The 72,089-nt window shown below is 34.8% G+C and overlaps 4 protein-coding genes, 1 long non-coding RNA gene and 1 other non-coding gene across 7 annotated transcripts; 2 read left to right on the forward strand and 4 right to left on the reverse strand.

The window, feature by feature from the left end:
• Positions 1–10,718: 10,718 nt before the first annotated feature.
• Positions 10,719–12,492, reverse strand: LOC115711382 (uncharacterized). The gene is made up of 2 exons (XR_004010469.2): positions 11,857–12,492; positions 10,719–11,391 (listed from the first exon to the last, which is right to left on the reverse strand). It is a non-coding gene; the product is annotated as an uncharacterized LOC115711382 (long non-coding RNA).
• A 1,040-nt stretch (positions 12,493–13,532) lies between these two features.
• Positions 13,533–17,780, reverse strand: LOC115711443 (delta(14)-sterol reductase). Its single transcript, XM_030639786.2, has 13 exons — positions 17,543–17,780; positions 17,306–17,423; positions 16,969–17,039; positions 16,514–16,570; positions 16,297–16,388; positions 15,991–16,038; positions 15,551–15,671; positions 15,413–15,459; positions 15,134–15,215; positions 14,847–14,923; positions 14,624–14,743; positions 14,069–14,143; positions 13,533–13,981 (listed from the first exon to the last, which is right to left on the reverse strand). Exons 1-13 carry the CDS (start codon positions 17,588–17,590, stop codon positions 13,828–13,830), a joined length of 1,110 nt encoding a protein of 369 aa, XP_030495646.2. The 5' UTR covers positions 17,591–17,780; the 3' UTR covers positions 13,533–13,827.
• A 942-nt stretch (positions 17,781–18,722) lies between these two features.
• Positions 18,723–23,147, forward strand: LOC115711643 (histone deacetylase HDT1). The gene is made up of 9 exons (XM_030640016.2): positions 18,723–18,890; positions 19,746–19,813; positions 19,889–20,090; positions 20,331–20,411; positions 20,503–20,648; positions 21,015–21,125; positions 21,271–21,367; positions 22,313–22,418; positions 22,510–23,147. The coding sequence occupies exons 1-9, from the start codon at positions 18,878–18,880 to the stop codon at positions 22,571–22,573; spliced, it is 888 nt and encodes a 295-aa protein (XP_030495876.2). The 5' UTR covers positions 18,723–18,877; the 3' UTR covers positions 22,574–23,147.
• Positions 23,148–25,172: 2,025 nt separating this feature from the next.
• LOC115709357 (splicing factor U2af small subunit B) lies at positions 25,173–28,958 on the reverse strand. 2 transcript variants are annotated; one of them, XR_004010230.2, is made up of 6 exons: positions 28,543–28,958; positions 28,353–28,439; positions 28,161–28,242; positions 26,180–26,306; positions 25,529–26,081; positions 25,173–25,436 (listed from the first exon to the last, which is right to left on the reverse strand). XR_004010230.2 is itself a non-coding variant. In XM_030637443.2 (6 exons), exons 1-5 carry the CDS (start codon positions 28,780–28,782, stop codon positions 25,592–25,594), a joined length of 1,026 nt encoding a protein of 341 aa, XP_030493303.1. In that variant the 5' UTR covers positions 28,783–28,958; the 3' UTR covers positions 25,173–25,436; positions 25,552–25,591. The 2 variants fall into 2 exon arrangements, 1 of the variants encoding a protein (XP_030493303.1); XM_030637443.2 differs by having other exon boundaries at positions 25,552–26,081.
• Positions 28,952–29,034, forward strand: TRNAL-UAA (transfer RNA leucine (anticodon UAA)). The gene has a single exon. It is a non-coding gene; the product is annotated as a tRNA-Leu (tRNA).
• A 10,073-nt stretch (positions 29,035–39,107) lies between these two features.
• On the reverse strand, positions 39,108–43,104 carry LOC115709279 (enolase). The gene is made up of 17 exons (XM_030637343.2): positions 42,865–43,104; positions 42,523–42,586; positions 42,203–42,267; positions 42,057–42,104; positions 41,725–41,811; positions 41,557–41,637; positions 41,268–41,369; positions 41,101–41,181; positions 40,942–41,016; positions 40,769–40,831; positions 40,566–40,643; positions 40,144–40,338; positions 40,010–40,060; positions 39,819–39,907; positions 39,674–39,725; positions 39,520–39,576; positions 39,108–39,414 (listed from the first exon to the last, which is right to left on the reverse strand). The coding sequence occupies exons 1-17, from the start codon at positions 42,928–42,930 to the stop codon at positions 39,334–39,336; spliced, it is 1,335 nt and encodes a 444-aa protein (XP_030493203.1). The 5' UTR covers positions 42,931–43,104; the 3' UTR covers positions 39,108–39,333.
• Positions 43,105–72,089: the final 28,985 nt, after the last annotated feature.

Here is a 72,089-nt window from a genome sequence, read left to right on the forward strand (position 1 = left end):
AGCTACTCATAGGGAGCCATTCCTATGGTACTTTGATAACTACTGTTATAAGAGAATTCAATTAGAGGCAAATACTTACTCCTCGAACCTCCAAAATCCATGACACAAGCTCGTAATAAATCTTCAAGTATGTGGATGGTTCGCTCAGATTGCCCATCTGTTTGAGGATGAAAGGTTGTGTTGAACTTCAAACTAGTTCCCATAGCCTTCTACAAACTCACCCAAAACTTTGATGTAAATTTAGGGTCTCTATCCGAGACAATAGACTTTGGTACCCCATGAAGGCGACTAATCTCTTTCACATACAAGTCAGCATACTAATCTACTGTATAGGTTACTTTTACAGGAAAGAAGTGTGCTGACTTGCTAAAGCGATCAACTATGACCCAAACTGAGTAATACATCCTTGTGGTCCTGGGCAAACCAACCATAAAATCCATCGCAATCTCTTCCCACTTCCATTCTGGAAGTGATAACGGTTGAAGTAGTCCTGTCGGTCGCTGATGTTTTGCTTTAATTTGCTAGCAGGTTAAGCACTTGATCACATAATCCACCACATCCCTTTTCATCTCGTACCACCAAAAATAAGGCTTCAGATCTTGATTCATCTTGGTGGTTCCCGGATGCAGTGAGTAAGGGGTAGTGTGAGCTTCATCCTGAATTTCTTTCTTAAGCTCAATACTCGGAACACACACTAGAGCTTTAAACAACAACATCCCACTGCTAGAGATCGAAAAGTCCTTAGCCTTGCTTGCTAAGACATCTTCTCGAGTTTTAAGCAATTCAGGGTCTTCTAGTTGTGCCATTTTAATCCTTTCCAACAAGTTTGACTGAAGTGTCAGATTATGCAATTTCCCGATCACAAACTCAATACTTGCCCTAGACATATCCGAGGCTAACTGAGGAGAAATCATTACCATATTGAAAGTCTGATCAGGTCCTTTCTGACTCAACGCATCTACCACAACATTTGCCTTCCCATGATGATACAAGATCTCATAATCATAGTCTTTCACCAACTCTAGCCACTGCCTTTGTCTCATGTTCAAATCTCTCTGAGTGAAAAAGTACTTGAGACTTTTGTGGTCAGTATAGATCTCACACCGCTCACCATATAAGTAGTGTTGCCAAATCTTCATGGCAAACACAACTGCTGCAAGTTCCAGGTCATGAGTTGGATAACACTGCTCATAATCTTTCAATTTTTGTGAAGTATAAGCTATGACTTTATCCGCTTGCATTAGCACACAGCCCAAACCCTATCTGGATGCATCACACTACACTACAAATTTCTCTTGATCAGATGACAGGGCTAAGACTGGAGCTGTAGTGAATCGTTGTTTCAATTCTTGAAAAATTTTCTCACATTTATCTGACCACACAAACCTTTGACTCAATCTGGTTAATTCAGACAATTGCATTGCAATTTTTGAAAATCCTACTACAAAACACCGATAGTAACCCGCTAAATTGAAGAAACTTCGAAGTTCAGTAACTATTTTCAGTCTAGGCCAATTCTTCACTGCCTCAATTTTCCCTGGGTCTACCATAATCCCATCTTTTTCGACAATATGCCCAAGAAAGGATACTTGTGACAGCCAAAACTCACACTTTTTGAACTTTGCATAAAGTTTATGATCTCTGAGCCATTTCAGAACCATACGAAGATGCTGCTCGTGTTTTGCTTCCGACCGAGAGTACACAAGAATATCATCGATAAATACAATTACAAAGTTATCGAGGAAATCCTTGAATACCCTATTCATGAGATCCATAAAGGCTGCTGGAGCATTTGTTAATCCAAATGACATAACTAGGAACTCATAATGGCCATACCTAGTGCAGAAAGCTGTCTTCGGAATATCTTCTTCTTGAATTCTCAATTGATGATAACTAGATCTCAAATCAATTTTAGAGAATACCGTCTTGCCTTGAAGTTGATTAAACAGATTGTCAATTCTAGGCAAACGGTATTTGTTTTTAATAGTTAACTTGTTTAGCTCCCGGTAGTCAATACACATTCGAAGAGTCCCATCTTTCTTCTTTACAAATAGAACCGGAGCTCCCCAAGGTGGCACACTGGGTCGGGTGAACCGTAGATCCAACATCCCTTGGAGTTGTATCTTTAGTTCTTTCAATTTTAAAGGTGCCATTCGGTAAGGTGCCTTTGAAACAGGTTCTTCCCCAGGTATTAGATCAATAATAAAATCTATCTCCCGCTGAGGTGGTAACCCTGGTAATTCCTCAGGAAACACGTCCAGGAATTCCTTAACCACTTTAACCTCTTCAGGTCCGAGTAACACAGGTTTACTGGAATCAATTACAACTGCTAGGAATCCTACACATCCACTGTGTAGCAAATCCTTAGCTTTCAACGATGAGATTCTTGGAACACGAGAACCTTGAACTGAACCAACAAAAATAAATGGTTCCTCATTCTTCTGTTGGAAAGTTACCATTTTTCGTTTGCAATCAATACTAGCATAGTATTTGGACAAAAACTCCATTCTGAGTATAATATCAAACTCGGCCAATGGTAACTCCACAAGATCAGCACTCAATTCCTTGCCTTCAATTCTGATTGACACAGATCTAACCCACTTAATTGAAATAATTAATTCCCCATTAGGCAATAGGGTTCCAAATGTTGGAAATATTTTACCAGGATTTAGATTTACTACCATGTATGTTTCATTAACATCCTAATATGAATTCTAAAACAATGAAATAAATACATATAAAGTTTAGAAAACCTTACATTGGGTGCAGCGGAATATAATGACTCCTTTCGTTCAGATCTCTAGCCCTTGATTCCTTTTTGTAGCATTATCAAGATCTGAACCTGGATCTCTTTCTCTCCTTCCTTTGATGCTAGTCTTACACACTATGATTGAGATACCACTTGATGTGTGTGGGCACTACTCTATCACTCAAGGATTTCGAAATTGAAGAAGAAAAGAAGAGGGAAAGTGGTTCGGCTATAGAGAAAAGAATAGGAGGCTCAACTTTTCATCTGACAAAGTTAACAAAAGTTAAGTGTGAATGAGAGCCATCACTATCTATTTATAGGTAACCACCTCGGTTTAAGTTAGAATTAGTTGGCATTAAAATAATGAAAAAATAAATAAATAAATGATAAAAGCCTATAAGAGTGGCCGGCCATGGGCTTTGGATAATGGGCCTCACTTATGAAATTTTGCTGTTTTATCATTTCTGCATCTCATTTTCTCAAAAACGCCAATTTTCAAATTCAACCATTTAAATGCCAATTCTAATTATTTAATAACTAAAAATTAATTATTAAATAATATTATCATTTAATATATTTATTAATTAGACATATAAAGTCTCTTAATTAATAAATAAACCTAGAATCTCTTTTCTTTACAATTTCGCCCTTGCTTAGTGAAAATTCACAAAGTAGACATAGTCTAACTTTAGAATTATAGTTGATTAATTAAAATCAATTAATTGAGTCTTACAAGCAGTATGGTCTCAACTAGTATGGGGACCATGGGCCTATACTTCCGAGCTTCCAATAAGTCGAACCGAATTTACCAAGTAAATTCCCTAACTTATTAATTCCTTATTGAATCCACACTTAGAACTTGGAATTGCACTCTCAGTCATATAGAACGCTCTATATGTTCCACGATATAGATACGTCATTAGTTATCCATTGTTATAATCCTAATTTGATCAATGAACCTCTAATAGATGATCTACATTGAATAGGAACTAAATTACTGTTACACCTTCAATGTATTTTATCCTTAAAACACTTAGCTCCGTATAAATGATATTTCAGCAAAGTGAAATGAGATCTCCACCATTTATCTCTGTTTAGCCAAGCTCAAAGGATATCATCGTTTCACTTCTAAATTCCTATAGAAGTTATAGACTCCATATTTATGTTAGTGCTCCCACTCAATTATACTATCATGTTCCCAAAATGTACGTATCACCCTGACTATTCAAAAGTAGGCTTAACTAATAAATCAAAGTACATGTATAATACTCTTGAGATCGAACCTAACCATATCAGGATTAAGATCATTTGATCTAGGATCAACAGGTGATATTGAATTGAATAGATATTACGGTAAATTTTAACAAATCTAATCAAAGTTCAATATCGGTCCCTTCCGATGTATACTCCATACATCCGATGCTGGTAAACTTTGCCAATGCCCTGGAAAGGACATAAAACTTATCCAAGGTGCAAGAATACCTATCGCTGATTATCATGTCAGTCTAAATCCAATGTTCTGATAAATCAGGGAATAAACTTTCGAACATATAATCAAGATTATATTCCACTGTGCTGACAACACTATAATCATTAACAAATTCATATGCTCTGGACTTAAATAGAATTCATACATTATATATATAATCATGAAATAAATCATGTGAACCATGCAACATAAAAATGTTATTTCTGATCTTTATTAATAAGTAAATCTGATTATATTGAAATGGGTTTTATTTAGGGCTCAAAACCCAACACCAAATCCCATCTCAAATACATCACTAGGCCTACCAAGCTGACTAAGAACTTTTGTTGCAATATACGAGTGTGTAGCTCCATAATCAAATAGTACAGTATAAATAATGTTGTTAATAGGAAGCTGACCTGTGACTATTGAAGGGCTGGCCGTATAGCATCTGCCTAAGTAATGGCAAACACACGCGCTGGTGTTGGTTTAGCTTCAGGCTTAGGCTCCTCTTTCTTCAACTGAGGACAATCTTTCTTGAGGTGCCCCACTAATCCACACTGAAAAAGCCCTCCGATTATAAGTCCCAAGGTGATGTTTCTTACATATGAGAAGGTCTGACGTCCCCTTTTACTTTGGTTTCCACGAAACATCTTATTTTTCCCTGAACCTCCTGAAGATGGGAAAGTTCTCTTCTTTTTCTCAATAGTGGAATCACCACTCTCCTTTCAAGGGCGAGAAATAGGGAGAGTAGTGGTCCCACCAGCAACAGGAGTTTCTCGAGTTTCTTGCAGAAACTTGACTGCTCCTTCAGCTCGAAGAGCCTTGTCAACCATTTCAGCATAAGTTGTAGTGTCATTTGTAGTGATAACCAGATCATGCTTAATCTTGGCATTCAACCCCACCAAGTACTTTTCCTTTTTACTGAAGTCTGTTGGTACAATTCCTGAGGCTAACTTGGCCAAGCGATCAAACTTCGTCGTATACTCTGTCACAGTCATGTTCTCACCCTGTACCAACTCAACAAACTCTTTCCGCTTTGCACTGCGGACTGCCTCATTGTAATATTTAGCATTAAATAAGTCCCGGAATTCTTCCCAGGTCATTCTGGCTACATCCTTATGTTGGGATTTTATGCCCTATATAAAACTCATTACAATCTAATCTGATTTGTTATCAATAAAAAATTAGAAGTCATTTATGTTTACATGTTGTTTTCATGTTTATGGTTTAATATATATACAAAATCTGTTAAGTCCAGAACATATAGTCATTTACAATTACAGTGATGTCAACACAGTGGAATGTGATTGTGATTATATGCTTCGAAAGACAAAGTCCCTATTTCATCAGTGCATTGGATTTACACTAATGTGATAATCAGCGATGAAGTGTACTTACACTTTGCATAAGTGTTATGTTCTTTCCAGAACATTGGCAAAGTATACTAGTTTCGAATGTATGGAGTATACATTGGACTGGACCGATATTGATCTTGGTTAAGATATTATAATCTTACCATTGTATCTTTCTAATCCAATATCACTAGTTGATCTTAGATCAAAACATCTTAATCCTGATATGCTTAGGTTCAATCTCAGGAGTGTTATTCATGTTCTTTGATTTGTTAGTTAAACATACTTTCTGGTCAGGGTTATACGTATATTTTGGGAACATGGTAGTATGATTGAGTGAGAGCGCTAAACATAGATATGGAATCTATAGCTTCTATAGGTACTTAGAAGTGAAACGATGATTTCCTTCTAGCTTGGCTTAATAGACGTAAATGGAAGAGCTCTTGTTTCAGTGATTATATTTTAGTTCACTGAAATATCATTTACAGGTAGCTAAGTGTTTTAAGGATAAATACATTGAGGAGTGAAACGGTAAATTTATTTCTACTCGGTGTAAATCATCTATAGAGGATTTTTGATAATTGAGATTAGAACGATAGTTAAATGTGATAGTGTATCTATATGGTGGAACATATAGAGCATTCTATATGATTGAGAGTGCAATTCCAAGTTCTATGAGTGGATGCAACAAGGAATTAATAAGTTAGGGAATTTACCTGGTAAGTTCTAGTTCAGCTTATTGGAAGCTCAGTTATATAGGCCCATGTTCCCCATTCTAGTTGAGACCATACTGCTTGTAAGACTCAAATAATTGATTTTAATTAATCAATTATAATTCTAAAATTAGACTATGTCTAGTTTATGAATTTTCACTAAGCAAGGGCTAAATTGTGAAGAAAAGAGATTCTAGGTTTTATTTATTAATTGGAAGACTTTATTATGTCTAATTAATAAATATTAAAAATGACAATATTATTTAATAATTTATTTAAGTTATTAAATAATTAGCTTTGGTATTTAAATGGTTAGAATTGAAAAATTGGCGTTTTTGAGAAAATAGAAGTGAAAATTGTCAAAATTGAAAAAATACCAAGTGGGGCCCATTACTCTATGGCCGGCCACTTAATGATGATTTTCAAATTAATATTTTTATTATTTTAATGCCAAGTAATTCCTAACCTAAACCTAGTGGTTACCTATAAATAGATAGTGATGGCTCACAACTAAAAAAAAGAGAAAAAAAAAAGAAGAGAGATCAGATAAATTTTTGCCTTCAGAAAAATTGAGCCTCCTATCCTATTATCTATAGCCGAACCTCTCTCTCCCTCTTTTCTTCTTCAATTTTTCGAAACCTTGAGTGATAGAGTGAGTGCCCACACACATCAAGTGGTATCTCAATTATAGTCTGGAAGATTGTGAAGAATCCAAATTGAAGAGAAGGACATTCGGGCTCAGATCTTGGTGATGCTCTGTGACAGACTAGATACAAGGGTTAGAGATCTGAGTGGAAAAAGATATATTAGGATGTTAATAAAACATACTTGTTAGTAAATCTAGATCCGTGTAAAACATATTCCAACACCTTAGTGAGGGATACCATCTCCCACCAGACTAAGGCATCTTCCTGGAATTGAAACGTGGCACATGCCACCCTGTCATTTCCGGTAACTCCCATGAAATTCAATATTCTTTCAATCACAGTCAACCACTATTCTGCCTTAAGTACATCAGGACCTCCCAAAAATACTAGAGGTGCTTGCTTCCTGAACCTCTCATATAAGGGCTCCATACGGTTGCCAGCAACAGGTTGTTCTGTTGGCATCGTAGGAACCACAACAACAGACGGTTGCAGAGGAGGCTCAACAGGAGCATCCTGTTGTCTAAGCCTTTGAATCTCTTCTTCTTGCTGAGTAATTATGGCTTGCATCTCAGCAAACCTCTACTACCAATCAAATGAAGCTTGGGGTGGATTCTCTTGGCCACCTCTGGGAGAACAATCGCGGCCTCTACCGCGTTCACGGGGGTTTTGGGGGTTTCTACCACCCCGACCACCTCCGGTCTCAACCATTTCACCCTGTCCTCTGACATTTCGCTGGGCGTCAATTATATAAGACTTAGCCTGCGAACCCACAAGGCATGTAGGTTAGACAGTGGTCAAAGTATTCTCAAGACCGAATTTAGGGTTAAAACATCGATTTACACATGTATGCAATATATCTTAAATAGTTTGCAAAAAAACAAAAAAGTAAAGCTTATGCAATATATCTATTCACTTAGTTATTTAAGATCAATATAAATTAAATATTACCAATTATAACCTAAAATCAGCTCTTTATTCCCACAAAAGACAAAAGTCCAAGGAAAAGACTAATATGCCCTTTGACTAAAAACAAATGAAAGCATGCCAACAAAAGGCAAATTAGTCAATTCCCAAACCCCGTTAAATACCAGTATTTTCAATACCTAGCAACAATGCTCCGCTATTAATAAAATTCTACAATATACAAAATACGACTCTCTAAAGGCCCAACATCGCTTTCCACCGCTTCCGAACACAGTCACCGGTAAACGAGAAATTCACATATAGCATAATTAACATATGTGGAAATTAAATAAATCTTCACCAATATGTAATATTATAATTAATAATTCAACTTCATAATTAAACTTTAATTATTTGATAATTCAACATGTCTTTACAATTCGGTACGGAGTGCATTGATAAAGTGTACCATGTCTGAAGAGTACATCACGGTGTTACCAGCACTAGTATGGGAAGGTACATGGTGTATGTAGTACAACACTTAACAGTACTCGAGGCACGGTTCATACCCTACCTACACTAGTACGATGGTGGTACTAAGTGCATGTAGTACACTGGTAGATGGTCGTATCTTAGTTAAGAATGTTCTTACTCATCTGTTAAGCCTTGTAAATAGGTGTATGGGCGCCTAGATACAAGTCGTTATTATGTGATATGTGTTGGGTTTTATGCCCTAAATAAAACTCTATTTCAATGTAATCCAGATTATTCAATATCAATAAAGTAACAGAAGTATTTTTCATTCATTTGTGTATGTTTTGGTTCACTTAATCAATTGTTTGTCTGTGTGATTTATAAATTCATCCAAACCCCTTTCACATACTTGATCATGTTTATTGTGTTGTCAACACAGTAGAAAGTAAACATGACTATGTGAATAAAGGATTCCTAGATTTATCAGAACACTGGGTTTTACTGATATGACAATCTACAACAGAGTTTACTTGCATTTGGAGAAATGCTATGTTCTTTCCAGAACATTGGTTAAAGTAAAGCTCAGGTTGGATGCATTGAGTATGCATTGGAATGGACCGATATTGAACTTTGAAATAGATTTATAAAACTTACCGTAATATCTATTCAATTTAATATCACTAAGTTGATCCTAGATCACATGATCGAAATCCTGATATGGTTAGGCTCAATCTCAAGAGTGTTATTCGTGTTCTTTGATTTGTTAGTTAAGCCTACTTTTGAGTCAGGGTGATACGTACATTTTGGGAACACGGTAGTGCGATTGAGTGGGAGCGCTAACATAAATATGGAATCTATAGCTTCTATCTGGCAAATAGTAAGAAAGGGTGATTTCCTTCGAGCTTAACCAAACGAGATAAATGATGGAGTACTCATTTCACTTAGCTGAAATATCATTTATACAGGGTTAAGTGTTTTAAGGATAAAATACATTGTAGGGTGTTACGATAATTAAGTCCCTTTACAGTGTAAATCATCCATATAGAGGATCATTGATCACATTAGGATTATAACAATGGATAACTAATGATGTGTCTATATGGTGGAACATATAGAGCATTCTATATACTGGGAGTGCAATTCTAAGTTCTATGCGTGGATTCAACGAAGAATTAATAAGTCAGTGAATTTAAGTAGTAAATTCTAGATCTGCTTATTGGAAGCTCGGATATATAGACCCATGGTCCCCCCACTAGTTGAGATAATATTACTTGTAAGACTCATTTAATTGATTTTAATTAATCAATTATAATTCTCAAGTTAGACTGTGTCTATTTGAGAATTTATCACTTATTAAGGGCAAAACAGTAAATAGAGATTTTGAAGGGCATATTTATTAATTAAGAAACTTTAATTAGTTTTATTATTAATAAATAAATGACAATATATTATTTGATAATTAATTTTAATTATTAAATAATTAGATTTGACATTTATGTGGTTGAACAAAGGAATTGGCAGTTTTTGACAAAATAGGAAACTATCAATGTAGGAAAAGGAAAGTTGGAAAAGTGGCAAGCTTTGTTTCCACGTTGCCTAAGGTCGGCCACTAAGCTTCCCTTTTCTCATTGATTTTTCAATTTTTAAATGCCAATTAATTCAACCATAGCCCTAGGTGGTCTTCTATAAATAGAAGGCAAAGGCTTCAGTTTTTGAACACACATAATTCTAACAGAATTTTCTCACTCAAAAACTCTCTGAGCCGCCACCCTCTCTCTTTCTATTCCTTCACTGTTTCGAAATCTATAAGTGGTAGAGTAGTGCCCACACACATCAAGTAATACCTCAATCATAGTGAGGAAGGCTGTGTAGAATTCAGAAACAACAAAGAAGGACTATCGGGCTCAGATCTTGATTATACTCTGCGACAGAAAGGAATCAAGGGTTAGAGATCTGAGTGGGAGGAGACATATATTCCGCTGCATTCAATGTAAGATTTCTGATACTTTTATGTGTTTAATTTTCCATCGTTTTAGAAGTTCATATTTAGGTTGTTAATTAACATACTTGTGAGTAGATGTAAGTTCCTGGTAAAATAACTTCCAACAATATGTTATATGCTTTTCTTACTGAGTCTGTCGACTCACAATTCTACTTTCACGTGTAGGTAAAAGAAAGGCAAAGGTTGAACAGGAGTGAGCTTGAGTTAGGATGAGATTGTACATGTCATGCAGCGCGACCTGGAGTGTTCGGTCTCTGGACATCTGGGGTTATCATTTTGTAGTCGCTGTGCGACCTGATTAATGTACTTTAGAATATTTTGTAAAAAAGTTTAGAAACGGGATCTCGACTTTTGTAAATGATTATGTAAAATTTATAAAGTTTCATAGTTAATACTAAAAGTTTTAATTTGACACAATTTTCAAGAAATTCTTTGATTAGCAAAGATAGCACTGCAATTGAAAAATCACTGTAGCGTGCCTTAGCATTAGGGCGTTACAATTTCTGTCACACAAAGGCCCTTTACCCTACAACTATTACAAGACACTGGCTGCCTAGGTATTAAACCATTTTCAACTCCCATGGAACCTAATAACAAGCTCAACAATGAGTCAAGAAAACTCCTAACTAGCCCTACCCAATACAGAAGCTTAATTGACAAACTCATATACCTAACCATAACAAGACCCGATGTTTTCTTTTCTGTAAACAAACTAATTCAATATCTTTAAGCTCCAAGAGAGCCACACCTCCAAGCAACTAATTGCATACTGCAATAACTAAAAGGAACACCTAGACAAGGACTCTTCTTTTATACCTCCACACCAGAACCAATACACCTTCAAGCTTTTGCATATGCAGATTGGGGAGCATGCTTGGACACTAGGCGATCCATCTCAGGTTATTGTGTCTTCCTTGGCAAATCTCTCATCTCCTGGAAGTCCAAAAAACAACATAGAGTATCTTGCTCTTCTGCTGAAGCAGAATACAGAGCAATGGCTGGTGCAGCTTGTGAATTAACTTGGCTCCATTCCATTCTCCATGACTTTGGCATCCAAACCAAGCTTCCATCAATACTGTCCTGCGACAACAATGCAGTCGTTCACATCTCAAAAAACATATCTACTACGAGCACACAAAACATATGAAAATTGACTGTCACCTTATACGAGAAAAAGTCAACAATGACAACATCAAAATGAATCACATTACTTCCAAGTCCAACATAGCCGACATCCTCACCAAGCCTCTTTTTCTCACTCACTTTCACAATATTGTATCCAAAATGAATATTAGAAACTTTTATATTTCATTTTGAGAGGGCCTAATTAGACTTAAGTGGATAAATTAGTTATGTTAGTTATAGGAAGTTAGTTAGGTAATTTTATATACAGTAAGTTAGTTAATTGTCCTAACCGACTCTACACTGTTTATATATACTTATATTGCTGCCATTGTAATCATTTGACTCATAATTCAATATCAATGAAATCGATTCCACTTTCTTTCCTAAAGAACTAATAAATACTGCTCAAAAAATTCTTACAAAATTAATGTGGACGAAAGTATCAAATCTGGTGTAGATGGTAGCAGAATTGGAGTAGTTGTTCGAGATTTTTAGGGACATTGCATCTCTGCCAAGACTTGTTTCATCTAAAGAAATATGTGCGTGTTAAATGCAGAACTTGTTGCTATCAAGACTGGACTTTTACTAGCGAAAGAGATTAATCTCAATAGCTTCACCATCGAGATTAATCTCAAGTTTTGCAAAAGGATAAGAAATGCTGATTAGATATTGTAATTTTAAATGATATTGGTATTCTTAGAACTGGTTGCAACTCGATCTCTTATGTGGTTTGGAAAACCAATGGCGTTGCTCAATAATAGCCAAAATAGTTTTAATTTCGAAAGTTTGTGCTTTTTAAAACGGGATTAATTCGTGTATTGAGTGCTGCTTTGTAAGCAAGCAAACTTGTCTTTTCTTCTCTACTTTGTCACTTTTTCTTTCTTTCTTGGTAATTGGATTTTATCAAATACACTTCCCATTAATGAATTAAGGTCCCACTGCTACACTACAGGGAATAATGATACACAAATAGACATTAACTAGTACATTAACAATTTTCAATTTCCCTCACAGCCTTAGAGTATTTTAATGGAATGCTAAAAAAGTGGTGTATTGTTATATTTTAGTATATTTAAAAAAAAAAAAAAAATTATTCTAATAGTGTTTTAAAAAGTGTGACAAATTTGGTACATGTTAAAAATTATGCTAAATTTAGCACAAAATATAACATTCTACTAAATTTAACTACAATAAATTTTACTTTTTTATTTACTATAGTACCACTAATTATTATGATTCACTAATTTTTACATAATTTTATCCTCTATATTTATTATATTACCATTATTTAAATAATAAAAAAAAAAAAAATAATAATATTTATATATTTTTTAATACAATATTATTGATGATTAATATTATTTTTTTTTTACATATTATTATAAATAGTAAATTAAATATAATACAAATTTTTTTTGTGTATTAAATTTAACACAAATTTTACATTTTGCATTAGAGATAGTCTTAGGCTATTATATTATGTGTACGTTGGTGGGACCACTTTTATTGTTTTTAAGAGAAAATGGAAAAGGTAAGGCCACTTTTTCAATGAAATAAAGTCATATGTCATAATATCAAATAAAAGAAGAACTATATCTTATCCCCTTTCAAGAAAAGGAAAAAAAAAACAAACTATATTTACTCTATTATTATCTCTGCAAACAAAAATAAAGATGCTGGCTTTCTCTTTTTCCTCAAGGACAAAAACAGAAAGAGCACAGATAATCACATTATGAAGAAAACAAAAGAGACAAAGGAACCTCCCCACTCCACCCCCACCACCTTCTTTACTCATTTTCTTTTCACTATTTCCGCAATTCAAAGCAATATATATATATATATGTATTATGAAAAATAAAAATAAAAAAGGTGCCTTCACAAATACCAAGCTAAGGAAAGACATGCATGACTTACACATGTGCTAGTATTGTCAGTGGAATCTTGCTTAGATGTGATATTTTTATACTTTGGCATTATTAATTATTATAAAACCGAGCTAGTGGAAGACTACCATCATTAGAAAAATGCTCAACTTCACTTAAATATAAAGGCATCTTCCATTCCTATCCATTAGCACCGAACACATTAATAACAAATTGAAGTCAAATCAATCATTATCTTTCTTCCATCAAAATGGGCCAAAAGGCCTTAAGTAAAAATGATAACAAGACTGGTTGTGGAATATGTTTTAGTTAAACTTATGCTTGTTTGTATCCTCAGGAAACCTCAATGACAGCCATCAATAAATATGTTTCAGCAAAGCCCTTTTCTTTGGCTTGAAAGATTATGCAAAAATTGTATACAAAATTTGAATAATTAATGTAAAAAGAGCACCATGAGAGAGATCTCCAAAGCTGCCACTGTTTGACAAAAACAAAGCCTTTGATTATGCTAATAGACATAAGGCAATATTCTCCAAGGGACAACTTTGCGGTATTCTGCCCAGATTTCTCTGTATTTCTCAGCACACCGAGCTTCATCCCTTCTTTCTCTCCATATTAGCAGAATTAGAAGATATATTGGATAGAAGTATGGAACTGGGGAACTGCAAAATCAATGAATTTTTCACTAGTTTGATGCTCTATTCTGTCTGTATAACTAATTGTTTGTTGAAAAAGTTCATAAAAGTTACCTTATCCCGCAAGGTAAACTGAATGAAAATGCAAGCAACAAGTCCCCAAGGTAATTACAGTGTCTTGCAATTCCCCTTCACAGCCAAAAGAACTTGTTATGATGTGATATGTAACAAGAAATAACAATACCTCTCTTTTTCTTAGTTCTTTTATCTATTAGGCAAGCTCTTAAACTATCTTCATATTGTTCTATTCTCATTAACAATATATTGTGTCACTTAACTATTAAAATTTCGCAAATGTGGTTCAAATAAGTTTCCCATTCACCTCATCAATGATGATTTTGAAGGTTTTAGAATTGCAGACAACATTAGGGTCATATTTAGAAACCAGGATTTGATTGGACTAAAAAGTATAAGAGAGAATACCATAGAAAAGTGAATGAGTTGATTGTTTAACAATTATAAATTATGAGAACATAAGTTCAAACATAAAATTGTTTTTTTTTTTTTATTCACTGGATGGGATCATGGGATAAAATTATCCTAAGTTCTTCGATTAAGTTATCTCATACTAAGTAAATTAATTAATAGTCAAGTAGAGTGTGATCTTACCAATAACCAGAAACAAGCAACTTTCCACCAATAACCTTTGGAGGCCTTCCCCATATTAGTGCTTTTGGATTCTTTTTAAACACATGCTTTTGCTTGTTAGCTCCCCTAAATACCAAATACCTGCTCAATTTTGTAGTACAAAAACAGAAAAAATTGTATGTGAATAATGATTTTACAATGCTTAAAGATGCTTAGAATGACAAAAACTATTATTGAAAGTTACCCCATTATAAAGACAAAACAATTTGCTATAACTGCAGCCGTTGTTAATTCAACCTTATTATGCAGAAGCCACCAACCCTGTGTGACAAAGCCAACAAGCATGATCAACAATAACAAACAAATCAAATACAATTTGCCAATTGCAATTGAATCTGATAAACTTGTGTAACAGCTCGAAAAAAAAATCACAATTTATGGTGAGTTCTATGCATCTTAAAAAGAAAAGAAGGGTTAGTTATACTTAGTGGGAATCATTCAATCTCTGAATTCAAATACATCAAAACATGCCTGAATACTAAAAGTGAAAGGGATCCACACTAGATCTCCAAATACCAGCATGAAGCCTAACCTCTCTGCTATTATGTCCCATCTATAAAAAAACAATGACAACAAATGAATCAAATGTGTATAATATAAGATACATTTCTGAATGACAAAGCTTAGCAATGTAAAAAGAACAGGTTACAAAAGAAGCTATTGTGGATAATAAAGAAGAACAATCTCAACTAACTGAATATCTAGGTGACCATTGTGGTATATATTTCAAAGATACAATAATACACTTACGTGGAAGTCATGTACTCCTCGTGAACAAAGTAGTCCAGGATGTAAAACTGGAAGAAACGCATCAACAGAACATCAACAATCACTTAAGATATGTAAAAGGAAAAACCAATAAGTAAGAAGTTCGGGGAAGCAGATTACTGTGGAGAATAACTGAAACAAGATCATTGACCTATCCAAAGTCCCGTCTTCAATACTTCTTGCCAGAACTGATAGGTTGATAAGAAGCCAGCCCATCATTCCAGCTCTAACAAAGAAAAATCTACAGAACGGAGTACCATAAGTTGTGGTAGCAACAAGCACTTCTAGTTGAAAGACCATATAACATTTCTCAGTTCATAATTTTCATTCATTGAGATTCCCTCTTTCTTCCCAAAAGCAGAAAGAATGCGCTACATGTATTTATGGCCTAAATTCTTGAATAATGGCAAATGAAGCGGCTAAAATATGGCAACTCAAAAAGACTTTTACTTTAATTTTTAAACAACAAAACATCCATTGATGGTTAAAAGCTGAATTTATATAAAAGAAGTCCAGTAAAGAGCATAACTAGAAAAGATAAAGAGAACTAGATTACATACTTGAGATCAATGCCCAAAAACTGAGGATTCAGCTGTATTCCAAACCACCTAGTAAGGAAATGCAGGGTGGCCTTGTCAATATATGTACCCAAAAAGTGTCTAAACATGGAATGAAGTAATGAAAATGGAAATCGTGTTAGTGTGAAAATTTACATGTCCAAAAATACCACCCAACATTTTTCCCCCTTTGCATATTTTAAAATTTCAACAAGAAAAATAAAAATTTACTAGATTATGTGAAGAGGGGATACTTTCACCCAATTGAGCATCTATCAGAACAAGCTCAAACAAATATCTCTAACTTACCAGTCATGTATTAGGTTTCCTGTAATATGAGGCTTCAAGGAAGAGCTTTGACTTCTTGAAGTGCGGCCAGAAGCATAGAGGAGCAAAGTAACCTATCATTAAAAATTATGGATTGTGAATACCAATATAAGCGCAGAGACTACAGCATTAGAGAATCCATAAGTCCATAAGTTTATTCCAGAGTTATCAATAAGTGAAAATGTCACTTGCAACTTACCAGAACACTGAACAAAAAAGTAGTTGAAAGAAGATCAAGACCCCTGTCTGATATCGCCTGCAAACATTATTACAAGGTTAATACAAAGATAAAATCAATTTCTCAAACAATAATTGCATACTCTATCTTTATTCAACATCTAAAACCAGAGTGAAATATCCCTGCAAAAGCTTCAGCCAATCATTTGGAACCAAATCCATTTCCAGGCATTATGATACATTTTTCAATTTTCAGGCCATATTAAGATATCCAACTTCCAAACCACATTATGAAATAGTTTTTTGAAAGCCACATTATGAAATAGTTGGAATATTGATGCACCTCAAATTCTTATAAATTTTATTGAAGTTTTTTCTTTTTTTCTCAGATCATAAAATCCATATCCTTTTCTTTTCTTTCTACAACCAACGAATCAAAAAAAAAAAAAAAACACATGGAAATAGTGAAACACATACAGTAAGCGATAAGACATTGATCTTAGCCGCAACCCCAATAAGAGCAATCAGCAAAAGAAGTGAAACCAACCCTACCAATAACACAGCAAAGAAAATATGTCAAGAAACTTAACTCACAATATCAAAGGTAAACTTCTACAACAAATTCAGTACTTAGAGATCTCAATACAAAATGTCAATTGTGTTCTCAGCATTTTCTCAGTATATCATTCCAATAAATAAGAACCCAAAAGGAAAACAAAATAAAGAGCCACTGTAACGCATTTTCTCAGAATACATGAATGAATTCATATTTAGACATGTTACATATTATGTATCGAAATGTGGATAAACTAACCGTTGCAGCGATAAGAAAGACGAGTGTTGTCTTGTAAGGTAACCCCAGGAACAATTTTTCCAGGCAATATAGATCCAGCTATTGCCAAGTAAACAAAAAATGCTGCTAGTATAGCAACCTGAGACCCTCGAGAGGTGAAAATGCAAGGGCAAAGCAATGAAATTTAAGAAGAAATAGAGAAAGGGTAAAGGTCAGAAATTGAAGGAAGGGAATTTGCAGAAAAAAGGTAAGACTTACAGAGTTCCATGAAGGAGTAAGAGTGTGAAGAAGAAGACCCAGATCCATGATTCAGTGTCACCTCGCTATCTCCGTTTTGCTCGCTACTCACTCAGTAGTATCAGTAGTCATCGTCTTACTCTATAGTCTATATGATGGGAAAGAATCCTTTGTCAGCTATCATAATTGGGCTATTTGTGCAAAAATGTGAATTTCTTTTTTTTTTAAATGTGAATTAAAAAAAAAAAAAAACAAAAAACTAGGTAAGGAAACCGCACTACGCAGGGTTGTTGAGAATTGATTTATTTATCTTTTAAAAATTAAAGTTTGGAAAAATTCTACATTTCCTTAAAATAAATGTATTGATGTATCATTATCTATTTCAGTATTTAAAAATTACCTAGTTCAAATTTTTTTATGGTTATAAATATAATTATTTAAGACATTTGACAAAAATTTTGAGAAATTCGGAAAAATTTAACATGTCAAAAACAGTATTCAAAGAGTCTGTTGCACGCGTGACTTTCTTATTTTATACGTGTGTGAAATAGACAGTTTAAACATTAATTTTTATATTATAAATTTTTTCAAATTTCTCAAAATTTTACAAGATATCTTAAATAACTATAATGTACACGATTATGAAAAATTTAGACTAACAAATTCTTATAGATACCGAAACAGTTAGGGGTTTCATCAGTACACTCATTTTGATAGGGTGTAATATAGGGTAATTCTACAATACACCCCCTTAAAAAGATGTACTGATGTACCTTCTACTTATTTCGACATCTAAAAGAATTTTTTAGTCTAATTTTTTTTTATATATTCATGTACGTCATAGCTATTTAAGATATCCTACAAAATTTTGAGAAATTTGGAATAATTTACAATATAGAAAACAATGTTCAAATAGTCTATTTTACACGTGTATAAAATAAAATAGTGTGTTGCACGCGTGACTATTTTATTTTATATGCGTGTAAAATAGACTGTTTAAACATTGTTTTCTATATTTTAAATTATTCTGAATTTTTCAAAATTTTATAGGATATCTTAAATAGCTATAACGTACATGAATATGAAAAAAAATTAGACTAAAAATTTTTCTGTATTTTAAGGTGCATCAGTACATCTTTTTTAAGGGAGTGTATTGTAGAATCACTCAAATATATATGTGAGTGTATTATAGGCATTATAGAATTTTCCTCAAATAAATTTCCAATGAACATAAATAAATAAATAAAATAGAAGAGTAAGAAAAAAATAGAGGAGAGAGGGAAAGTGGAATTTGAGACGACCTTCCGCACACAGAAAACAGACTCTGCGTAACGTAACGGCTCCTTTCATCCATCCATGGGGTTTTGGGGTAATCTCTCTCCCACTATATCATCTGGATTATTTGAAGTTTGATGGCCGAGAAAACAAGAGAAATTTCAACAACAATAATTAGATTTTACGACTCTTACACTTTCTCGCTGTTTTGGCCTTCAAAAAACCTACTACCAGAGACATTTCTAGCCCTTTTTTTTTGGTGGTGACATGTTTGGGCTTGTTACTGTCAAATAAGTTCACTCGTAAAATACTTGCATTGTTTCATTTTGATAAAATGTGGAAGTGCTATTTTTATATTGCAAGTTCTTATACTGATCTTCTCGATTTTAGTTTTGACTTGATTTTTATTATTTTTGTGGGCTTAATTCATGTTATCCTTCAGTTTAATTTTGTATTGGATCTGAATTTTGTCCAAAACAGTTAAATTTAAGATTTTTGTATTTGGTGAATAAGAGTGGTAATTGACAGTGCCAACGTTTCTTGTTCAATCCAATGCTAGAGAGAGTTTTTACTAAATTCAAATTGGAACTTTTGGGGGGAAATGTGGCGAATGAAACATGGATTTGGTTAACAAGAACATGAGTGTGAGAATGCCATGATGGTTTAGCATTTTTGATACTAAGTTTTAAGATTATTGTATTTGTAGTGGTTTTAAGCTGTAATTTACAGTGTCAAATGGTGAAATTTCTAGTTCAAATCCATTGCTAGAGTCAGTTTTTCCTGAAGTAATATATGATCTTTTTGGGAGCAATGTGGTGAATGAAACATAGATATGGTTAACAAGAACATGAGTGTGTGAGAATATCATGATAGAACATGAGTATGGTTTTAAGCATGTTATGGTTTCAGTTTTGATATTGAGCTTTAAAATTTGTGGTCTGGTGTTTAGGTCTTGTGGTCAAAAGTGGGAAGTCTGAAGTGGTTGAACATGATGGATCGTTCTTGCATATTGCAAAGGTAATTAGTGATTTGTCTATATTTTCTTCCACATAATTAGTAATTGCTTATTTATTAAAAGATGCTTTAATGCAGGTTTGTCTTGGTGACATCAAGAAAGATGCAGGAAGTGAACCTGTTATACTGACAGCAAAAGTCGGTGATCAGAAATTTGTTATTGGGAGACTTTCACAAAAGATTCCTCAACTTTCGGTTGATCTTGTATTTGAAAAGTCATTTGAGCTAGCACATAACTGTAAAAATGGGAGTGTCCACTTCACAGGATATATAGTTGAAAGTAAATACTGTTTTCATTAACTCGATTTTTCATCTCTTGCTTTTTTTTGTTTTAGTCTATAAATTGTTGCTATCATCACTTAACATAACAGTAGCAAGTAGTTAATTTTTGTTTTTTCTTTTTGTTGCTAAATATATAGATAAGAGGTTTCCCACCTAAACCTACAATTTTGGATGTTTCTACTAGAAATCACTAAGTAGGTTCCTAAGGAATCAAATCTGACACCATGTTTCCTTTCAGATTCCAATTCTGAGTCTGAGTCTGATTCTGATTCTGAGGATAAGAATGTGCCTATATCCATTGATAATGGTGTAGCTTCTGGTAAGAACATCTTGAGTTGCTCTGATAGTTTAACTTGTATGTTGAAGTCCTCGTAATTATATTGATTTGATTTTGTTACATGTTTATGTAGAAAACTTGCAGTCTGGAGAAGACGAAAATGTTGCGAAATCGAATAAAGTTTTGAATTCTGGTCAAAGAGGAAGTAGTGGGCCTTGTGGTGATGAAGAAAACGATTCATCATCTGATGATGATTATAATATTGAGGATGAAGAGCAGGTAAACTTTTTACATAAACTCTGTTGTTGACCATCTCAATGTCCACATCAGATCATAACACTGAAACTTTTTGTCCTCTACATGTTTTCACTCCTTAAAACTCTCTTGGTTTCTATCTTTCAAGTTTTTCAGTACAAGATGTTGATTAACATTATACACTAGAAAGTTTATTGTCTATTACATTTTACTTCGATGGGGGGCCAGAACTATAATATTTGGTTTTTTATATATTTATTTGTTTGAATGAATAAATAGTATGCATTTCAATTTATCAGCTACTATGTGTAGATGGTTAATATTTTGCAATAATAATTGTCAAATTTATGTTATATTCTTTGGCTTACTGATACCATTGATGACCTCAAGGTCAATGATGATGAGAAAAGCAGTGAAGATGAGGATGGAAGTGATGATGAAGATGGAAGTGAGGATGAAGAAAGTGATGACAGTGAAGAGGATGAAGGTGAAGAGAAGAAGGTAAAGGCACTCATACCCTATCCTTCACTCATTTCATATGCTTTTGATTTTCTTTTCATTTTTCACTTTCCATTTTCCATTGTGAAAGTTGTTTTGGCCTTCTTTTTTTTTTTTTTCCTTAAATGAATTGAATTGAATTTTCAAGGTTGATATGGGCAAGAAAAGACCTGCTGAAACTGCTACACCGGCTACTTTTAAGAAGGCAAAATTGGTAACCCCCGAAAAGACTGACTCAAAGAGTGGTGAGTTCCCTTTATTATTAATTTAATCAAATTGTTCTTGTCTCTGATTCTAGGCATCAGTGTCACTACGCTTTGTTAGTAAGTCCGTGTATGGAAACATTTTCCTATAATTCAGTCACTAAGATCATGTATGGATCTTGTTTGGGAAAGCTTTCACTTTTATTTATATCTAAAAGAGAAATTTCTGTCACTGATATCCTATGTGGATCTTGTTTGGGAAAGCTTTCTTTTTTATTTATATCTAAAAGAGAAATGCTAAAGAGTATCCTAGGATGCCCACCATCCTATACTTTCTTATTATTGGTGCAAAATTGCAAATAAATTTCGGATTGCAAAGATTTTAATTTAAAGTAATTTAAAATTGAAATGCGTGGGATCTGCTATTAAATGTCTTAGGTGTTGGGCAGGATGCCTTAGTATTGTTCTATCAAAGCACAAGACATGTAAAAGTTTTTAGGTTATTTTGTCTATTTGGATAGCTATAATATAATAGCTTTTTTTATGAGTAACTTAAGAATTATAAAATTATCTTAATTTACAAAAGAACTTTTTTTTAAGGAAAATTAGGGTAATTTTACTAATCTGAAAAGATATTTGTTGAAAAATGGACACTTTATTTTGTACCCCAACCGAAAAACCTTTTCAATTGACAAGCTAAAAAAACAGCTTAAAGAAACTTAGCCAAAAAATGCCTTGTATGGGTTGAATCGTTGATACATCAGATACGGAAGATACTTGATAGTGATGGATTCTTTTGGCAAGATCTTCCCAAAAGGTTTTGTTATATATAATAAGAGTAATGGCACGTGTACACAAAATATATCCTCAGTTAAAAAAATACTGCCACATTACAGAGTTTAGTGTTTTGGTTTGGTGCATATTTTGTGTGCATACACCATTACTCATGTAAAATGGTGTTAAAAGGGTAATATATTGGTGAAACAGGGGGCAGTAAAGTACGCAGTCATGTAGCAACTCCTCACCCAGCTAAACAAGCTAAAACAACTGCAGCTATATCTGGGAAAGCTTTCTCTTGCACAACGTGCAACAGGTATAACAAGTCATTATTATTATTGTTGTTGTTGCTGCAATCATTAATTATTGTGTACTTTGAGTTTTAATTTATTTTTGAACTCTTGTAGATCGTTTGGCTCAGACATTGCTTTACAATCTCATTCGAAGGCGAAACATGCTCCGGCCAAATGAAGCTTATTCTAGTGTTTGTTTGAGTGAATTCTATAGGTTTACCAATTGCTATCTAGTTTTAGTAAAATTTCAAGATTAGGGGATTAGATTTGTTTTTTCCTTCTAGTAATTAGGATTCAGCATCTTGTGCTGATAATCACTTGAAGTAATATAAATTTAGTTGAAGGGTATTTCGGTTTTTGTTTTTTGACAAAAAGCAAAACCGTAAACAGGACCAAACAGTGATACCAGGGTCACTTTTGGTGGCTGAAAGTACTGCATCTTGTCAAGTGAAGGAGCTCCAAAAGTCTTTTTAGCCACCATTGTGCTCATTATGGGCTGCCCAGTTGAAGTCTTGTTAATGTTCACTAATTCCCAGTATTGGATGCTCATAATTAGCTCCCTGAATTTCGTATGCACTTCTTCGAAATCCAAATTTTTGGCTTAGGACTGTTAAACAATTGTACCACTGTGGTTGCTGTGTCTGATTGAATTTCTACATTATTGGCTCGTACCAATAATTTATTAGGTTGAATTGTATTGTATTGAATTGAGTTATATATTATATTTTTATATGATATTATGTTAATTTTAATTTATACTTAGTGTTTAAATGTTCATAAAAGTTAATAATACATATAGTTTTACAGATAAATATTACAGAAAATACTATTCAATGTAATACCATACAATATAATATAGTGTAATACGCCGTACTAAATGAACTCATGTTTGTTCTTTGAGGTCTGAAAGATTCATGCACTACGACCATGGCTTTTCTAAATGATGATTTAGTTTGGAGACAGAAAAGTGCTTCCATTTCCATAAACAGAATTTCAGTGTTCTAGTTTTTCACTCGACTTAGAAATGTTGATATCTGGGTTTTGAAAAATTCTTACTAATGCTTCCCACCAAAAGTTTTGTAGGCATCCTTTTTCTCTCATGCATTGCTGCATTTCCCCCCCACCCCTCCATATGATATCCATAATGGTAGCAAGTCGTCAAATGAGACTCCTAAAGGTCTGTTTGGAGGAAGTTCGGGAAACTAAAGCAACCGATGTTGATCAAGTTTTTAATTCTTTATTGAGAGTTTTCCTCAATTACTCTGCAACTTAATTTAATAAAGTTGCTGCTTAGTTCCAGAGCTCACAACCAAGTGTCATTTCTTGGCGTTAAGGGAATAGGTATGTTAAGAGTTTTTGAGTATTCCTTCGATGAAACCATTTGTTCACATACGGGCTATTGGTAATGAAGAAGCTTGCCCAATTGACCCCATCTTCCACCTCTTTAGTATGGGTTGGGTTGATAAGGCCTTTGGGCACACAAGGGTCAAACCTGAACAGTTGAACTACTGTTTTCCAGTTCTATTAAAAACTTGGCTTTTACCATTGATTGCCAGACCACATTCAATGCAACTACGTGCCAAGCTTTTCTTTAGATAAAACCTTGGTTCAGGGGTTTTGAGTGCGCATGAAGCCAAGGCCACCCTTGATTTTATTATTTTATTTTTGAATTTTGATTTGCACATTTCGCCATTTGAGATAGAGTGGAATTTATCCTTGTCTCCCCACCAAATATTTCTCAGTTTGCGGTTAATTGCAATGCATATTATTTTTGGTATGACCTAGATGAAAGCAAATTATTCAAGGAAAATTTAGATAGTACACTTAAAAGGACTTTTTCACTTTTTTATAAAAAAGATAATATTACTTTCATGTTACTTTTTCATAGCAGTAAAGTCAAAATATTGTTTTGAAACAACAGAAAAATAAGACAATATTTTTTTAAAAAAATCATCGTAAAAATATACAAAAAAGAAGAAAAAACAGTAGCTCTGTAAAATTGCAAAAATTATGCCATTTTTGTATATTTATGAATAATCCTATTGTTCAACCCACTAATTTGATGTGTAGTCTTCCATGTTTCCACCGTCGTATATCATTGATGACCTTCTCAATAAGGTAGACATTGTTTAATTTTGGCTAGAGTCTTCTCTTCAGTCTTTTTTAATTCTCACAATCTCCGAAATCTTGATTTTTTCTGTATTCTCCATACTCCTTCTAGCCACACTACAATAAAGATTGAGACATTGTTGAAAATATTTTGCCTCTTTCTCTGAAGATTCTTCAAATAGAGTTGATATCAACAGCAAAAAGCAAATACTCCATTTCTAGCTACTTGAAGTTTGAAGCCCTTGATCTTATGTTAGATTTCATCAACATGGCTGGTGATAGAAGATTTTCATGTCTGCCCCAAATGGGACTAACATCATTGCCCGAATCCATTAAGCAGCTTATCACAGGATTGGATATTGACTCGTAAAGGTTCCCATGCTAAATGTTTTGGATGTCAAAACTAAGCTAATAGCCAAAAAATCATTTGCTGTGGTCGAAGTATCCATCTTGCAAGGAATAAGAACTGAGGCTGGTTCGGTTGATAGATGAAGTACATTATTGACCATATCTTCACCCCCGTAGCGGTGTTAGCATCGACGTTGCACCAATCAAGATATGCTAGCATTGGACACCACATAATAGCAATGCTAGTTTTACCAACAATGAATTTCTTGGGGGGGAGGGGGAGTTAAATTACTGGGAAAAGAAACATGCAACAACAATCATTTTCGATGTAGCAAAGACTCGTTTAACATTAAAACCACAAAAATATCAATATTAGGCACCACATTGCTCTTCAAATTAAAATTACAAAAATCTATTTCTAAAAGTTTTCATAGGCTTAAAACATGTCACAAATATCAAAAGAAAAAAAAAATAATAATTCCACAATTTAAAAACGGCATCTTCCTGGAGAATCTATAAGCCGCCTATCAAAATAGAGGGTAGAGCGAGGGTGTATAGATTCCTTAAGGGAGGAAAAGGTTTACCTGAAATTTTTTTTCAAAAAAAAAAAAAGAGAACAACAATTCAGTTACCAACCATTAAAATGAATTTCAAACCACTGAAATAGTAATCATACCAGATAAAAATGAAGGGACAAACCAGAAAAGTCCAATTATATCAGTTATTTAGGTCCGCCAAACTATTGCTGCTGCTGCTGATAATCATCATCATAATGACTTGAATTCTGTGCATAACCATTCTTCTCATTTTCAAATTCATTTTCATTTTCATTGTCACCATTATTATTGTGTTTTTCATCAGATCCTCCTCCCTGCTCCTTTTCCCTGTTCCATTGTTCAATTTTAGCCCTTCTTTCAGCACTGCTTTCCCTGGCTGGCGGGCTCCTATTCCTCCGTCCTCCGGGGCTTCTACTTCTTCCCCTGCGACCTGCAACTGCACCTGGCCCTGGACTACGGCTTCTGGGCCGTCTCCTATCATGGGATCGGTGATCCCTGTCATCATCTCTTCTACCAGAACCACGACCTCCATGCAGGCCTCCATGAGGACCTCCATGTGGACCTCCATGGGGTCGTTCTTCATAACCACGGTTCCTACTAGGACTATGACTTCTGCTTCTGCTGTGACTACGTCTCCGTCTGTTCCTTCCAAATAGTTTTCTTCTCAACTCCCTAAAAGTTTCATGCAGTGAATGAACCATCAACTAATGAGTAATGAGCTTTATTAGGTAGCAAGGTCAACTTTAAAGAAAGCATTTGATGAAACTTACCTGCTAATCTTCTTCAAATGCATGAAGTTGCAGTATCCACCTCTGCTGCATACATTTTCCTCATACTGCCTACATGTGGCTTCACGAAAATCCGTCACCGGTGAGAAGTCAACAATAATGGGACGCCCTGAAATGTTTATGAAACTCATGTTAAATCCACACAAACAAATAGGATAATCAAGCATTACTTCATGCCTAAATAGATGTTAAAATCCACATAAAAATTGTCACTCATGCCATTCATAATATGCAATAAAAAATTTCAAATAAAAACTAGGGGTAGCATAATTTTCATGCCCAATTCTAGAATGAAATAGAGAAATGTTCAATAAAACAGAAATCAAAAGAAACAAACAAAATCAAGTAAGGCTATGATAGATAAAAGGGGGTGAGAAATAATAATAGTTCTCTTTCCTATGTTTGGTAAAAGTGGAACGAGAAAAGATCAAATCGCTCCTTCGTTCATTTGTAGACTACATGAGAGATCATCTCTTCTCCAAAAATCTCTTCATACCAAATGAATTACAAATTAGTTACTATTGAAGATTTGAAATTGATTATCCTTATCCTTTTTCTCCTAAATCCATCTTACTTACTAAGAAACCACCCTATCCCAATACAATCTACTTCCCCTCCTACCAAACAGACTTTATAATAAGCCATGTTATTCTCTTTCCAAAACAATTAATTCAGAAAATAAAACCTGTGTTATTGATAGAAACCAATTTTTTTATATAATTAATTATATTTATTAAAATTTGAGGTAAATGCATGTTGGAAAACTATTAGTTACCTGACCAAAACGTGCTTCATCAAATTGTAATCTAAGATGAGTAAAAGACGAGCCATTGAGCCAATTTACAAGGGTCATAGATGGGAAAATCTTAATTCAATCGTGCCAAGCCATTTGGTCTTAAACTGGTTCTGGTTTAAATCTCAAATCCCTATGACCTGAAATCAGATTCATTGTTAAAATCATATTATTAAATGTTGCAAATGAGTCCTGTCATTGTGTCTTCATCCTTAATGTTGGAAAAAAAATATCCCTCCTAGCAAATTGACTCTAATACTGAACACAAACTCAAAAAGATTTTCCAACAGAGATTATTGAAAAATTAGAATGTGGGATTATTATTGGAAAATGGAATCCAATGGTTCCATAAGTGACTGAAAATGTCTTAAGTCCTAGTAATGCTATGTGGTCAATGACTCAAAATCAGTAATTTCTTAGCTTAATAAAATGGAGCACTTGGTTAAAAATCTTTGATTAGGGTTATATCCCGAAGTCAATTGGTACGTACACTTGAATTTACATTGTTCACGAAAGCATGCACTTAGATGTTAATTTTCCATCATTCTGATAACCATCCAAGCCAGCCAATAATGATACTCATAAATAATAGAAAAAACTAAAATGTAAAGAAATAAAAGGCAATGTTTCCTACTCCTGAGAAAGGAAAATACAAACTAAACTTCTTTTTTTCTGCCTAACCCTACAAAATATTTGTAGGCCCAAGAAACTAAAGCAGATAGATATGTAAGTACTCAGAGAAGTTCCAACTTCAGACCTTGTGGAAGCAACCCATATGCTTGACTGTCTGAGCTACCCCTCTTGGTCTTGTGTATAATTAAACAATATCAAAGATATGCAATTATTAAAGAAGTCACCATTAACTAACCGAGAGAAAATATCTATACAACTAACGAATCCAACTCTAACATTTAACAACACCATTTGGTAACCCAAAAAAGCAAACAACAAACAAATGTTCAAGCAAAGGATTTAACTTTTGGGATCAAGTAAAGTAACTGAAATCAACTATCACCGTAATATGATATAGTTTGAAGAATTGCACTAATAGGCTACAACTTAAGAAAGAATAACAACTATATTGACAGAAACAATCATCAAACAACATTAATAATAATAATATGGTAATGGTATTTATATCTTTGATAGATGAAAAAAAAAAATGTGTACCTGCATAGAACCTTCCAGTCAGGCTTTGAAGAGCAGCAGCAGCATGCTCTTCCTCTCTGAACTGAACATAAACATTTCCCACCTGCTCACAAACAATAAATACCAAATCAAATCAATTCCGCAAACAAATAAAATAAAACATGAAAACCCATTAAAATCCTTCTTTAGCTAAACAAAACCTCAGAAACATACCATGTGATCAGCCAAATTATCACAGATATTCAAGCTCTCAATTTGCCCATGCTTGCTCAGCTCCTCAAATAGATCTTCATAAAAATCCTTCATTTAAAAGAAAATCAGAAACAAGCAAACAAATTTCAACTCAATAACACCACACATATATATCTGAAAACAATAATGAAATTCAAAATGGGATATAAACCTCAAAGTTGTCTTGGATCTTGCGAGGGTCAAGGGACTGTCCTTGGGTATCGACACCAGGGGTAGTGAGCATATCAGGTCTCTGGTACATATTCGAGAGGAGTAGGGTTGGGCTAATACTTGGCTTAGTGTGGAGACGTGAGCAGCGGTCGCCATGTCTACAAGCTCCGATCTTGAAGTAAAAAGGGCAGTTGACTCTATCTTTCTCTGTCCCGAAAATGGAAGCCAAGTGCTCCGCCATTACTTCTCACTGTGATCAGTGAAAGAAGAGCACGACGACTATGGCCGTGATCGTTCACACAAACACTGATTTATGTTTTTGATGTTTGGTTTTAGGGTTTTATTGAATTGGGAAATTTCATAAAACGAAAACGTTATTAATATTTAAATGTACCAAATTATACACATGAGCAGGTTTGCCCGAGAGGTTAAGGGGGTAGACTTAAGATCTACTGCACATAAGTGCGCGTGGGTTCGAACCCCACAGCCTGCATTTGTTTTTAATTTTAATTTATTTATTTATTTATTTTTACTGACAGCTGACAAGTATTGAATATTTTTTGCAATGAAAAAAATTTATTAAAAATATAATAATGTCATATAGAAGCTAGTTATGAATACTACACATCTAATATATATCAAATAAATACTATTTTTTGTTAGGATAATCAAAGTAATATTATACACCAAACAAAAAATAAGGATATTCATATCTAGCCAAACAAGTTAATTATTCATCTGAAGAGCATGCACAACTAATTTATGAGCAACACAAATTAGGGACACTCATAGAAATCTGAATAACAAACTTGTGAAAACTTTAAATAATGATCTTAAAATCATTTAAGCGGGAACTCTGATAGTAAACGTAATCATAGTTACAAAATCTTTGTAACATGACAAGTATTGAATATTGATTCAATCAATAAGGAAAAAGCCAAAACATAATAAAATAGGGATTATGTTCTGAGGTGTGATTAGGTTTGAGGTTGGTGAGAGGTGTTGTTTTTAATTTGACTATATAAAAGGTTACATTTTAAGTGGTTCGTTTCTTAATCGGCTAATGTTATTATTAAATCTTTCTTTGAAACATCGTATGTGTATGGATCACTAATTGAACATTATTGTATCTTTCAAAAAAAAAGTAATAATAATAATAAATTTAACATTGTTCATTGTCAAAAAAAAAAAAGAAAAAATTGAACATTGTTGTAAAGGAGATAAGACTTGATACATTGTATTTTTATGGTTCTCAAATGTGTTGGTAAATTATGTCACCAATTTCGTATTATGTACTTTGAAAATTACATTTCAAATCGAATTTTGGCCCCCGTAGAAATGAATTATATTGACACTTATTAATTTTCACTTATAAAAAATGACACAGTCCTCACAATAACTTCAGCTATCAATCAATTTTATTTTTAAGCCATTTGTGAAGGGCTGCTGCTTGCAAGGGCGAAGAAGTATCATAATTTTCATCCTTATTCTTAATTGATCAAATGTTGTAAATGTAAACAATAGAATGAATGACTGTTGAGATAATAAAAGACACATTTATGACATGAAAATGACATTAAAAACATATTTTATTGCTGCTGCAGAAGTCTTCAATTCAAGCCAAGACAGAGAAATTATGTTGATCTAGAAAGTATCAATCTAATTCTTAAACCAGAAGAATATACAAAAATTATTATGAACATAACTCTTCACATACTTTATTAGTATGAAACTTTATGGAAAGCTGGCCAAAAATAATTTTGAAGGTGTCGTTACACCATGAGATTCTATTAGAGATACTTATTAATTTAGTATAAAATTATTGGTGTATCAACTCAATTCTCATATTAAAAGAATATATATAAAAAAAAAATATCTTAAATATAAGTATTTCACATACTCTATCAGTATAAAACATTATAAAAAAGGTAGTTAATAGCAAATCTGAAGATGTTGTCTAACGACAAAGATACTAATTGCTCTAGTTGATCTCCTATAGATCTCGGCCCGATTAGTTCGGAATTTAAACCTAGGACTATCTCACAATTACAAAAAAATATATATATATATATATCATTGTTACACTATGGGATTCTATTAGAGATACTTATTCTGACCTTGAGAATTTTTCTCGAATTTCCAAGTTAAAGACTCGACTATGGCAATCCAAACTAGGGCAACGAGATGTCACAAGATACTATTATGAAATGGTGGCATGGTGGCAAGAACTGGACCAATATAATCATAATGGGTGGGAAAGTCAAGCGGATATGCTCCAGGACAATAAATGTAAGGAGAATAACAGGATTTTCATGCTTCTTGCTATGATTAACCAGAATATGGATGAAGTCAAGAGCAGAATTCTTGGACGTCGACCATTACCATCGATTCGTGAAGTCTCTTCTGAAATCCAAGTAGAAGAAAGTCATAGGAAGGTGATGTCCAACAATGAACCAACACCTATTTCTGGTAATGACACCTCTGCTTTGTTTGTCATTGGAGTTAACTCCAACAATGACAAGAAAAAGAAGCCATCGTGTAATTGTTGGGGATTGTTTTATCAGGATCTAGATTTACTGTCATGTATGTTGTTTAACATTCTAAACATGAACTTATAAAACAATGGAATTTAAACACATATAAAGTTTAAGAAACCTTACATTGATTGCAGCTGAATTAAATGACTCCTTCCACTCAGATCTCTAACCCTTGTATCTTTTCTATCACAGAGTATTATCAAGATCTGAGCCCAATTCTCATTCAGTTGTTGGATTCTTCACAGCCTTACACACTATGATTGAGTACTAACTTGCTATATGTGGGTATGTACTCAATCACTAAGAGGCTCAAAATTTTCTGAAGAACACTTAAGGGATTTCGAAATAGAAGAAAAAGAATTAAGAAAGAGGTCTCAAAACTCTCTAGTTGTCTGACAAATTGTAAACTAGGTAATGAGTCATTAGTTGGATTATGAGACCATCTTATTGTTGGGTTTTGTGCCCTAAATAAAACTCATTTCAATATAATCAGATTTACTAATTAATATAAGATTGGAATTTTTTTTTATGTTGCATGGTGAACATGATTTATTTAATGATTATGTTTAATGTATAAATTTTATTAAGTCCAAAAAATATATAAATATATATTTATTCATGATTATAGTGTCGCCAGCACAGTGGGAAATAATCATGATTATATGTTCAAAAATTTAATTCTCATAATTTGTTAGTTCACTGAATTTAGACTGACATGATAATCGGCGATAAGGTATACTTACACCTTGGATAAGTGTCATGTTATTTTCAGGACATTCGCAAAGTTTGCCAGTATCGGATGTATGGAGTATACATTGAAAGGGACCAATATTGATCTTGGATAAGATATCATAAATTTACCGTTATATCTTTCTAAGTCAATATCAATGGTTGATCTTAGGTCTATGGATCTTAATCCTGATATAGTTAGGTTCAGCTTAGTTGTATTATTTATGTTTTTCAAGTTGTTAGTGGATGCTAACCTATGTTTCTGGCGGATATTTATATCTTGGGAATATGGTAGGTCAATTGAGTGGGAGCGCTGATCATAGATATGAAATCTATAGCTTCTATAAGTATTTAGAAGTGAAACGATGATTTCCTTCGAGCTTGGCTGAATAGAAATAAATGATTGAGACCTCATTTCAGTATTTATATTAATTTACTGAAATATCATTTATAGATGGCTAAGTGTTTTAAGGATAAAATACATTGAAGGGTAGAATGGTAAATTTGTCCCTGTTAAGTGTACTATTAAGATTGTAACAATGGATAATCATAACGTATCTATACCGTGGTACATATAGAGTGTTCTATATAATTGAGAGTGATATTCAATTCCAAATCTATAGTGACGCAAGGCGAAATTAGTAAGTTAGGAAATTTACTTGGTGAATTCTAAATCTACTTATGGCAAGCTCGGTTATATAGGCTCATGGTCCCCTCACTAGTTGAGATAATACTACTTGCAAACTCAGATAATTGATTTTAATCATTTAATAATAATTTTAAAATTAGACTATGTCTCATTTATGAATTTTCACTAAGTAATGGCTTAATTGTGAAGAAAAGAGGTTTTGGGGTCAATTTATTAATTAAGAGACTTTGCATGGTTTAATTAATAAATTATATAAATGATAATTTTATTTGATAATTAATTATAATTATTAAATAAATAGTTTTCGCATTTATAGGATTGAATTGGAAAATATAGTATTATTGAAAGAAGAATAAGTGGTTGAAAAAAGTGGCAAAATTGTAATTAGAGATTAGTCCTTTTGGCCGACCTTAGAAGTAATTTTTGCCCAATATTTTATTCTTTTTTAATTCATATAATTCAGCCCTAAGCCCTAGTTGAAACACTATAAAAGGAACATGATGCTCTCATCTCATCCACTTGACACTTGATGCCTTCAAACAAATTAAACCTAATTTTCTATGTCAGACAACTAGTAGATGAGAGAGTTCCTTCCTTAGTGATTTTGCACCTCCTTTATTGTTCTTCACCATTCGAAATCTTGAGTGAAAGAGTGCCATGCCCACATATAGCAAGTCAAGTACTCAATCATAGTGAGTAAGACGGTGGTAACCAAACCCGAAGGAGAGAAAGAGATCCAGGCTCAGATCTTGATAATACTCTACGACAGAAAGGAACAAGGGTTAGAGTGTTGGGTTTTGTGCCCTAAATAAAACTCATTTCAATATAATCAGATTTACTAGTTAATAAAGATCGGAAATAACATTTTATGTTGCATGGTTCACATGATTTATTTCATGATTATATGCATATAATGTATGAATTCTATTTAAGTCCAGAACATATGAAATTGTTAATGATTATAGTGTTGTCAGCACAGTGGAATATAATCTTAATTATATGTTCGAAATTTTATTCCCTGATTTGTCAGTTCACTGGATTTAGACTAGCATGATAATCAGCGATAGGTATTCTTACACCTTGGATAAGTGTTATGTCTTTTCCAGGGCATTGGCAAAGTTTACCAGTATCGGATGTATGGAGTATACATCGAAAGTGACAGATATTGAACTTTGATTAGATATGTTAAAATTTACCGTAATATCTATTCAATTCAATATCACATGTTGATCCTAGATCAAATGATCTTAATCCTGATATGGTTAGGTTCGATCTCAAGAGTATTATACGTGTTTTTTGATTTGTTAGTTAAGCCTACTTTTGAACAGTCAGGGTGATACGTACATTTTGGGAACATGATAGTATAAGTGAGTGGGAGCGCTAACATAGATATGGAGTCTATAACTTCTATAGGAATTTAGAAGTGAAACGATGATATCCTTCGAGCTTGGCTAAACAGAGATAAATGGTGGAGATCTCATTTCACTTCGCTGAAATATCATTTATACGGAGCTAAGTGTTTTAAGGATAAAATACATTGAAGGTGTAACGGTAATTTAGTTCCTATTCAATGTAGATCATCTATTAGAGGGTCATTGATCAAATTAGGATTATAACAATGGATAACTAATAGCGTATCTATATCGTGGAACATATAGAGCGTTCTATATGACTGAGAGTGCGATTCCAAGTTCTTAGTGTGGAAGATTGTGAAGAATCCAACCAACAAGAAGGAGAGAAAGAGATCCAGGTTCAGATCTTGATTATGTTCTGCTACAGAAAGGAAGAAGTCATTATATTCCACTGCACCCAATGTAAGGTTTCCTAAACTTTATATGTGTTTATTTCATTGTTTTAGAATTCATATTAGGATGTTAATGAAACATACATGGTAGTAAATCTAGATCATGGTAAAATATTTCCAACATAAAGATCTGAGCGGAAGAAGTCAATATATTCTGTTGCAACCAATGTAAGGTTTTCCTAAACTCTTATGTGTTTAATTTTATTATTTTTAGAGATATTCATATTTAGGATGTTAATCAACATACTTGTTAGTAAATCTAGACCATGGTCAAATATTCCCAACACTTATTCCTTTTATACTATTTCACTTAGGGTTAGATTTAAATTATATAGCATTAAAAAATTGATAAAAATTGGGCAAAAAAATACCTTAAGTGGTTGGCCACATATTGGGCCCCACTAAATTGAAATTTTACTATTTTACCCAACTATTTATTATTTTCTTTCACAAATGCCATATTTTCTAATTTAACCATTTAAATGTCAAAACTATTTATTTAATAATAAAAATTAACTATCAAATAAAATTATCATTTAATTTATTTATTAATTAGACTTAATAAAGTCTCTTAATTAACAAATAAACCTTAAAACATTTTTTCTTCACAGTTAAGCCCTAGCTTAGTGAAAATTCATAAATAAGTTATAGTCTAATTTTAGAATTATAATTGATTAATTAAAACCAATTAACCGAGTCTTACAAGCAGTATTGTCTCAACTAGTATGGGGATCATGGGCCTATATAACCGAGCTTCCAATTAGTAGATCTAAAATTTACCAAGTAAATTTTCTAACTTATTAATTCCTCCTTGCACCACTATGTTGGGTTTTATGCCCTAAATAAAACTTCATTTCAATATAATCTATTTTATTCAACATCAATAAAGAAACATAAGTATTTTTCATTCATTTGTGTATGTTTTGGTTCACCTTATCAATTGCTTGTCTATTTGATTTATAAATTCATCAGAAACCCTTTTCACATACTTGATCCTGTTTATTGTGTTGTCAACACTTTGGAAAGTAAACATGACTATGTGAATAAAGTTTCCTAGATTTATCAGACACAGAATTTTACTGATATGATAATCTACAACAAGAGTTTACTTGCATTTGGAGAAATGCTATGTTCTTTCCAGAACATTGGCTCATGTGGGATGCATGGAGTATGCATCGGAAGGGACCGATATTGAACTTTGACTTAGATTTATTAAAATTACCGTAAAATCTATTCAAGTCAATATCGCCTAGTTGATCCTAGATCAAATGTTCTTAATCCTGTTATGATTAGGTTCAATCTTGAAAGGCTATTCGTGTTCTTTGATTTGTTAGTTAAGCATACTTTTAGGTCAGGGTGATACGTACATTTTGGGAACACGGTAGTGCAATTGAGTGGGAGCGCTAACATAAACATGGAATCTATAGCTTCTATCTGGCGAATAGTAAGCAAAGGATGATCTCCTTCGAGCTTGACCAAACGAAAATAAATGGTGGAGTACTCATTTCACATAAGCTAAAATATCATTTATACGGGGTCAAGTGTTTTAAGGATAAAATACATAGTAGGGTGTAACGGTAATCTAATCCCTTTACAGTGTAGGTCATTTATATAGAGGATCATTGATCAAATTAGGATTATAACAATGGATAACTAATGATGTGTCTATATGGTGGAACATATAGAGCATTCTATATACTGAGAGTGCAATTCTAAGTTCTATGCGTGGATTCAACGAAGAATTAATAAGTTAGTGAATTTTAGTAATAAATTCTTGATCTACTTATTGGAAGCTCGGTTATATAGACCCATGGTCCCCCCACTAGTTGAGATAATATTGCTTGTAAGACTCATGTAATTGGTTTTGATTAATCAATTATAATTCTCAAATTAGACTATGTCTATTTGTGAAATTTTCACTAAGTAAGGGCGAAATTGTAAAGAAAGAGTTAAAGGGGCATATTCGTTAATTATGATACTTTGTATGGTTCAATTAATAAATATGATAAATGACAATATTATTTAATAATTATTTATAGTTATTAAATAGTTAAAATTGACATTTAAATGGTTGAATTAGAAAATTGGCGTTTTTGAGAAAATCAGATACAAAAGTGATAAAACTGCAAAATTGCAAAAAGTGAGGCCCAAATCCAATCAGCCATGGCCGGCCACTTTTTTAGGTATTATCCTCTGATATTTTCATTATTTTAATGCCAAATAATTTAAACATAACCCTAGTGGAATGCTATAAATAGATAGTGAAGGCTTCAGGAAAATTACACTTTTCATTCAGAAAAACCTAAGCCTCTCTCTCTACCTTGGCCGCCACTCTCTCTCTCTCTCTTCTTCCTTAATATTTCGAAACCCCTTAGTGATTAGAGTAGTGCCCACACACAACAAGCAATACCTCAATCATAGTGAGGAAGATCGTGAAGAAAGATTTTCAGCAAAAGGAGTTTCAGCATCAAAGATTCAGAGAAAGAGATCCAGGTTCAGATCTTGATAATACTCTGCGACAGAAAGGATACAAGGGTTAGAGATCTGAACGGAAGGAGTCATTTAATTCCGCTGCACCCAATGTAAGGTTTCCTAAAGTTTATATGTGTTTATTTCATCGTTTTAGAAAGTTCATATTTAGGGTGTTAATCAACATACTTGTGAATAGATCTAAGATCCTGGTAAAATAATTTCCAACACACTATAGATTTAGAATTGCACTCTCAATTATATAGAACGCTCTATATGTTCCACGATATAGATACGCTATGAAATTTAACCATCGTTCTAATCCCAATAATCAAAGATCCTCTATAGATGATTTACACCGAGTAGGGATAAATTTACCGTTTCACCCCTCAATATGTTTTATCCTTAAAACACTTAGCTTCCTATAAATGATCAGTAAACTAATATAATTACTGAAACAAGAGCTCTTCCATTTATCTCTATTAAGCTAGCTCGAAGGAAATCATCATTTCACTTCTATATCCAGATAGAAGCTATAGATTCCATATCTATGATTAGCAATCCCACTCAATTGTACTATCATGTTCCCAAGATGTACGTGTGACTCGAACCAAATAGTAGGCTTTAACTAACAACTCTAAGAACACAAATAACACTCTTGAAATCGAACCTAACCATGTCAGGATTAAGATCTTTTGATCTAAGATCAACCAGTGATATTGACTTAGAAATATACAACGATAAGATTATAATATCTTTATCAAGATCAATATCAGTCTCAGTCCAATGTATACTCCATTCATCTGATACTAACATATTTTGCCAATGTTCTGGGAAGAACATAACACTTATCTAAGGTTTAAGTAAGTTTTATCGCTGACTATCACATCAGTGTAAATCCAGTGCACTGATGAATCATAGGACATTATCTTTTAAAGCATATAATCACAATTACCTTCCACCGTATTGACATCACTGTAATTGTAAATGACTATATGTTCTAATTTTAACAGAAATTGTATATTTCACCATAAACATGAAAACTACACGTAAACATAAATGACTTATAATCTTCTATTTATAACAAATAAGATTACATTAAAATAGGTTTTATTTAGGGCATAAAATTCCAACAGTAATTTCTAGGGGTGTTCATCAAACTGCTCAAACCGCTCGCACCGCACCACACTAAAAAAAAAAATGCGGTTTGAAATTTTTTGTGGTGCAGTCGCGGTTTGAATTTTTCCTAAACTGCGCAGTTCGGTGCAGTTTGCGGTTTTGAATTGTTAATATGCAGTTCAAACCGCACCGCACCGCACATTATAAAAATACCAATTTTTATATTTATTTAGGTCCAATATGTGAATGTCTAACTCAAACCCCACTAATTATTGTATTGTTTAAACTTAATTTTTTTTTCATATTTATTTTCAAGTCTTATGTATTTTTGACAAGTGTTTCTCAAGCTTTGTTGTATTTAGTGATAATTTAAACTGCAAAAACCGCACCGCACCATTTTTTGCGGTGCAATTTATGCGGTTTTTTATTTTTGCGGTGCAGGTGTAGTTGGGAAAATTAGAAAAACCGCATGTGTGGGTTAATTTGAAAAAATAATCAAAAACTGCACCACCTTCACCACGAACACTCCTAAATTTCTACAAAAAAAAAAAAAAAAAGAAAAATATTGGCACACCTAATCCAAGTAACAATCTTACCAAGAATATGTTTTAGTATTTTAAGAAATCAAAATGTTACTTGAAATTTTAATGAAAGATGTCATTGCATCGATAATGGTAAAATTTTTAGGCAAATAAATTAAAAGTAAAACATTGGATGGTGAAATTTTAGCTTGCAATTTTATTATTTATTCACTAAATTTTTGTCTAGCTCATTCATTTACGGGATAATTTACTTTTATCCTGTGAGACAGTGAGAGGCATAATTTTTTTTATAAATAATGTGTAAATTTTATACTGTGTACTGTATTAAAAAATTTTCATTGTTATTTTTTAGTTGTTCCACTGTTATTTTTAATTATTCTGTTTTTTATTTATTTTATAAAAACAATATTTTTCTAAATTTACCTTCATTTACTTTTATTTTACAAAAGAAAAATAAATAAATAAATAAAACCACTACAAGATTTTTCTAACCTTAGAGGCCAGATAAGTTCTAACTTTGTTCGAAAAGATGATGAGATAGTTATATGCGTTAATCACATTCTACACCATTTGGAATCATTTTAATACCCTCAAAATTATAATTCATTTTTATACCCTCAAAATGATAGTTAAGAACTGTAGAAATACAAACTCAAATTAAAGATCGTAAAAAAAACAAAAGGTTATGGCATGGTGAAATGGATTTAAACAGCTCAGTAACTGTAATAATCAAAATGCAACTCAATAACTGATAGCATCCGCATAAATATCAGTTGAACATTGTTCAAAGCTCTCAAAACAAAACTTTTCTGAGCATTATTGCAAGAAAAAAAACAAGTATCCGAGTATCATCAAATCAGAAGGCTAAACCGTTCTACATAATCACTGGAAAGTCAACTTCCATTGCTTTAGGATCCCGCAAAAGATATCAACGCTTCATAATTTAGTAGGGCTCAACTGGGACGCGGAACTTAGCTCCAGCATACACAGCTTTTGAACCGAGCTCCTCCTCAATTCGCAAGAGCTACAAGAATTAAATCAAAAGGAAGATGTGAAAAAACAGTGAAGAATAGACAAACAAATTGAACATATGAGAAAGATACAGTTTACAAGGTTTAGAAGATCAAACCTGGTTGTACTTGGCAAGACGCTCCGACCTACAGGGAGCTCCGGTCTTGATTTGACCCTACAGAAATAGATTTCAGAAAAGTAGTTAGATAGCCAATTGAAGACTGGAAAAAGGTTTTAATTCATTCAAACACAGCATTTCGTTAGATGGTTACCGTTGCCAAACCCACGGAGAGATCAGCAATGAAGGTGTCCTCAGTCTCTCCACTGCAAGCAAGTAATGCAATAATTTAATTAATGATCAAGAAATGAAAAGAGTTTCTATCAGCAAGGCTGCTTGTCAGGGTTCGATGTTCTAACCTGCGGTGGCTTGCCATAACACCCCAACCAGCTTTCTTAGACATTCTTACAGCTTCAATGCTCTCTGTTACAGACCCAATTTGGTTAACCTGAAACAAATCACAACAGGGTTATTCACTTAAAATTATACCACTTCAACAGAACTCGAATCGACACATCTCAAGGATGACTAAACAAAATTTAGTGAGTACCTTGAGAAGAAGAGCATTGCAAGACTTTTCCTTGATTGCCTTCTCAACCCTCTGAAAGAATAAGAAGCACAAAACTGTTAGATTTTTTATTTTCAAAAAGAACTGAAATATAATAAAAGGTAACAAATGCAAACCTTTGGGTTGGTGACAAGAAGATCATCTCCTACAATTTGTACTTGTTCACCACATTCAGCGGTCATCTTGGCATAGTGCTCCCAGTCATCTTGGTCAAATGGATCCTCAATGGAAACAATAGGGTACTCACTTACGAAAGACTTGTAGAGATCTTTGAGAGCATCTCCTGAGATCTTCTCGGAGCCATTGTTGTTCTGAAGAAAAGAAAGATGAAGGTAAATCAAAAACTTCTGTAACAAAATATTCAATAGGAATAAAGGTAACTAATTAATCAGTCAAACCACTCCATGAAGTGATCGACTTAGGAGTTCACAATCTTGAAAATAAAATGAACTTTTGCTTCATGTGAGGTTGTCATTTTTAACTAAACAGAGGTTGTTTAAAACAAACTACAACACATTTACAGTGACATGTTACTCACCTCCTCCTTAAAATTCAAGTCGTAGGTTTTATCTGATCCATAAAACTCTGAGGCAGCAACATCCATTCCAATAACAACCTACAAGAGAGAAACCATATTCTTAATCAGTTACGCTGAATAAATATCTTGTGATTTTGAAGTCAATATAGATAAGAAAATCATTATGATCTTCTTTATATAGTATTACTGGAAATGAAACTAACTTTGCCAGTGTATCCAGCCTTAGCAATGGCAGTCTTGAGCAATTCAAGACCTTCTTTGTTTTCCTAAATCAACCAGAAAAAAAGGGGACATTAGTAAGCTGGTAAAAGAGAAGCGAAATAATTTGAGGAATACTTTCAGGAATTAAGTGCATATGCAATTCTAAGAATCTCACTTGAATGTTAGGTGCAAAGCCACCTTCATCACCAACATTAGTTGCATCTTGACCGTATTTCTTTTTAATTACAGACTACAAAAGGGGAAAACAGAAGTTGGTAAGTAACAATTATAGACAAAAGTACAAGTCCTTAAAAATACAAAATATAAAATTTACCTTCAAATTGTGATATACTTCAACTCCCATCTTCATGGCCTCCTTAAATGAGGAAGCTCCAACAGGAAGAATCATGAACTCCTGCAAGAACATAAAAATCAGATACTTTAACTAAAGAACCATTCATGACAAAAATGAATTCTATGAAAATCAGTCAAAAGGCATGCCTGCATTGCAAGTTTGTTTCCGGCATGTGATCCACCGTTGATGACATTGAAAGCAGGAACAGGCAAAACCAAGTTCTTGTTTCCAGCAAGGTTTGCAATGTGCTGCGTTCAACAATAAGAGGTAATAAAGATATCAGATTTAGTGATAAAAAATAAATGCATTTATCATAAATCAAAATATACTTGTCTGAACTTCATTGCTCATCTCCTTGACTTCCTACGAAATCAAGATGAGAGACCTTATTGAAAACAGCATAATCATTAGATTTTAAAGTTCACCATAGTATACCTGGTACAGGGGGGTTTTCGCAACATGGGCACCTGCTTTGCAGAGTGCAAGAGACACAGCCAATATGGCATTTGCACCAAGCTGAAAAGACGCAAATAACATTTTTAATGCAAATTACAAAAATAAGCATATAACTTTTGACTTTTAAACTAGTGAAGATTGTTCTACCTTTTGTTTGCACCAACCCCACTCGTTTACAGTTCCATCAAGTTGTTGAACCATGAAGTTGTCAATCTCAGTCTGCTTGGTTGGGTCCTAAAAAGAGCAAAAACCAATTTCAATAAATTTGCAGGAATGATTTTCAGAAGATATTACAGAATATCAATTATTCACTAAATTGTGTTGGTGAATAAAGACTATCGTTGAAATAAATATTGTCCTGAACTTTTATTCAAAGCTGTGGTATAGAGATATTGTTTAGTGAAATAAAAACTTTTCAAAACACTAAATTTTCAACGACTTAAATGTAAAGATGAGGGTTTGAAGCAAATTGAACTAACCTTTCCAATCAAAGCAGGGCCGATGATAGCGTTCACATTCTCAACAGCCTACATGTCCAGAGAAACGATTAGATTAAACACATATAAACAACCCTATCAAACAGATCAATCAAGTGCGACAGTAAAACTATGAGACCGATCCTTACCTTAAGCACACCTTTTCCAAGGTAGTCTGATCCTCCATCCCTTAGCTCAAGGGCCTCGTAGACTCCTAGTAAAATCAAATAGGAAAAACACAAAATATCTCAAACACAGTTCTAAGATATGCCTATCTGAACAAAAAAGCCCTTAAAACTAGTTTTACACAAATTTTATATTTTTAAGTTTCATTTAAATCCAAAGCATTCAATACATTAAGGTACACTAAGATACATATGATTTGAGTGAACTTAGAATTCAAAACAATTTTATAATCAAACAGATCAAAAGCGTTAAAATTAGCGATTCAGCTAATCAAGTATCATACCAGTAGATGCACCACTTGGAACAGCGGCTCTAGCCAAGTGACCATCAGACAATTTGATATCGACCTGCCATAACGAAAACCCATCAATATAATCAAACACTTCATCTTACAAACAAAAAAAAGCAAAAAAAAATACATACTTTACATAAAATCTACAGATAAAAAACGTAGGTATATACTGTTCCTAGCAATCGGAGCAGTAAAATTCTCAATAAACGATTAGAAAAGAAGCGATTTTGCAATCGCAATTGGATCTGGGAGTTACGAAACCATAATTTGAGAAAACCGAATCCAAAAAGTGACCTAGAACAGGAAAAGAGTGAAAAAGATTAAGATATGTACCTCGACGGTAGGGTTGCCACGGCTGTCGAAGATCTGCCTTGCCTTAACAGCTTGAATGGTAGCCATTAGAAGAGGATTGAGGTTGAAGAAGAGAAAATGAATTTAGATCGAGAGTTGTTGTGAGAAAAAGGTGTGACTGTGAGTAGCGTTAGTTCCGAGAGTGAACTATTTGTAGAGAACTTAGTTTAATTTTGGCCGTACGATTAATTTTTAGGTTTATCGCTAATCGCAGCCGTTAATCTCACATAAAGTACATTTTACTTTTCTTATATTGACTCGTGTCTTGCGCTAGTAGTAACAACCAGTGGGCGGTCATTTTGATGGTTTTACTGATTATTACCTTTTTTTTTTTTTTTTTTTTTAAGATATTTGCTTTTTCAATTTTAAAGCTATGTTACACACAAATATATTAAAACTATAGGAGCTTGTTTGATTGTGTTTTTCAGTTTTCAGTTTTTAAAATTATGTTTTTAAAAGTGTGAATAGAAAACAGTTTTTTGTCATTTTAAAAATTTAATAGTGTTTGGCACAAATTTTTAAAAACTGTTTTTAGATTTTTTTCTTACGAAAAAAAATCAATATTTTAGCACCATACCATGACATTAACCCATCTGGGTCTAGACTCGGGTATGGTTTCGGGTCTAGGATCCGAGTATGTTAGCAAAATATAAAATACAATATGTTAGACAAAAAAAAATTATTTTTGAAAATTGAAAACAACATTTTGATGTTTTCTGTTTTCTAGTTTTTTAAAACTCAATTTTTAAAAAACAGTTTTGAAAAATTTTTGCCAAACGATTCCTAATAGTTTTTAAAAACTGTTTTCAGTTTTAAAAAATAGAAAACAGTTTTTAAACTATAAAGCCAAACAGCCTCTAGGCTTCTTCTATGCATTTTTCTTCGTTTGAGATGAAAACTACGTTCAAATTCATAGTTTATAAAGACATTTCAAACCTAAAAAAAATCATTGTTTAAAGAAGTAGAAAAAAAAAACTAATGTTCAATTTTTTTTTTATTTAAGCGTTTATATATTGCAACCATGTTTTATTTGGACTCGAACCTAAGACTTCCAACACACACCCACCTATGGCCACTTCAAATCTACCCTTTATTGCTTTTTCAATAAATAAAAAATAATAACCTTTATTACCATTTCAAACAAACAAAAAAAATCTCCCTTTGAAAAAAAAAATGAGCCTACATTTAAAAATTAAAAAAAAAATTACATTGTATATTGTATTTTTTAATTTTTTTTATATTTATATATATATATTTTTTTTTTTGCTAAATATTTAAATCATTAAGCTAAAATAAAAAGTTTGGTGAGCACATGGGGACTCACCTCCCAAAAACAAAACAAACTATTACAAGTGTGAGACAAACCATTACAACTAACAGAAAATCTACTACTATCGAGAGAACAAAGCAGGATGGAAAAAGAAAAATGGAGGTTCCAATGCGGCGATTGACCCTCCACTAGAGCTTACACCAGCTGCAAACTATTGGAGTAAAAATCAACTTTTGCAACTTTAACATCCAAAGCCAAACGAATCCCAAATTTCAAAGCCTCCAATTCTCCTTGCAGAACGGAAAATCTACTACTATCGAGAGAACAAACCAGGATGGAAAAAGAAAAATGGAGGTTCCAATGCGGCGGTTGACCCTCCACCAGAGCTTACACCAGCTGCAAACTATTGGAGTAAAAATCAACTTTTGCAACGTTAACATCCAAAGCCAAACAAATCCCAAATTTCAGAGCCTCCAATTCTCCTTGCAGAACGGAGTGACCTTAAACTTTCACCGCCCCAAAGCACTTGGCGAAACCAGCTTCGTCAAAGATGACAGCCGCCACCGCACCATCGTCGATCGACGAAGCATAGTCCACAAAGCATTTCACACGGCCTGGTCTAGGTAGACCCCAACGAACCACTTTCGTACCACCATAATTCTCACTGTTAACATTGCCAAACCCCAACAATGTACAGTGTTCTTGGAAGCTATTCTCCACGGCATCACGAAACACGGACAACACCAACGGAACACTGTTGTGGAAAATTTCATTCCTAACAATCCACAATTTATAGTACAAAACTGCACCATAAAGAAAAAACTCATCTTTTTCTTTCCACATCGAATGTTGCATAAAAGGAGGGTTAAGAAGCCAAGAAACAACATCTCTCCCATTGCCAAGGTTGAAATTGTTAATATGAATATTCCATTTAGTAGAAAACTAGAGGTACCTAGTGACATAGATGTTGGCTACGAAGTGGCCACATCATCACTGGCGATATCACCACACAGCACACACTGCCCAGGACTTGTGCCAATAATTGACTGCAGCTTGAAACCAAAAGGCAATGCATCCTGACAGAGCTTCCATAGGAAGAGCTTGAACCTGTCATGTATCTTAGCCTTCCAAATGTGACAGAACGTATCATCTCTAACACTAAAACGAGCCGCATTAAGATCCCAATACGCCCGTTTGAGCGTGAACTCCCTTGTAGGGGCAGATTTCCAGCAAAGTGAGTCATTACTCTAGAGCAAATTGGTCTTGATGCCATTAATCATGCTAGCAAATTCTGGTCTAAACAGAATGAAATCAACTATTTGTTCCAACCAGCCCCCGACTCCGTCATAAGATCCCCCATAGAAATGTTCTCTTTGGACATCGGATTGATGGCACCCGTTACATTCAACGCCATCTCTACCCATCCAATTATGATTCCAAATGCTAACCTTGGACTTCCTTCCAATAATTCAAATCATTTCTCTGCAATAAAGTCCCTAGTGGCCTAAATCCCTCTTGCCATCGAAGAGGCCGACGAAGGGAGATTTGAAGAGAGAAAGTTTGAATGTCTACAATATTTCTCCACCAACAAAGTCTTCCAAAGAGTTAAATTTTCAGAAGCCATCAACTAACCCAGCTTAGCAATCAAACAGAAATTAATATCCTCTGTTCTTCTAAAGCCTAATTCGCCACACGATTTCGGCTTACAAAGAGAGTCCTAAGCCTTAAGAGCGAGAAATCTTCCTTCCTTAGTATGTCCCATCTACTATAATTTTTGAAGGATACAATCAATCTTGTTAGTGATCTTACGCGAGAGCAAAAAAACTGACATAGTATAAATCGATATCGAAGCCAGAACACTCTTGATCAAAGTCGTTCTTACTGCCTAGGAAAGCAGTCTAGCTCTCCAACCTTCGAATCGTGAGCTTATCTTGTCAATGAGATTAAAAATTGAAGTGGTTTTATGCATTTTCATTGCTTGGAGTTAGGATAGACTTTAATCATTTTTCTCGTACATCGCATAGTTTTATACTTAGTGTTTTTGCTTTCTTTTACCTTATGAATGTTGACCTCTATTTATGCGCACAGGTAGACCAGCTCGATCCGAGTTGGCTCAGAATCGCGTGAAAATTACAGAAGTTTTGAGCAATCTTCTAGTTAGGGATCGAGATTGGCATCTTGCAAGAACACAAACTAATTTGAGCAGACGCCAGACTTTAGCGAGAATCAGTATACAAGGAGCCTTTTGAGAAACAGAAAGTAAAGATTAAAAGGCGTCTTTCTAAGCAAACTCCATGGCAAATTGCAGGTAATGAGCTTCCATTTTAATAGATAATTTTCTATGAGTTCATATGATTGTTTATAATTAGTGTATCTTTTATAGATATGATTTTTCTGAAGAGTGCTCTGGTACCTCACGGGATCCAATTTGCGGTGCTTTTGTTGTACTCCTCGCACATCAGGGTCTATGTTCAAACGATTACACATAACCTTAGGCAAAATTCCGACCATGTCTGAATGTTTCCACGGGAAGACATTCGGGTTTTGTTTGAGAAATCACCAAACTTTCTTGTTGCTACAAAGTTAATTTAGAACCAATTTTCAAAACTTTAGAATTATCAAAGGAGTCAATTGGTACCTCTATAGTCTTTTCACTAGATTGTGTTGTGTTAAATCAAGTACTACTGAGTGTTGTACCACATGCACTACTTACTTAAGTGTACTAGTATTGGTAACATCGGATCGTACCCTTTGAACATTACATACTGTACCAATACACTCAATATTGTTATCGTACTAGTATTGGTAGTATATGAATCACACACACAACATGTAATTTACATACATACACACACATATACATATTCTATGCTAGTCTTACCTTGTTTCCAAATTCAAGTGTGTTGGTCGACCTGAACGGAAAATCACGTGTTGGACAGAGGTCCTATGTCACGATCACATAAATCGGGTAAACAACATGCTAAACCTTTCTGGGGACCTAAACTCAAAACTAGAAATTTTTCTATCGATAAAAAGTAAGGCAAATCCCTAATTATTGTAGAAACACGAGAAAAGCGATACTACGAGAAAACTTCTTGAAAAATGGTGAGTCGTTTTTCTGGTTCTGCACTAGTAAAAACGGTCGACTGTTTTTGTAGAAACAGTTTGCCATTTTTCACTGTAGAAAGATAAAGAGTCTCCAAATCGACTCAAAATAATCCAAAACTTTGTACTAAACTCCAGATCATCTAATAATATCATAATAGACCAATATCAAGCAATATAACCTCAAAATATGCAAAAATTTAAAAACTACCATTGTTGAGCCAAGTTTGAGTTCTTTAACTCAAACTTGCTTAACTCAAGAATCAACCACTAAATATAGCTTAAACATGCTTTAAACAACATCAAATAACCCCATCAATCAACCCAAGATAAAACCCTATTTGTATATAGCCTAATTCAATACTCATGCATGCTTGAACTTAAGGAAAACCTAAAAAACTCAAGAAGAAGAGTATTAGGACCTTAACTTAGGTCTTGGCTTTCAATTTCCCTTCAATTATTGATGAAAATCACTGGAAATTGATGAGAAAAGAGGCTGGTTCTCTTGGTTCTTCTAAAGTCGAGGAAGAGATAAGGATGAGGTTATGAGATAACTTCTTATTTTTTTCTTAGCATAGATAAAATAAAAATAAATCCTTAAATATTTTGTTTACTCTCACTAAACAATTCAGAATAAGTGGAATTAATCCACAAAATTTACTAAAGGACAAAACTCCACCAAATGGCAAAAGTCTAATTTTGTCCCTTACTTCACACTTAAACAACTTAAAGGTCTAGAAGTAAAATAGTCCAAAACTATAACCCCGCCTAATCTCGATATTTCAAATATCAACCTTATAATTGTCCCACTAGATCAAAGGTTCTAAGTTAAACCACGTGACTCTAATGGCCATCCGTCGTATTTTTTATTATTACCGAGCAAAAATCATAAAAATTATAAATTTCACATATGACATATAAAATACACTTAGAATTTAATAAAATCTCCGGAATTGAAAAATTATAACTTTCATGCCTATTTTCTGAAAATGGGACCAACAATAAATATAATAATGTAAAATCATAACATATTAATAATTAATGTTAATTGTTATAATAATCTATATTCTAATCATGTGGTCATTACATGAACTCTTTTTCTAATACTTCATTGCCTCATTGTAATTGCTCTAATAATGTCACAACTCACTCTCTTGCACAATTAGCTATCACACTTGATTCCAATCGTGTGTGGTGGCTGAGTCTTCCTAGTTGTCTCGAGTAAAGGCTTATTTTTATTGGCTTTGTGCCTAATAATATTTGAGGAACTTCATTAAAAAAATACTAATATCTAAATTTTTAGAAATATTAAAGAGCATATGTGTGGTGCCCAATGCTATTATAAAATATTATAATATTATTAATATAATTAAATATTAAGCGATATATAATTAATTATTTCTTTACAATATTAATTATTTGCAAAACATAACTTGTAACGGTGTAAGATACTCACAACAGCTCTTTTGAAAAAGCATCTTCATTCAAAATTTAAAGAATCATGTAAGAAATACATTCTATTAGTTGCTTCAAATAGTTCTTTATTTTAGAGAAGCAAAATCTTTGCCCTAAGGGTATCTCCAATGAGAAAACTCAAATTTGATGTTAAATCAATACCAAAAAATTACTATTTCAACACTATTTTTTTTTCAATTCCAACCACAACACTAAAAATTACACTAAATTTATATTATTTATTATTTTATTAATATAATAACAATAGTTTAATACTAAATATATATAATTATTTACTTTTTCTTTTTTTAAAGTATTATTTAATTATTAAAAAATTAATAAAAAAAAATAGTGTGGTCTACAGTGTCCCACCTGTAGACCCACTAAATTAGGTGGGACCAGGGGCGGAGCTAGGATTGAATTGTAGGGGGGCCAATAGCACGAGCAATGTATACGATAACAAGGCTTCATATATAGTGATTTTAATGATTGATATTTTTTACCGAATGGTGCTAACTATTTATGAGTGATCTAATATCAATCACTTAAATTAATTTAAAATTTTACAAATATTTTTATGCAATAAAATAAAATACATAAATCAAATAATCTAATAATTAATAAGATTTATAAGAGTAATTAATTATCAACCACTAGAAAATATTTTATATCATTTTAATATTTAAAACAAATGATTAGCATATTGAAAAATAGCCTAACAATATTATGAATAGTATTAAAAAAATAAAAATAAAACTAAAATAATGTGTAATAATTGAACTAAAATATAGCTATAATGTATGCATCATAGAAAAATTAAACTAAAATATTTTTTTCGTTGACGAAACAGATAAATAATTTACTAAAACAATTTGTAAGGTCTCCTACAAAAATTCAAATAATATTTATATAAAATTGATTAACATTAACATTAACAATTAACATTAACTCACATTTTGTTAAAAAAAAACTTATTTTTTAGTATTTATTTTAAAATACTATATATTTCAAATGACATATATGTCCAGTTATTTACTTAATTACTATCTCCATATAAATTTCAGAGTTGACTTTTCAACTCACTTTTTCTCTATACATATAATATATTTATTTTAATACATGAAAGAAAACAAGAGCTATTATCTATGTATATATGCTAATTATATTGATGTAAAATTCAGGGGGGCAGGGCCATCCTAAATTTGTATCTACATCCGCCCCTGGGTGGGACACTGTGTAGACAAAGTCATTTATGAGGATATGTTTAGTGTTCCATTAGAATTTTTAAAGCTCTTCATTTATTTTTTATTAGTTTCTCTCTCCTTTCCTTTTTATTTAATTATTTAATTGTTTTTTTGAACATACAAGTATATAAAAATATCATATTTAAAGGATTTAGAGAAAAAAAAATTAGAAAATTTAATTATATGGCGTACTATAAAATTTTGATGTAAATTAAATAAAGTTAGGTTTTAGTAATATATTTTGAAAGATAGAGTAGAAAAGTTGTTGGGAGTGCTCTAAGGAACATTAAAATTGACTACTAGTAGTGTCTAGCAGTTTTTAGACCTGTTACTTTACAATTAATTAGTGATAATCTTTAAAAGTTATTACATTAAATTATATAGAACGCGATACTTAATTGTACCAACAATAATATTGACATGTTGGAAGGAAGCACTACTACTAGTTACTAGTAGTGTCTAACACTACTTAAAAATGATATTTTATAAATAATTAGTATATTTTATAATAATTATTAAATTAAATTAAGTAAATTTTAATATTTAATTATACCAACTATACTTATACCATTAGTACCTTTTCACATCAATATATCCATTAATGAATAAAAAAACATGAATGATTAGAGATAGTAGCATGGCTTTCACAATCGAATATTCAGTTGTGACATATTGGCATATCCTTAGCCTGGTCCCACCATCACTACGGTTGACTATTCCAACTGCAAAAATCTGCCAACATTTGCTTACAACTTCTCAAAATGTTTTTATTATAATAAGGTTCATAAAAATAAAATGTTTATAATAAGAAAAGAACATTATATCAAGTTTTTTTTGGGCATTAATCTTGCATCTTTACAATAATCTCAAAACACATTGAATAATCAATTTATAGTTATACTATTGGATTTCGAGTATTATTTTCATATCATCAATATCCCATTTTCATATTCATTCAAGTTTGTCCCTTTTCATTAGTTTGGCTCCGATTTTAAACATTACTTCTCCATTTCAATGAAGAAGAAGGAAATAGAAAAATCAACTCCCAATCCTAATTTTCCACTCATTTCAAATAGTACCACCATTGTGATTTTGATGAAACTTTTTTCTAATGACATAATTACCTTCATTTTAAACTAATTAATGACATTATTAATTTTTTTTTTATATACAACTCAATACAGAAAAAATATATTTTATTAATTTGAAACATTGTGTCGATAAAAAAAAATTGAAACATAGTACATTTTTTAAAAAAAGTTTTGTTGCCATCTCAAAAATTATTTATAGTAATATTCTATTTTATTATTTTTATTTAAAATATTAACAGTAAAACTATTCAAATTTTATATTTTTATTGAAATTTTTACATGAAAATATTAATTTTTTTATTATAAAAATACATTCATAAAGTGTGGGCAACATTTTTGTTTTTAATGAGCTTTTTATTACCAAAATATCACTTACACATCACCTCAAATTGCATAATATTTTTCCTTTTTTTTTCTTATTAATTTCTTTTTATTTTTATTTTCTATTTTAGTTTTTCAGTTTCTCTTCCCTTCTCTTTTTTAATTTTTCGTTCAAAAAAATTCATTCTTTCACAGGATCAAAACCTACGATCATATCTGTTGACCGAGATTTTCGGCAACTAATAAAATATTATAAAATTACTGAGCTGTAAGAAAGTGAGAGAAGGATTTTTACGTGGTTGGGGCGTTAATGAGCCTTAGTTCACGAGTCTTTGTTATTTATGGATGTCTTTAATACAGAGAATATACTTGGGAGAGTTTCACCCTTATAAATACAGAGAATGTTCTTGGTGAGTATTTACTCTACTTGCTCATATGCAGCCCAAGATTCTCGATTCCATTTAATGAGCTTTGAGGGGGTATTTATAGTGTTTTTGGTGGGGTAATCCCTAGAATTGTCCTTACAAGTGTATCTGTAAGTATCCATAAAGTTGGGTATTCTCAATGAATATACCATGGGTAATGCATGGTCAAATCCCTAGGTGCTGTAGGGTTTTTATGTGGAATGTCCTTTTTGCCTTTTGATTGACGTGACTCTTCACAGTGTAGCCGTCGCTAGACTTAAATGATCATTACTGTGCCGCTGCTGGTTGGAGGTTGTGTCGTCAGACTTTATTGCGTGTAGCGGTCCCAACACGCTTCCTCCCATGCGGCATTTAATGCGACTTGATTGCTCAGGAGAAGCCTGACACCTCCCGGAGATGCTTTAACGCTATTCGAGTCTCCGGAAGCATATGAAGTTCCATGTGCCTTCTCCGGGGACTACGTCCCGGACGTTACCTTATGGCATAAAGACTTAGCAAATATTCTGAATTGCTTGATCCACGTGTCCCTATCTGATTGGTCCACGTATATTGGGCAAAATCAGGGGCAACATTTACCCCCCAAGCCTTGTTCTTTTGAAAAATGAAACAAGGCTTGCTCAAGTGCCTCCGGTTGACTCCTCGGTTTCCTGGCACGAGCTTTGAGCGTGTGAGGGTGTATTTAATGATGGTTTTTAATGCAGCGATTCACTTTTTGCAGGGGTCGATTCGTTTCGCGCCCATTGATTGATACGGCGCATTAATGGTGTCAGACGGATACTCAAACGTTTCCACCGCCTTTATTGTAAATCGATCTGGTCCGTTGATCTTTGAGCATTTGAATCGTGCGCTTCCCCCACCGTTCGATTGGTAGGTGATGACGCCCGTTCCTCATGCATTTTTGCCTATAAAAGCCACCACCTTTTCTTCATTTCGGTTACTTCCCATTTCTTGCCAACTTTGCTCAAATTTCCTCGAGAGAAAATTCTCAGACCTAAAGCAAGGCCTTTAAACACTCTGCGATTTTCCCAGTTCTTTTTCGCTCGTTGCTATCAGTTCTTCTTGTCTCTATTCAACTCACAGCAGGACCCCCAGTTTCAACACTTCATCGTAAGTTCTTTGCATCCTTTGCTTTATCATTGAATGGCATGCTATTACTTATCTGTTTGTTCTTTTCTGGGTTTGCATTCGAAGTTTCTGGGTATGCAAGTGTTTAAATCCTTCATATAGTCTGTTTGAGTTTACTACTCTAGTGATAGGATTGCTATTGTCACGCCTCTGTTGTTATTGTTTTCTTTTTTTTTTTTGTAGAAGGCCATACGTCCTTCGTATAATGGTTGCTTAGGGCATAGGACAGACCCTTTTTTTTTTCTTTCTGTTTTCCTTATCGCGTAAAGCCGTCTTCTGTGAATTTATTGCACCCGACTCTTGTCCAGGGAATCCTTCCAGGGTTTCCTGTGTGACACGTGTTCGGAGGGGGCCTCTTTCCAGCGGTTAGGGGACCCCCATTCCCTTTTTCTTAATTTAGGGTTTGGTATGGGGCCTAACTGCTGGAATCTTACTCTTTTTACAGAATAGAAAAATGTCTGCTTCTGGCTCAAAGTCATCAAAGAAAAGTGGTAAGCGCCTGGCTACCCTTGAGGAGGTCTCCCTGGGACCTGTTGCCCAGGAGGGGTATAAGTCCCCGGCGACCGGATGGGAAGCGGCCGAGCTTTACTCCATTCTGACCTGTCCCCATCAGTTGGAGAACATTGCGGAGGTTGCTGGAATCAAGCCTTCCACCTCAGGCACCTACCATCGGCCACCTCGCGACGCGGAGACGCCCAACCATAACTACGGCGGCTTCGAGGCCTGGAGCCAAGCGCACCTGATGGCTGGGGCCATGCTTCCTTTTCAAGATTATTTTGTTAATTTTCTAGTTTTTGTCGGCCTTGCGCCATACCAACTTATTCTCCAAGCATACCGCCTGCTTTCAGGCTTATTTATTTTTTATTCCGCCCGGGGATGGGGATCTCCTCGCCCGACGGAAATTTTGTATTTTTATGAACTTGTTTCCATCCCCAAGAAGGGGGACAAACTTAAGGACGGTTTTTATGGGTTCCGGGCCCACCCTGCTAACGAAGGGGTGGTCCTGTATAACAGGCAAACTCACGTTAAGGAGTATCGCCATCGTTTTTTCTTCTCCTCCAGATTCCGGGCAGTGGACCATCCGGAGCTCCTTACTGAGTGGGTGAGGATTCCTCCCTATGAACGGACTGCACCTACTCAGGCCTTTCTTCGGAGAGCCCAGGCCTTTGCCTCTTACGACCGGGCCGATCTTGACGTCGGGGGTCTGGTCACTACTGAGAACTGCAGGAAGGCAAAACTCATCCTTCCGCATCAATCTGTGGAGGACTCTAACCTTTCCTGGGTTATCTGTCCCAACGTGAGGGCGCCGGTCGCGGAGAAGACCTTCCGGGACGAGATCATTGCCACGGCAGAGAAGAAGTACCAGGAGTATCTCTACCGGAAGGCCCATGAGAAGGCGCACTCTAAGGCCCAGGCGGCTTCCGGGAAGACACTTCGTGTGGGGAGCCCGGTGGAGAGAAGGAGTCAGGCGATTGCCGGGAAGCCCCTTCACATTGGGGATTCAACGGAGAGAAGGGCTCCCAGGCCACAGCCTTTGGTTCAAGAGCCGAATACTGGGGCTCCTGGTGCCAGCACTTCCGGCGCCGGCGGTAAGTCTCCTTTGGTAGTTCATTATGTTCCTTCTGTTGGCGAGTATGCCAGTCTTAGGCCCGTAGGGTTCGACGAGCGTCTTTATAGGTTTAGGATGCCCTCGACCCGGTGGGGAGATCATTTGAAGGAATTTTATTTTTCAAACTTAGGAGATTTCCTAGGTCAGTCCCGGATGGGTTCTGGTCCTCCGGAGCCCGTTCCCTTAGGTCCTTCAGCTTACATTACATCCAACTGGTTCCGGCCTTCGGACAGCTATCTCAGAGATGATGCTGCCAGCATAAAAATTTGGAACTTTGCTAGGGCCGAATTAGAGAGTCAGGGTAGGACTAGCTTATTTGCCATATCTTGTGTTGGTGGTTTCCCACGGATGTTCTAACACTTGCTTTCTTTTGTTGTAGCAGGTATTTCCATGGACGCCATTTTGGCCGAACTCGCTGGGGTTCACACTCCTGAGGCTCCTCCTGCCTTTACTTCTTCCCCGATGGCCCCTGCTTTAAAGATTTCTTCCAGCGCTCCTCCAGACACTATTGATTTAGTGGATGACGAGGAGGTGCTGCCGGGAGAAAGTCAAGAAAAGCAATGGGGCTTTTCTGAGGAAGTTAAAGAAGGTGCAGGGGGGCTCCGGGCTCTTCCTGAGGAAGTTGAAGAAGGTGAAGAAGAGCAAGAAAGTGCTCTGATTCGCAAGCGTAAAGGCAAAATGATTGCCCAGGAGGAGCCCAAGCGGCCTCGGAGGGCTGATACTCCGGCCCACGATCTTAATGGTGCGGTCTCTCCCATGGAAGAGCATACTGCCCCTCCCAACATTGTGCTGACTCCGGTTCCTGGAGACGAGGTGAGGCAAGAGCTCCGGATAGCTAGGCATAACTACGCCATGGATGAATACTCCCGGGGGTTTGCTGAGGTGGAAGCCCTTAGGAGGGTTCTGCGGGTTGAGGTGCAAGACACCATCAACAACTCGGAGTACCAGAATCTGTGGGACCTAAATTTGGACCCCCTATCGGACTGGTTCCGTCGCTTCCTTGGGCCCACCTTGGCTCCCTTTGCTGCGGAGATGACTGGCGAGTTTGCTTCTCAGCTGACCCGGTGCGCGCCTAAGCGGTTCGCTACTTGTGCCTCCTTGAACTCCATCTTCCAAGTCCAGGATCTCAGCCACTCCCTCTCTGTAGTAAGTGCTTTGTGATTTTGTTTTTCCCCTTATTCTTCTTGGAGATTCTTTCTTATACTTGTATTGTTGTTTAGCTTGCTGCTGAAGCTGGCCGCCTCTCCAAGAACATAATCAATCATGGCTTCGTTCTGTCTAATTTTGGGGACATGAATGAAGTCAGGAAGGTTCTTCAGGACCTTACTGCGGAGAGGCAGCTATACCAGGAGGCTGCTGAGCGCCGGGAGGCTGCTGCCAAAGCCAATGAGGAGGAGGCTAAGCGAAGGGAAGCCCAGGCGGAGGCGATGATCCGGGATGAGGCCATGCGGAGAGACAGGCTGGAGGCCAAGCACCAAGAGGAGCTGAGGGCGGAAGGTGAGGCCACTGCAAAGGCCAAGCGGGAGCTCCAGGAGGCCAGGGAAGCCTTGGACGAGATGGTTGCCAAGGTGAGATCCTTAGAGGAAACTCACCAGGCAAACTTAGAGTCCAGGGCCGCTTTAGCCGCGGAGCTGAAGGAGCTCAGGGACTTCAAGGAACAAGCCTCAAAGAAGGCAAAAAGAGCTGAGCTTCTTTCTCCCGTTTCCTGCGGCCGGTGCCCTAAGCGCTTCGATGATGGAGTCTTCATGGCTTGGTCTACCAATGACCAAAATATCAAGCTTACCTTCTACCCCAAACCTGAAGAGATGATCGCCAAATTTCGGGAGAAGAAGAAGAAGCTTGATGCCATGGTGGAGGCATGCATCGGACCTCGTCTTCCTCCGTGCATTCACTAGGCCGCTCGAGATTAACCCAGTACAACCAGGATTTCACCCAGTTCTCTTATCATTTTTTTTTATATATATTTATTTTTATATAGCTACTTTGAGACAATATATTTATGTAGCTGTTTTTTATTTAAAGGGGAGACAATTTCTAAGGCCTGTCCCCGGGCCATTTGTATATATTTTGACCTGCCCTTCGGGGCTAGGATATTTATATGTGATCTCTTTTGACGCACATATTTCTCTTTTTTGACCTGTCCTTTGGATCAGGATTTTTATACTTATGCTTTTTATTTTTGTGCATACTCTTTTTGACCTGCCCTTTGGGTCAGGATATTTTACTTAGTTTGTTTTCTGTCTGTTTGTGCGGCATACCCTAATACCCTTTGAGTGGCATAGAAACTTTGTTTTTAAGGCACTCAGTTTTATTCAACATGTGGAGGAGGTATACATTTAGACGGTACAAACTCTTTAAACAAAGTCTAAGTTACATTTTTGGCTATTGGTAATATTTTCTGAGGTGATCGGCATTCCAGGCTCTTGGCACAATGGTTCCATACATTCTTTTTAGCTTGTAAGTGCTTGAGCCGATTTCATCCTCGATTTCATATGGTCCTTCCTAATTTGGCCCAAGTACCCCCACTCCGGGTTCCTGGGTGGCTGGGAAGACTCTTCTTAGGACCATATCCTCAATAGCAAATTTTCTGTTTTTAACCTTAGAGTTAAAATACTTGGTCACCTTCTTTTGATAAGCTGCCATCCGTATTTGAGACTCATCCCGGAGTTCTTCGACTTGATCCAAAGCCTCTTGAAGCAAAGCTTGATTCGTGGCTGGATCGTAAGTCGTTCTCTTGTGGGATGGGAATAACGTTTCTACCGGGACCATCGCTTCACAACCGTACGCCATTGAAAAAGGCGAGTGACCGGTCGTGGTACTGGGGGTCGTCCGGTAGGCCCATAACACTCTTGGCAACTCTTCAAGCCAGTTGTTTTTGCAGGCCAGCAGCTTTTTCTTCAAGGTGACCTTTAGGATTTTATTGACTGCTTCCGCTTGACCGTTTGTTTGAGGTCTGGCCACCGCGGAGAAGCTTTTCACTACTCTGTGTTGGTTGCAGAAGTCATTAAATTCCTCGCAATCGAATTGCTTTCCATTGTCAGAGACTATTTTGTGAGGCAAGCCATATCGACACACTATGTTTTTGATAACAAAGTCCAGTGCTTTTTTAGCAGTTATTGTCTTCATGGGCTCAGCCTCCGTCCATTTGGTGAAGTAGTCTACTGCTACTATCGCATACTTTACTCCTCCTTTTTCTGTTGGCAGGGACCCAATAAGATCTATTCCCCATACCGCGAAGGGCCAGGGACTAGTCATCAGGGTGATTTCATTTGGAGGAGCTCTCGGTATGTTCGCGAACCTTTGACACGAATCATACTTTTGGACGTAGTCTATGCAATCTTTTTTCATTGTTGGCCAGAAGTACCCTTGTCTCAATATTTTTTTTGAGAGACTGGGTCCTCCCGTATGATCTCCACAGAACCCTTCGTGGACCTCTAGCATGATTTGTCTAGCTTCAGGGTCCGATACACACCTTAAATAAGGCATGCTGAGTCCTCTTCGGTAGAGAATTTGATCCATCATTACATAACGATGAGCCTGATACTGAATCTTCCGAGACAGTGCCCTTTCTTGGGGCAACTCACCTTTTGTTATGTATTTTATGATGGGGACCATCCAGCTGGGTTCTTGCCCAACCGTTATTGTGGTCTCTTTTATTTTGATGCTTGGCTCTGCCAAGCGTTCCACTGGTACTACCCCCAACTCTTCGATTTCGCTATCTGAGGCTAACTTAGCCAGACAGTCCGCGTGAGCGTTCTTTTCCCGGGGGATTCTTTCTATTTTGTAGTCTGTGAACTCGTGGAGTAGCTCCCGGACTATTGTTACGTACGCGGCCATTCGCTCGCCGCGTGTTTGGTATTCTCCTGATACCTGGTTTACGACCAGTTGGGAATCACTATAGACTTCCACTCTTTTGGCCCCTACGGCTTTTGCTAATTTCAGTCCTGCTATTAGGGCTTCATATTCGGCCTCATTGTTTGAAGCTGCGAAGTCGAACCGTAGGGCCGCCTGGAGCCGCAGTCCATTTGGTGATATCATCGCCACTCCGGCTCCGGAACCATTTTCATTGGAGGCTCCGTCTACAAATACTCTCCATGTGGGGATTGGCGGTACCGGCATATTTGCGGTAGCCTCAGCTTCGTTGCATTCAGTGATGAAGTCCGCCAAGGCTTGGCCTTTTATAGAAATTCGGGGTATGTAGTGCAAGTCAAATTGACTTAGCTCCATCGCCCACTTGAGGAGCCTTCCGGATGCTTCAGGTTTTTGGAGGACTTGCCGGAGCGGGTGGTTGGTCAGAATTTTGATCGGGTGTGCTTGGAAGTACGGCCTCAACTTCCTTGACGCCATCAGGAGGCAAAAAACCAACTTTTCAATGACTGGGTATCTGGTTTCGGCTCCTATCATGCGCTTACTGACATAATACACGTGATGTTGAGTTTTCTCTTCCTCTCGGACTAGGGCAGCGCTGACCGCGTGTTCGGAGACAGCCAAATAAAGAAATAGGTCTTCTCCGAGAACGGGTTCTGATAAGATAGGAGGCTTGGCCATGTGCTCTTTTAGCTTTTTGAATGCCTCCTCACACTCGTCCGACCATTCGAACTTTTGGCACTTCTTTAACACGTTGAAGAAGGGTATGCACTTGTCCGTGGACCGTGAGATGAAGCGGCTTAAAGCAGCTACCTTTCCAGTTAGGCTCTGCACATCTTTATGCTTTTTGGGGGATGGCATGCTCAGGAGAGCCTGGATTTTTTTCGGATTTGCCTCAATCCCTCTTTGACTGACGATGAAGCCTAGAAACTTTCCTGATTTGACCCCAAAGGTGCATTTCTTTGGGTTGAGCTTCATGCCGTATCTCCGGAGCACTTCGAAGCATTCTTCTAAGTCGCTTGCATGGTTGTTGCATGCTTTGGATTTGACGAGCATGTCGTCTACATAAACCTCCATATTTTGCCCCAGGAGGCCTTTAAACATCCGGTTAACCATTCTCTGATAGGTTGCTCCGGCGTTTTTCAGTCCGAAGGGCATGACTAAGTAACAGTATACCCCCTTATCGGTCCTGAAGCTAGTGCACTCCTGGTCTGTCGTATGCATTTTTATTTGATTGTACCCAGCATAGGCGTCCATGAAGGATAACAGTTTGAATCCAGAAGTGGCATCTACCATCTGGTCGATCCTGGGCAGCGGGAAGCAGTCCTTCGGACAAGCTTTGTTTAGATCGGTGAAATCTATACAAACTCGCCAAGTTCCGTTCGGCTTGGGCACCAGGACCGGATTGGCTAGCCACTCCGGATAGTATACGTCGCGGATCATGCCGTTAGTCAAAAGTTTATCCACCTCTTTCTCCAGAGCTTCGGCTTTCACCGAGTCGAGCGGGCGTCGCTTTTGCTGGACGGGGGGCATGTCCGGATTGATGTTAAGTACTTGGGTGATGACATGAGGGCTTATGCCAGTCATGTCTTCTTGGCGCCATGCAAAGATGTCGATGGCGCCCTTCAGTGTTTTTATTATTTTTTCTTTTTCCTCCGGATCTAGGTTCTTCCCCAGCCGGAGTACTTTGGTAGAGTCGAGGTCGCACACTGATACTTCCTCGACGTCCTCCATTGGTTCCACAGTTCTTTCGGACCCCACACGGGGGTCTAACTCATCCTCTTCAGCCACTTCTGGCTCAACTGACTCCCGGACCATTAGTACGGGCAGGTGGGTTGCGACATTGTAACATTGTCTTGCTTCCCCCTGGTTTCCCCTCACCGTTCCGATCCCGGCCTCCCGGGTTGGGAACTTCAGGCACAGGTGCCGAATCGATGTGACTGCGCCAAAGTCTACCAAGGCCGGTCGGCCGAGGATCGCGTTGTAGGCTGTTGGACAGTCCACCACTATGAAAGTGCAGTATTTAAATGTGCTCTGGGGGTTGTCTGGGCACAAGGTGACTGGGAGCCTTACTTTTCCCATTGGGATAAGTGTCGTCCCGTTAAACCCTGTGAGCTGGGACCCACTAGGTGAGAGATCCCGGTCTGTCAAGCCTATCGCGGTGAAGGCTTCCTTGAAGAGTAGGTTCACGGAACTTCCATTGTCAATTAAGACTCTGGCCACCACTTTATTCGCGATGGGGGTCTCTATGACCAATGGGTCATGATGAGGGAAGCGCACTGTCTTGGCGTCTTCTTCCGTGAACGTGATGGGTTGGTCCATCAACCAGGGCCTTTGAGCTGGGAGTTGAGTAACTTCCCAAACCTCACTGTGTTTTGCGGCCCCTGCGTATCGCTTAAGCTCTTTGCGAGTAGTTCCTCCGATATGGGGACCTCCAGAGATCATGGCTACCCTCCCATTAGGCCGGGGCGGAAGACCGGGGATGTGCTGGGCGTCGCCCGTGGGAGCAGCTGGAGCCAATGCCCCTGCTGTACCCCCTTGTGTTCCCTGAGGCATTCCCACAGTCGCCTGGCCCGGATTGAGGTGAGGCAACCGATTTTTGATCCACTCGTAGAGGTGGCCTAACCGGATTAGATTTTTAATCTCGTCCTTGAGATTCTTACATTCATTGGTGCTATGACCGATGTCGTTGTGGTACTCGCATCTTTTGCTCGGATCTCTCCGGGAGCTATCTTTGTACAACGGTTGTGGTCTCCGGTAGTGTGTATTTTGCCTAGTAGCAAAGTATACACGCTCTTGGGAGTCCGACAGCTCCGTGTATTGAGTATACTGGGGGGTGTACCCCCTTTTCTGGCGCTTCTCTCCCGTCCGGGTGCTACCCTTGGAGGACCTTTTACTCCTCGAGCCCTGAGAAGGGCCTGCCAGGCTAGCAGCCGGAGCAGAGTGCGAAGGAGCTTGTCCATTCACTTCGGACGGGTTGCCGAAGTGGGATGATGCTGGTGCCAAGGCCTGGCCCTGGCTATATCCGGGGGTAGCAGAGAATTGTATGCCACTTATTTGTGGAGTCGCAGTCGGGGCAGTACCCGAGGGCGATACTCCGGGCATATACCCTGCTATCCCGGTGGGATAGTATCCTCCGTAAGCCACGATTTGGGCTTCTTCGAGGTTGATATATTTTTGGACTCTCTTCTGGAAGTCCTGAAGGCTGGCAGCTCCTTCTTGCTGCAGTTCATTCCAGAAAGGAGTCCCAGTGCGGATGCCTGCTTAGAGAAGTGCAAGCTGTTGTCCGTCGTCAACTTTCTTGGTTTTCGAGGCTTCCTCTCGGAACCTCTTTATATAATTCTTCAAGGTCTCGGTAGGCAGTTGCTTGATATTAGTCAAGGCACTGACCTCCAGATTGACCTTTCTTGCGGCAGCAAACTGTCTCCGAAAGTTGGTCTGTAGTTTGTTCCAACAGCCCACGGATCCTGGTTCCAGTTTTTTGAACCATTCCTCCGCGGGCCCACTTAGGGTAAGTGGGAAGCACAGACATTTGGCGTCATTGCTGACCCTCATGACCGTCATGACACGGTTGAACCGTGATAAGTGGTCGCTAGGATCGGAGTTCCCAGTATAAGCTGCCATTTCGGGCATCTTGAAGTTCTTAGGGAGCTCCGCCTCTAAGATGTGCGTAGCACATGGCTCCCGATCCTCGCTGTCTGAGTCGGAGTCATCTCCTTTCTGTCTCCGGGAGACTCGGGCAATGTCTTTTCGAAGTATGGCGAGTTCCGCCATAATTCCTTCATTTAACGTACCCGTGGAGACCGCGGGTCCGTATCGTTTTTGGTCAAGGTGATCTCGGAGATCACCTTGGTTCCCATTGATTTGATTTCTCAGATCAACGGGAGGACACCTCTGTCCTATTCTCCCTCTACCCCCGGGTTCTTGGTGCACGAAAACGCTTTTTCGGTCCTCTCGATCCTGAGGGCCAAAGCTCCCTTTTTGGGGCTTGCCCCTCTGCGGACCTTTCCCTTTAGGGAAATCTGAGCGGACCCTTCGCGGATCCTGCGCCTTTTTCTTTCGCCCTGGGGTAGAGGTAGGGTTCTCTGTTTGGTTCCCTTCAGCAGGGTACCGTATAGGGCTAGGTGTTGGGTTTTATGCCCTAAATAAAACTCATTTCAATATAATCAGATTTGCTTATTAATATAGATCAGAAATAACATTTAATGTTGCATGGTTCACATGATTTATTTCATGATTATATGTACATAATGTATAAATTCATCTGAAACCCTTTTCACATACTTGATCCTGTTTATTGTGCCGTCAACACATTGGAAAGTAAACATGACTATGTGAATAAAGTTTCCTAGATTTATCAGACACAGGGTTTTACTGATATGATAATCTACAACAGAGTTTACTTGCATTTGGAGAAGTGCTATGTTCTTTCCAGAGCATTGGTTAAAGTAAAGCTCAGGTTGGATGCATGGAGTATGCATCAGAAGGGACCGATATTGAACTTTGACTTAGATTTATTAAACTTACCGTAATATCTATTCAAGTCAATATCGCCTAGTTGATCCTAGATCAAATGATCTCAATCCTGTTATGATTAGGCTCAATCTTGAAAGGCTATTCGTGTTCCTTGAATTGTTAGTTAAGCCTACCTTTTGGTCAGGGTGATACGTACTTTTTGGGAACACGGTAGTGCAATTGAGTGGGAGCGCTATCATAAACATGGAATCTATAGCTTCTATCTGGCAAATAGTAAGCAAAGGATGATCTCCTTTGAGCTTGACCAAACGAACATAAATGGTGGAGTACTCATTTCACATTAGCTGAAATATCATTTATACGGGGTCAAGTGTTTTAAGGAATAAATACATTGTAGGGTGTAACGGTAATTTAATCCCTTTACAGTGTAGATCATTCATATAGAGGATCATTGATCACATTAGGATTATAACAATGGATAACTAATGATGTGTCTATATGGTGGAACATATAGAGCATTCTATATACTGAGAGTGCAATTCTAAGTTCTATGCGTGGATTCAACGAAGAATTAATAAGTTAGTGAATTTTAGTGCTAAATTCTTGATCTACTTATTGGAAGCTCGGTTATATAGACCCATGGTCCCCCCACTAGTTGAGATAATATTGCTTGTAAGACTCATGTAATTGATTTTGATTAATCAATTATAATTCACAAATTAGACTATGTCTATTTGTGAAATTTTCACTAAGTAAGGGCGAAATTGTAAAGAAAGAGTTTATAGGGGCATATTTGTTAATTATGATACTTTGTATGGTTCAATTAATAAAGATGATAAATGACAATATTATTTAATAATTATTTATAGTTATTAAATAGTTAGAATTGGCATTTAAATGGTTGAATTAGAAAATTGACGTTTTTGAGAAAATCAGATGCAGAAAAGATAAAACTGCAAAATTGCAAAAAGTGAGGCCCAAATCCACTAAGCATGGCCTAGCCACTTTTGTAGGCAATTTAATCTGATATTTTTATTATTTTAATGCCAAATAATTCAAACCTAACCCTAGTGGAATGCTATAAATAGATAGTGAAGGCTTCAGAAAAATTACACTTAAATTTTCTATTTTTCCTTCAGAGAAAAAACTGAGCCTTCTCTCTCCCTATCTTTAGCTACCACTTCTTCTTTCTCTTCCTTTGAATTTCGAACTACCTTAGTGTATGAGTAGTGCCCACACACGTCAAGTGATACCTCAATCATAGTGAGGAAGATCGTGAAGAAAGATCATCAGCAAAGGAGTTTCAGCATCAAAGATTCAGAGAAAGAGATCCAGGTTCAGATATTGATAATGCTCTGCTACAGAAAGGAATCAAGGGCTAGATATCTGAACGGAAGGAGTCATTATATTCCGCTGCACCCAATGTAAGGTTTCTTAAACTTTATATGTGTTTATTTATCGTTTTAGAAAGTTCTTATTTAGGATGTTAATAAACATACTTGTGAGTAGATCTAAGATCCTGATAAAATAATTTCCAACAACTGGCCTCAGAGCCATGGTAATTGATTTACTTGTAATAAATTTGGACTTTAAAACGATTGTTTGTATGTTCTTTGGATGGTATCATGTTGTATTGAGTGTTATTTGATGATTGATTGATGTTTGTGAAATTTTCGTGAAAAATAATTGCGATTTTATCTCTGGAATTATTTTTATTGGATAGTATGGAAAAAATTAAGCAAGTTAGCCTTTTACAGAACTTAATTTGGATTTTATTTGAATTAGTTATGATTTTTTGAAGATTTGAAAAAATCGAAATTTGTCGATTTTTTCCTGCGATCGCAAATCTGTCCGTACAGTTTCGAATTTTTTTTGTTTTTCTTCGATTTTTCATGCTTTTTCATGGAATTAACTTCCAATTTTTTGTATAGTTTGTATTTATACTATTACTATTCCTAATTCAATTCTAATTATCATTTTGAATTAATTTAATATTTTTTAAATTTAATTCAAGATATTAGTGTAATTTGAATTTGAATAGAATTAGTATCTATCTTCTTGCTTAAAAATCTATCTTATTTTTAAATTTGATTATATCTTATTTTTTTTTAATTTAAGGTCAGATTTCATAAGATATTTATAAAATCTTTTAAGATATTTTTAAGATATCTTATCTTTTAAGATATTTTTAATTATATCTTATCTTTTAAGATATTTTTTTTTAAAATTAAATCTTTTTAGATATTTTGACCTTATTTAAATTTAAAATAAGATATTTATAATCATGTAATTTTAAATAGATGTAAGATATTTTGCTAACTTTTAAATTTTGTTATTTTATTTATTTAAATTAAATTTAAAATCTGAAAAGATATTTCATTTATCTTTTCTAATTTTTATTTAATTTTATTTTTAAAATAACATTTAATTTTTTAAAAGTAGTTAGCAAATTTTGAAATGATATTTAGGTTGGTTGAAACCTAATTTTTCAAAAATTGTAGGTTTAATTTTAAATTTAAATTTTTTTTAAAAAAAATTTCGAAATTTTTTTTATTTAATTAATTATTTTCGAAATTAAAAATTTAATTTAAAATTAAATAAATCCTACATCCAACTATTCAGCTAACCTTGTTGCAGGAGTATGTGTTTTAGCTTATGTGTAAGTTTTCAAAACCTATTATTACTTGATTGCAAATAGCCATGGTTACCTTTTGCCAGATCTAATGATCTGATGGCTCCCTTGGTCAAGATAATAATTTGTAACAGGTATATTTACAATCTTCTTTCATCTGTGTATGACCTAGCAACATGATAGGACCCATCCAAAGTGTGCCTGTGTGAGCCTATGTGTTTAATTTTATTATAGGTACATATAGGTTGTTGTTGCTAAAATAAATTATCATAGTTCTTGATAGAATTTATTTAGGCCCATTTAGTTATTGGGCTTATTCAATTAATAACAGTTGTTCTTATTAAGGTTAAATTCCTCTCTTTTGGGCCTTGTGTGAGAGTTGGGAGCCATAGAAGTGGGTACGACATACCGAACTCCAAGACTCCCTCACACAAACCACCCCAATTGTGAAGGCCCATTTGCCTGATTTGAATGACTGTACTAGGTTAATTACACTAGTTTAACCTAATTAAAATTGATTAGCAACATAATTAATTTCATTTATTTTGAAATTAATTTAAGAAAAACATAGTTTAAAGAATTTTTTTTTTAAGCTAAACTATGTGTATTTTCTTGTATTTAATTAAATATAGAATTATAACCATCTAGATTCTTTCTGGAACTTAATTTAAATTTTTCATTAAATATTCCTATTTAAGTTGATATTTAGTTATCTTCAACTAACCAACTTAAATCTGAATATCTTTTGAATTCAAAATTTCAAAATTAAGTTGAGGAATTTTAGGCATTGGTTATTAAGATTCTTTAGATATTTTTTAAGTTAATATCTTTTCGAATATTAACTTAAAATGGAATATTTTCAAATTAAGTGGTTACAACTTAATTTTTGATATTTAATTAAATTTAAATTTGAAAATATTTAAGTTCTAGATTTTTTCTAGTATAACTTAAATTAGATATTTTTTCAAATTTTGTGGAAAAGATACTTAGTCAAATAAGATATTTTCTAGATAGTTATTTCTAGACTACTTATTATTTCTAATATTAAATAGGAAAATATTATACATTGTGAAATTAATTATTTATATAATTAATTTTGGTACAATTTATTTTAAGTATATTTTTTCCTAGTATTAAACTTGAGATTAATAATTAAGCCTTCTCTACACTTAATTATTTATTTCTTGAATTTAATACATTTAATTAATTTGAAAATTAAATATCTAAGTTGATTTTCATCATCATACTTAAATATTTCTTTTTCATGACATTTAATTAAATAGAAAATTATTTTTAGTTGAAATTTATTTTTTCAACTAAATTTAAATAATTTTCAAAATATATTTTTTCTTTATTTTATTAATCAATTTTCGAAATCGCATTTCTTAAATGCTAGAATTTCGAATTTTATCTTGAAAAATAGATTAAGTTGTAAATTAATTATTTATTTTAATTAATTCTTGGATTAACTTAAATCAATGATTTTTTTCATTTATTGATTAATTTAAAATAAATTGAATTAAAGTATATTATTAGAAATTGAATTAATTAGTCAAAGGAAAATCTAGATAGATGATATTTTTGCTTGAAGTATTTTTCTAGTGTATTTAATTAAATAGAAAATTAATATTTAAGTTGATTTTCATCATCATACTTAAATATTTAAAATTTTTCTTATATATTTAATTAAATAGGAAAATTATATTTTTTGTTGTAAATTAATTTTATTAATTAATTTTGGGCCAACATTAAATTAGAATAATTTTTCAAGGATTAATTTTTATTTTAACATGCATTTTCGAAAATTGTATTCTTAAATACTTTAATTTTTCGAAATGCAATATATATTTATAGAAAATTAAATTTGAGTTGTAAATTAATTTATATTAATTTTGTAACAACTTAAATTGAATATTTTTCTAAATATTTATTGGAAATTATTACTAAGATGGAAATAATTCATGTTATTTTCATATCCATCTAAGTAAAATTTATAAATATTAAATTAAAATTTATATTTAGAATTTTTCATTCTAAATTGGAAATTTTAAATAAATATATATTTAAAATAAATAAATTAAATAAAGAGAATCAAAGAAAATACAACTCACTTTAAATAATGAGCTTGATTATTATTAAGATATTCGATCTCCATTGTTGGTCTTACAAAAGTTAAATGTTTTCAATATAACCTCGAGACGCTAGACTTCGTCCCCCTATTAATGGTTATTCGTTGAACACATTTAACACCGTAAGATTTCATTTGATAAGTGTTTTGTAAGTTTTCGTCTCTATTAGACTCTCCCCTACGGTGACTACTTAGAGATAAACTTATGAAACATGAAACAATGGTGGAAGCTCATAAAATGAGAATAACCTTGACTCTCGCCTACCGGGACAACGTTGGATTCTTATTTTGATCGAATAAAAGGTTGCTAGAATGGTTTCTATTTTAGATGAGCTGACAACTCTATTCAATAAATGATGCTTTGACTCTCGCCTACCGGGACACTGTATCAGTTTATTGAAAACCTTGGAAATTATTTAGGATTGTATGTTTTAGTATTTTCACTAGTCATTCCTACTTGATATATGTTTATAATTTCTGAATTGTATATGAATTTATATTGAACCATGTTATTTTCTGTTAGTTGTAGCTTAATTTCGAATCTTCATTGTTGGTCCAACATGTTTGTTTATCTAATGAGATAAATCCCTAGTGGATTTTCACCATTAGACATACATAATAGTGTAAGATCTCGAAAGATAAGTATTGTATATGCGACATCTAACTGTTCATCAATTGATGACACCTTAGACTAGTATTTTTACAATATGAAACAAGAAGATTACATAAATAAGATTACTTTGTCTTTCGCTAATCGAAGCATCGTTGGATTCTTATTTATAAACGAAATTATCCTAATTCCTCTTAGCTTATTCATTTCGAATTAGCTTCAAAACATATCATTGGATGAATGGTCTATAAATCATTTCATGTCATTATATTTTCTCTTAAGAAATTAAATGACGCATATGATTATAATCCCGAAATTCTATTCCCAATTGATATAAATCCTCAATCTTAGAAATCTCCTACTTGTATGGGCAAATCTGACTTAGAGTTTGTATTAGTAGTGGTGGTCCAAGAAAGAATTACTCATTATATTTGGTTGAATTTAAGTCTTTGACTTTAATTTTAGAATCCAAACAGAAATTTTCTTATATTTCTAATTCCAGAATACAATACAGTTACACTTTCTCAAGTGTTTAATATCCATCTTTTATTAATGGATTCAAACTGTATGGAATATGAGTTAGGTATTCTGTGACCAGGATCCACTTGCAGTATTCTAAGAACTCTTTGATGTAACTAAACCTATGTCATCATAGACACTACCACATTTTTTTTAATCTATGGCATTTGTATCTTGTTCATAGTGGATTTGACAAGATCAATCTCTGCAAAGAGTTAATATGCATATATCCACTGAAAATAGTTCATCTCATTCGCAGATGGATGTACATTCAGGGGTGGATATGAGTTTTTCGTTGTATTCTTAAAACGATCACTCTAGATTATACCTTATGCAAAGAAATTTGAAATGTTTGAAAAATTTCTTAAATTTCTAGCAATGGTTAAAACCATTAAGGTAAGTGGTTAAAGATCTTGCGAACTGATAGGGGTGGAGAAATAGTTAGTTGATATGCAGTTCAAAGATCATTAATTTGATTTTTGAATTATATCCAAACTTACCTCCCCAGAAATTTTGAGTTGCATGTTGATGATTAGTTACTAGTCGTTGCCTAAATCCTTCTATGGTAATACAATTTCAGAATAATGTAATGGTTGTATACTTAATGTAAATCATTACTAGATTCATGGATGACCTAATCAAAATCTTAAGAAAAGCTAGAACTGTTAACCATGGTTTCTTAGCTATTCTAAGTGATTAAGGGTGGACCATCCCATTGTCAATAGATAAGAAAGTGTTTGTTCAAACAAATACTACTTTTCTAAGAAAATGACTAAGTCTGAAAAACAAGTAGCAAATAAAGGAGATATTTAATTCTTGATTCCAAAAGTGTTCTATCATCTTATATAATATATGATGATCCCACTGCCTCTGTTGTCTTGTCACAACCAAAGAGGTTAATACCATTTAGTTTTCTTCGACATAATTCACGGTACCTCGTCGTAGTGGGAGAGTTTCTAGGAACTCACCTTCTTATGACTTGGGAGACACTAGTGATTAAAATCCATTTTGAGTTTAAACAAGTAATGGATTGTCAAGATAAGAAACTAAGAAGAAAGCCAAAAGAACTATGGTTTAATCCATTCACATGGAATAACCTAAAGTTTTCTATTACAAGGATATAAAAGGAAATTTTAGTTAATAAGTCTATTCTATGGACTTAACAAAACTTCCTGTTCCTAGTATTATAGGTTTGAGTTTATCGAAACCTATGGCTTGTGGTATACCTGGTAATTACTTACTCTAATGCAAGCAACTTACTTTAGTAAGATGCTGAAGCATTTTCTTTCTAATGGCAATCTATAGAAGCTTCACAACTTCTTAGGTATAGATTTTATTTATCTAAGGAAAAGTCTTAACTATTCCAGAAAAGATAAAGCCATGAAAGAATTTCTTATATCAACAGTGAGAGGTCTTAGATATGCTTTTGTATGCCTTAGACCAGACACCTGCTGTTGAGTGGGAGTAATGAGTAGGTATCAGATTAATCCAGGAGAAGAACATTGGAAGACAATCAAGTAAATCTTAAGATTAAGAAGAGGAACTATATGTTAGTCTATAAGGGTGTGTTTAAAACTCTTAGACTACACCATATCAGATTTTCGAAATTTGCCTATGTGCTAGTAAATATTTCTGATAAGATGGTGGTTACTCTGGGGGTGGAATAGTGATTTTGGAGAAGTGTAAAAACCTATCTGAAGTCTCTAGGTCTACCAGAGAGGGACTGAATGTTAAGCTGCACGAAAAGTACTTATTCAGTCTAAGGAAAGTTCTATACATCTTTGGCACCATTCCAAATTGCCTTAAACTACTAGTGTTAATTTCCTGATTAACCAAAAGTAGTTGCCAAAGGTATAGAATCCAGTATCCCAAGAGAGTAGACATATAGAGAGGAATTTCACATTATCAATGATTTTGTGATTAAAGGAAGAGTAATGATGGAGAAAAGGTTGTGTTTAATTCAACCTTTCAGATCCTATTACGAGGAGTTTACTACTACTACACTTGATTTGTATATCAAGGTGTTGAGATTATTTGAAACGCACTTTTTGTTTTATATTAGTGCAAGTGGGAGTTTGTTGGGTTTTATGCCCTAAATAAAACTCATTTCAATATAATCAGATTTGCTTATTAATATAGATCAGAAATAACATTTAATGTTGCATGGTTCACATGATTTATTTCATGATTATATGTACATAATGTATAAATTCATCTGAAACCCTTTTCACATACTTGATCCTGTTTATTGTGCCGTCAACACATTGGAAAGTAAACATGACTATGTGAATAAAGTTTCCTAGATTTATCAGACACAGGGTTTTACTGATATGATAATCTACAACAGAGTTTACTTGCATTTGGAGAAGTGCTATGTTCTTTCCAGAGCATTGGTTAAAGTAAAGCTCAGGTTGGATGCATGGAGTATGCATCGGAAGGGACCGATATTGAACTTTGACTTAGATTTATTAAACTTACCGTAATATCTATTCAAGTCAATATCGCCTAGTTGATCCTAGATCAAATGATCTTAATCCTGTTATGATTAGGCTCAATCTTGAAAGGCTATTCGTGTTCCTTGAATTGTTAGTTAAGCCTACCTTTTGGTCAGGGTGATACGTACTTTTTGGGAACACGGTAGTGCAATTGAGTGGGAGCGCTATCATAAACATGGAATCTATAGCTTCTATCTGGCGAATAGTAAGCAAAGGATGATCTCCTTCGAGCTTGACCAAACGAACATAAATGGTGGAGTACTCATTTCACATTAGCTGAAATATCATTTATACGGGGTCAAGTGTTTTAAGGAATAAATACATTGTAGGGTGTAACGGTAATTTAATCCCTTTACAGTGTAGATCATTCATATAGAGGATCATTGATCACATTAGGATTATAACAATGGATAACTAATGATGTGTCTATATGGTGGAACATATAGAGCATTCTATATACTGAGAGTGCAATTCTAAGTTCTATGCGTGGATTCAACGAAGAATTAATAAGTTAGTGAATTTTAGTGCTAAATTCTTGATCTACTTATTGGAAGCTCGGTTATATAGACCCATGGTCCCCCCACTAGTTGAGATAATATTGCTTGTAAGACTCATGTAATTGATTTTGATTAATCAATTATAATTCACAAATTAGACTATGTCTATTTGTGAAATTTTCACTAAGTAAGGGCGAAATTGTAAAGAAAGAGTTTATAGGGGCATATTTGTTAATTATGATACTTTGTATGGTTCAATTAATAAATATGATAAATGACAATATTATTTAATAATTATTTATAGTTATTAAATAGTTAGAATTGGCATTTAAATGGTT

The sequence above is a fragment of the Cannabis sativa genome, chromosome 3, assembly GCF_029168945.1.
Source record: "Cannabis sativa cultivar Pink pepper isolate KNU-18-1 chromosome 3, ASM2916894v1, whole genome shotgun sequence".
Lineage (NCBI taxonomy): Eukaryota > Viridiplantae > Streptophyta > Magnoliopsida > Rosales > Cannabaceae > Cannabis > Cannabis sativa.

What these genes read in the sequence shown, in the direction of transcription:
- LOC115711643 (XM_030640016.2), top strand. An exon ending in TGATAATGGTGTAGCTTCTG is followed by an intron (nt 20,412 to 20,502) that starts GTAAGAACATCT and finishes ATGTTTATGTAG; the next exon opens with AAAACTTGCAGTCTGGAGAA. An exon ending in AAAGACTGACTCAAAGAGTG is followed by an intron (nt 21,368 to 22,312) that starts GTGAGTTCCCTT and finishes TTGGTGAAACAG; the next exon opens with GGGGCAGTAAAGTACGCAGT.
- LOC115709357 (XM_030637443.2), bottom strand. Translation starts at nt 28,782, where the DNA reads ATGGCGGAGCACTTGGCTTCCATTTTCGGGACAGAGAAAGATAGAGTC. An exon ending in GACTGGAAGGTTCTATGCAG is followed by an intron (nt 26,307 to 28,160) that starts GTACACATTTTT and finishes TAAACATTTCAG; the next exon opens with GGCGTCCCATTATTGTTGAC. An exon ending in CATTTGAAGAAGATTAGCAG is followed by an intron (nt 26,082 to 26,179) that starts GTAAGTTTCATC and finishes TGAAACTTTTAG; the next exon opens with GGAGTTGAGAAGAAAACTAT.
- LOC115711443 (XM_030639786.2), bottom strand. Translation starts at nt 17,590, where the DNA reads ATGGATCTGGGTCTTCTTCTTCACACTCTTACTCCTTCATGGAACTCT. An exon ending in TTACTCCTTCATGGAACTCT is followed by an intron (nt 17,424 to 17,542) that starts GTAAGTCTTACC and finishes CGAGGGTCTCAG; the next exon opens with GTTGCTATACTAGCAGCATT. An exon ending in TCAATGTCTTATCGCTTACT is followed by an intron (nt 16,571 to 16,968) that starts GTATGTGTTTCA and finishes TAATGTTTGCAG; the next exon opens with GCGATATCAGACAGGGGTCT.
- LOC115709279 (XM_030637343.2), bottom strand. Translation starts at nt 42,930, where the DNA reads ATGGCTACCATTCAAGCTGTTAAGGCAAGGCAGATCTTCGACAGCCGT. An exon ending in GTTATGGCAAGCCACCGCAG is followed by an intron (nt 39,726 to 39,818) that starts GTTAGAACATCG and finishes ACTTGCTTGCAG; the next exon opens with TGGAGAGACTGAGGACACCT. An exon ending in GTCTTGCCAAGTACAACCAG is followed by an intron (nt 39,415 to 39,519) that starts GTTTGATCTTCT and finishes TAATTCTTGTAG; the next exon opens with CTCTTGCGAATTGAGGAGGA.